Genomic DNA, 72,089 nt, shown 5'->3' with positions numbered 1-72,089 from the left:
TCGTCCGCCATTTTGTCACTCGCAGTCTGAGGCAGTGAAAAACAAAGGTGGAGAACGTGAAAAGGGGGCAGGGTGGACAGTTCCTGACCCCCTAGCCTTTGTCAGGGGGTCACTGAAGGACCCCCAAGGGTGAAAAAAACATTTTTTTTTTTTACAAAAAAGCGCTGCCGTGCGCGCACGGCACGCACAACGCATCGTGGGCGCTCGGTGCGCGAAGCGGACCGAGTGCCCACAGCGCGCGCACGTTGCGCGCACGGTGGAAAACCTGAAAAAAAAAATATATTAATAAATACATAACTTAGCATTTAAAAAAACGTACAAATTCACTTAAAAAACCATAGGTTTCACACATGTTATAGTTAGCTGGACATTTCTCTCGTAAAAAACCAATGAAATTCCCCCGTTATAGTTAGTGCAGGCAACTATAACTCACGCGACCGCAATCCTCTGCTGATGACGTCAGATATTACATCACTGTATTTAAACACCTATTTACCCATGTCTTCTTCCATTAATCTTTAGCTATACCTATATTACAAATATTTATTTTTCAGAAAGACACATATGTAATCAGTGATGTAATATCTGATGTCATCAGCAGAGGATTGCGGTCGCGTGAGTTATAGTTGCCTGCACTAACTATAACGGGGGAATTTCATTGGTTTTTTACGAGGGAAATGTCCAGCTAACTATAACATGTGTGAAACCTATGGTTTTTTCAGTGACGAGATTTTGGGAGTGGCTGTATACGCCATAGTGCAAGGATATCTGTGTAATGTTATGTTTGTTTTTTCTGCAGGAAGACACAGAATTTGTTAGTATTTTTATGAGTAAGTGAACTTGAGTGTGTTTAACTGTATAGGTGAGTAAATTGGACTGTGATTAATTATTTGCATGACTGACTAGATGTGTCAGTACCTTAATGGATGATTGGCGGTGTGTGAGTGTCTATATAGGTGTATAAATGCACAGAGTGACTGTAAGTATGAGTGACTGTAGAGGTGAGTGAGTGGACATGTATGTAGACCTAAAAGTCAATGAGTGGGTGAGTAGTTATTGGTATTGGAGTATCTATGGTTGTCAAAATGGCCGTCTGAAATTTTGAGTCGGTGATTCAAAGGTTATATTAGGGTGTGAGAAGATGCACTAATTTATCACATGGATGACGTCATCAGTGATGTCATCAGTGATGTCATTTGAGATGTCATCAGTGATGTCATCAGTGATGTCACTGACCATGTCATGAGTGATGTAATATGTGACGTCATCAGCAGTGCATTGCGGGGGCGCGAGTTATAGTTAGCTGAACTAACTATAACAGGGGAATTTCTAGGGTTTTGTATGAGGGAAATGTCCAGCTAACTATAACGCCCCTGATACCTATGTTTTTTTCAGTGAATATATATATATATATATAACATTCTTATACTTTTTAGAAACACTCAGTCACTGGGGAGGTGAGAGTCCGCAGGCCTTGGGGGGGCTGCATGGCCCCCCAACCTGAATGATTAAAGGCCCCGAAGGTGTGGTCCCCGGGGTTGCGTGGGGGGCGTGAGTTTCCCCATGTTTTATTTTCACAAAAACCACGGGGAGGCAGTAGTCCCCAGGACTGTGGGGGAACCCACGTGGCCTCTGCATTTCATGAACATAGCAACGGGGAGGTGGTGGTCCCTGAGCTGCGATGGTCCGCACGGGCCCACCCATATCCAATAACAATTGCCCCCGGGATTTGACCATCTCGGGGCTTAAAAGAAACAAAGCACGGGAGACCACGCTTCATTTTAGTTTTATATTTTCTGTTGGATTTGCGTACAGTGCAAATCACGCCAGATTTTTTTTTAAAACACTTTTTTTAGCCCTGGGGTCCATATAGAACACCCTAAGAAGGCCTAATGTGCCAGGGTTTTTCAACCCTGCCCCATTTTCTTGTTTTTTATCGCTTTTTAACACTTTCTGGTTGGAACCATCTGCAGCTAATCAGTTTGCTGGCACGAGATCGGGAGGGTTTGTGGATCCTCTGCAGCCATATTTGTATATAAGAGAAACATTTAAATTACTCAGCTACTACTGAATGGATTTACACCATTTAACAAAAAGAGTGCTTTATGAACCAAAAGCTAAATTTTTGCCAAATTTGGTGTAATTCCGTTAAGTAGTTCAGGCTGTATCAGTGTTTAAAGTTTCCTTTGGAAATTACCATGGAGAAAACATGTTTTGAGACTACCCCTTTTGCTCGGCCACTGCTTGACGAATCACCCCGAAACTTTCAAAACAATAGCTGAAGTGAGTAGACCATTGGTCTTGTAAATTATGCAAAGATTCGTCAAACGGCACCAAAGATATTTGCAAAAGAAAAAACCCTTTTTGAATAGAAACAAGGTCCTAACTATAACTACCTTCTGGCGAGACCGCTAGTAGGTAATGGAAAGAGAGAAAGAGATATTTATATATCTATAAAGCTAGATAGACAGACAGATAGTCTGACGGAAGGACAGAGATAGATAGATAGATAGATAGATAGATAGATAGATAGATAGATAGATAGATAGATAGATAGATAGATAGATAGATAGATAGATAGATAGATAGATAGATAGATAGATAGATAGATAGATAGATAGATAGATAGATAGATAGATAGATAGATAGATAGATAGATAGAGTTTTGCCTCATCCGAAATTTCTAATCAGGTAATCCACATGTCGAATTCCTCATGGTTAGACAAAAATGGCAGCTACTTAATTTTATACATTTCATACATTTATTAATTTATTTATTTTTAAACAAATCCGCTGCCACGCACCCGGGATATATGTAATGGCCTCCTGTTCATACACAGAGGACAGTGAAATCAAGATATTTCCCACAAAATCTTGCTAAATAGATTTCTGAAAGCACAGTGTATGATCTGGTTGCGTCTATTTGATTGAATTTACGAGCACATGGGCACAGGACGGATGAATGGGCCAACGCAGAGAAATAATTAATCGTTTTTCACCATTTCCCATAGGAGCTCTTTTTGCGAAATGACAGCAAGTAGCAGTGAAATTGATGGCACTCGCCGGTCTTTCTGCGCATCAGTGCAAATGAAAGCAAATTGAATGTGTGACTACATAGCTGATAAATTAATAAACAGCAAATGTGAAGTGTGTGTCAGTGCAATTGGGCCAAATAGGTTTTCCGCATAACATTATAAGCCAGAGCAAACAGAGATGTTACCTTATAACAGGACATTTGACAGAAAATGGTGCCTCACAGCGAAACCACGCAGGGATTATCAGACACAGACGATTATTCGATGATAAGACCATTTAATACACATTTCTGCAGAGTGAGCGCACTTTTATGAACGACACCCAAAGGGAAAGAGTACAGAAGGTCCGTAACAGGTTACACCTCTTTACACTTTTGACAATGTAGAATGTGACTTTCATTTTCTATCAACTTTACTTCGAATGCTCAAGGGGTTTCAAGGCACTGCTTACATATTTTGGGGCAGATTTATGAGCCCCTTGCGCCACTTTTTCGTCACTTTTAACATGGGAAAAGTGACGCAAAAGTGGCGCAAGGGGCTCATAAATCTGCCCCTTTATCTATATTACGTCTGTCCTGCCATGTCACGTCCTACATCGTCCATCACAGTGTGTAAAAAGTGAAGCATCTCCTACTGTTTGCACAGCGTCTTGCCACTTGAATAAAATGATTTCTTTAAAAAACAAACTTACAAGCAATAATTGCCGGAATCCACTGCTTCTAAACCTCGTGATCAATTGCATGGCCCATCTACAGCTAGAGGTTACCCGGAAGAGGTTAACCTGTTTCCGACAATTTAGGAGACTTTTTTGGTTCTGGATAGTGGACACATGTCCAAGTGCTCCTTAATAAGATGATTCACCTTGGATCCATGGCCGTGGAGTGATACCTGTTTGCCACATGAGGAGGCCCCGCCGGATGAGCGCAAGCTGTTCTGGGGCTATGAATGGGGGAGGGGCAGTCCTGTTCAACAAAATATTGTATGCCGGATTGATGGGACGGTGCTTTCTATTCTAAAGAAATTATTGTAGTTACATACCAAGGGGCATATTTACAATAACTGGCGCATCCCTGCATATCAGCAGGGATGCGCCAGTTATTGTGCGCCACGGCTCCGCCACCATGGATGCGCCGCATTTACAATGCGGCACACCATGGGGCAAAAACGGCACAGATGCGTGACGCATCTGTGCCGTAAAAGTGGCGCATTGCTGGAGTTGCGTCGCAAGCGCGACGCAGCTCCATCAATGCTCTAGGGGGCCCTATCTCGTTAATGCTGCGTCAATCCTTACGCCTGCTTCAGGCAGGCACAGGGTTTTGACGCAGCATGGGCCTAAAAGTGACTGAGTGAAATCTTAAAGATTTCACTCAGCCACTTTTAGGAGCCGTTCCTGCGCCGGAACGTCCCCCCTTGCGCAGGAACGCCTACATGTGGCGCAGGGCTTTACAACGTGATGCATCTCCCAGATGCGTCACGTTGTAAGTACCCCGCACCATGGCGCAGGATTTGCGCCGCCGCTGCATCACAAAAGTGACACAACGGAGGCGTAAATGAGGCGCAAGGGGCTTGTAAATCTGCCCCCATGTGTATTTGTAAAGCTCACGTTTAACCAAACTTATCTTGGGGCTAGGAAGCAGATGTTTTTTGTTACCCAACTCAATGGAACTCATGTTATCGACCTCAGAAGGATGAAAGGCTGAGAGGACCCACCAGGATTAGAACCTGTTATCATGAGGTTTAAGAGAAACTCCTACAGTGGACGCTTTACTCCACTCAGCCACCAGACATGGACTCCAGTCACTTTTTGCTTTTTTGAGAAAAGTGTCATCATATTGATCGACCTTCTTGCATTCCAAGGTCTAACACTCAGATCACTGCTTGCACTGTACATGCAGCTACCCTAGTTCTTACCTCTGTACAAAAATGTCAGATACTGTGTCTGCTCTCAGGTCATTGTTCTGTGTGTGTGCACTAGGAACTTCTTATCCAGAGGTAGAAAATGCATGTGCCTGGACCTTTGTTTTCCAAGATGTCCTAATTGTATTTGCGAGCACTAGGTGACAGTGGGAAACTAACAGTAAAGATGAGAAAGTAAATTTCCACTTGACCTCATGAGGAATGGGACAGTAACACTTCAGTCACATGTCCTGTACATCCTGTACCTCACCACTCCATGTGGGAATATTTTACAGCGTTAATGGGGAAAAAAGACAGTCAAGAAATTGTTTGGGCTGATTAAGGCCCTGATTTAGAGTTCAGCAGGGTTGATACGCCATCACAAATGTGACTGATATCTCGTCTGCCGTAGTACAAGTGTGCTATATCCAGCTATCCAGTCCACCAACCTCCAAATCAGCCCCTCTGATATCAATGTGGAAAAAATACCTACTCCAGATGACCTTTAATCAATTAGTGCTTAGTTTGATCCCTGGTTTCCAGTGCCTGGCACCGCCACTTAATTGTTGGAACTTGTGCTTAAGACAGCTGCCACATGGTGGCGCTGTTTGTGCTATGTTAAGATGATAGATCAATATACATTAAAAACAGCTAACAGCTGCCACCTAAGCCATTCTTAACACTTTGGCAGCATCTAACAGTTTGAAATGTCTATTGTAGCAGTTTGATGGTTAGTAGTTGTGTAAAAACAGTGGCAATGTGTAGTGCAAACTGCGGTGGTTTCGTCCTGACAAGGGCCCTAGCACTTATTTTTTTACAAATTAAGTACTGAGCAATTATGCAGAGTAACCAAGCTGAGACCATTTCAATTTTTTTACAAGTATTGACAAATTATCGATCAATACTGCTGTTGCAAACTGCTGCCCGTCTAGTGCCTGAGACTTACGTCCAGCAAAATGTATAAAACTCTATCAGCCTTCAAAACTCAGATACTTGAATTGTTTAGTTGCTCCTTGGATCTTGGCAACTTTCGTTTGCTCTGGAACACACACCCTTGGTAAACCCCTTTCTCTTTTGTCCCACAAAACTTTAACAACTTTTGATCAATTTCTCTCTGGAAAACTTTTAGAAATAAATGTTTTTTAAACATCTTTAGCGCCTTGATGAAAAGATCACCATCTTGGGTGTCTAGTGGCCCTTTTCACCTATGGATGATTTACCTCATTTATTGGATGAAGTCTCTGCTGGGGCTCTGGTACTGCTAGAATTCCTAGTAGCTTTTTGGTGCAATCCCAGGTCTACTCACCTTGTAGATGCATGGCATTGCCCACGCTCCACCCATGAAATGCCTCCTTGACGCAAAGTAACACAAGGAAGCTCAATGCGCTGCCATGCATTAGGTTGGGGAATATTTACAAGCCCCATTCACCACCAGAGCGCCACTTTTCAAGACGCTCTGTGGCGTAGTGCTATTTTCCATATTTCAAGGTGGAGCTAAGCCACTTAATGTGGCTTTATTCCACCTTGTAAGTATGCCCCTTTCCGCTGCAGTCCTCTGCAGCAAAGGGGCGTGCAATGGGTGTTGCTGTGGCCTTTCTGCCTCAACACTCATTGCTTTTTTGCGGCTGCCCCAGATTTACAAGGCAGCACCAAAAAGAGCACAATTCTAATGCCATGAATTACCAGGTATTGGAACGGCAATGGAAGTAGATATTAAGTTCTCCTCATTGTTTCTCTTTCCATGTGTGCTGCATTCTGCAGCATAGACACAACGAGCAAATCTCAATGAATGATTGTTTATGTGCAGGAAGGTTTCCCTTCCTGCACATTAACAATCACCCCTTGTTACATGTTGGCAGGGTGCCTCCACTGGCGCTAGGCAGCTTTTTATGCATTGGCGCTAGGGGAAACACAGGGGTTCACTGTATTCTTGTGAATATGGCGCATCCCTGTGTTTTAGAAATGTCAGAGTGTGGTGCCGCTGAATTTGGCGCAGCTCAGCGCTCCGACATTTGTTTGTAAATATGCCCCTTTGTATTTACTAAATAAATCGAAGGCTTACAAAGTTGTCTGCATGGCTTAGTAAATGCCAAAAGAGGTTTTATGTCGGAAAACCTCAGTATATCTGGGCCTTAATGAGGGTATTCCTGCTTTAAATAAAACAATTACATTTATGCTTTCTGAGCGCCACAGCATTGTGAGATTCCCTGAACCAGTCGCGTGATATGATATTCTTTCAACATTCTATAACATATGTTAAATAAATAACTATGTGGCACTGGTATGTTGGCAACATGTTCCACCAGTCAATAGAAAGCATGCTTGTAAAATTAGACCCTGTCCCTTTAATCCTTCCCCACAATTGGGCTGTAATGTGATAGCAGACACAGTCCTATGATTCTATTCTCTTCAGACAGTCTTGTTCCAGGCAATTTAACTGATCAGCAATGATTTTAATCACTGTCAGGCGGGTGCACCATAAACAATCAAAGGTATACATCTTTTCTGACATGACCTTTAATCATTCCAAATAAAGGCTGCTGCCCTTGATTAACTTTGTGCTGCTGAATCTGAGATTCTGCTGCATCTAGGGGGATCTAACACACTGGTTCAAATATATTGACCTGCTACAACATCTTTTTTTTTTTTTTTAGAAACATTGCATTCCCAGTAAGAGGTGAAATACAACCGTTCGCCTCCTTATCAATACTGAAGACTTTAAAACCAAGTGGACTCCATAATGGGACCTCGTTTGCCCTGACCCAGAAGTGCACAAAAGCTGACTGCAGCAAGTCCGCCCCGGCGAAATTAAACCTGTGACCTTCAGGGGCGCCTGCCAGGCGTCTGCTGGTTTCCCAGCTCTTTACTGGTGCTGCGTCGGTTGCGTTGGGACGGTGACAGCTGTTGGAACTGCTGGCAGAGATGGTCATGTGTGATCGCCCAACCTGGCTGCACCAGCGCCTCACGAAGGGACAACAATGCAGATTGATGAAACAGGACACACATTAGTGCTGCTTTTGTGTGCTTTACAAATGTCGATCAATCAGTCAATCAGAATTTATAAAGCGCGGATAACAACCCAATATGGGTATCCAGGCACTTGCAGGCCCTGGAGGCTCAGTGGCATCACCCCCGGCTTGACAAAATGGCAGAAATATGTGTTTAAAACACATATTTTTTTCCATGTTGTCACCCCCCTCAGTGATGACACCCGGGGGGGCCCTCACCCACCGCACCCCCTTTCCTACTCCACTGCGGAGGCTTATTCGAACAGCCAATGTGTCCCCACTTTACCTGTACGCAGCTCCTGAGTCACAGGCGGTAACTGGATGCAGGAGAAGAGGTGGCCAGCAGGGTTAGTGCTGCACAGCCACGTCTCCTACTCATTGGCTGCCATGAGCCGTGTTGAGGGAGGGGCTGGAGTCTTCTCACGTAAGCTGGCATCAGGCCTTCTCCCATGCTGCCAACATTTCCCCAAATATGCTTTAAGGGTAGGGACGAAGTCATGTATGCCAACACTCATGCAGGACTTAATTTGAGCCGGTGGCTGCAGTTCAGGTCCGCCTACACTCATTTTTGGGGACTGACACTTTCACAGAGAGCAAGAGGGAGAATAACACTGAAGGGGGAAAGAAAGAGGAAGATAAAACCTGAAAAATAGTGACAGAGGAAGAACGCAGGGTTCAGAAAGAACCTACAAGAGTGAGATAAAGGGGCAATGTGTGTCTGGTGGTGGATTCAAGACAATGCAGTATTGGTGTTTGACACCCCTGCTACCCTTTCCTTAGCCCTATCTGATGAATTCTGAGCAAAACCTTGGGCCCGGTACTTCTGTTTCTTAAAAATTAAGCACTGTAATCCTCTCCTGCACACATTTTAATGTAAGGAGACAGATGTCTCTGTTTTGCAATGGGCTCCTATTTGTGTTGGTCCTCAGTTAGAAGCGAGGTTGTGGGGTGGGGGTGATGGAGCGGGTAAAATGTTTTCTTTTTATATACCCAATCCATTTATATATGTTTATATTAAAATGATTGATGAATAATTATAATAATTAATAGTTGATGTGAAAGAACTAAACCAACCTTATTAACAGAAAGAATACACGTGGGAATGCATTTGCATGGCTAAAATAATAAGTGAACTAAGTTTGTATGCATATTAAAATTGATAAACGTTGCTTGACTAATGTTATGATGATTTGCGCTTAGATAAACCAGCATTAACGGCTTTGGATGTTGCATATGGCTAGATAAATGCACACACATAAGGGTATTAGCAAGGGAATAACACTGTTTTAATCATTTCCATGTATTAATTACGATTTTGTGTTTCTTTGCCTAGTTGACTATTCTGGCCTACCAAAAGATGGCCGCCGACTGAAGCCTAACTAAAGTACATTACTTCACCATTTGAACAATGAAGAAAGGCGCCTGCACTGACTTCGACCGTGTCCCCTGTGTGACCTGTCAGACCATGCCCACGAAGACTACCCTGGGCGAGGTGCCAATGCCCCTGAACATGAAGAAAATTTTACAATTGAAAATATGAACTGTTGAACCTGACCTGTTCTCAACGAACTGATACATTTAGGACCACAGATTACTCGTTCCCATACATTCGCTTTGAGACTTTTACCGCATGGGAAGAATTGAAAAATGTTTCCTGATGTGCCGAGATGTATTTGAATTCAGCCAATCATATTACTGTGAAATGAGAAATGTAACATTTGAAATGTAAATTTTAGTATAAATATTAGTAGACTAGAGAGGTGTTTAGAGAGTAGCTGCTGTTGACGGAGAACCGATGATCAGAGATCCTTATGCTGACGGAGAGGACGGTGACTCTACATGATAGAACAGAACTCTGACGAATTTACTGAAGACCAGTCCTGACTTAGAAAACGACAATTAGCCAGAATAGGTAAATATGACAAAAGATGATATTGCATTATTAAGATTTTAACCTACCTTTAAATTAGATACAAGAAAATCGTTATTTGAATTAATGTGTTGGGTGATTATTTAATTGAAATGTTTATTGATTAATTTAGAGTGTTAAGGTATCCTTGAACTAAATAACAACTAAATGATTCGATCGACCTATTGATGGAGGAATCGTTAGGGTGATTCAGGGAAAGTGGTTCTTCCATCAAGGAAAGCAGTTTGGTTTGGAACTGATGTCCCTTTATAGGCGCGGATAGTTTGATAGAATGAATGTTGGTGTTATGGGCCCCACCAGCGTATGATGTGTGAGTGTGTGTGTGACTGAGAAATCATTCTGTCCGTGGAAGTAAGGGGAAATTGAGGAACCCGAACTGCACCAGGGGCAGCGCAGACAATTCAGCAACCCTCTGTGAATAATGGATGCAAAATGCTCTGCTCGGCTGTATCTTCTGCTACTTCTTCAAGTGCACGATTTCATCTTGCCTTCTCGGCGGGGCAGATTTGACAACATTTTGCGCTATATTTGCATCACAAAAGTGACAAAAAACCAGCACAACATTTTTTGTGTTATTTACTTTCCAGCTGGTTGGAAAGTTGCCTATTCAGCTTCAAGGTAGTATTACATGGGTGGTACATGCATGTTCCAATGCAACCAACCATGCTTTTTTAAGCAAAACCCCATCTACCATAAATTTGAAACAGGATTTTGGGTCAAAAATTAACTCCATTTGAAAGCAGGCATAAAAAAAAAGAACTTTTTTTGTTTCTCCTTTCTTTTCTGACTTTGCATGTGTACTGCACTGCATAGCACATATAGAAAGTATCAAAAGTTGTAAAAGTTGCCTAGACATATTAATTTGTACCTGAAGCGTACTCCTCCTGTAGAAAACGTATGTTAGACTCACACATACCCTTGCTCTATGGCGCAAAGTTGTGTGCATTGCGCTTGGCAGCAAAATTCTGCACTGGCGCTAGCGATAGAGGAGGATAAAGCCATAGAGTTGTAGATATAGCAATCTCCTGACTTCCTTCTCATGCAACGATGCTTGACTTCTGTGCTGCATTGTGTCAGAATTTAGTAAATCTGGCCCTAAGTGTGCAAATCATTTGACATACTTACAGAATGTCTTCCACAACTACTTGTACTGTAATAAACATACCATGCACAGCAATGGGCATTTTTTTGCAACATGGCCACGCGTAAATTGCAGAAATAAGCTTTTTGCGGCCAAGCCGGCCCTGAATATGCATAAATATACTGTCATGTATATAAAAATATTCAGTGGCTTAAGCACCTTTTTCTGTGACCATACTCGCAGAGTTGGAAGAGGCTGGCATGCTGTTTCACATGCTGCTCTGCTTCTAATTATAATAGAAACTGTACGAGATCTACACAGGAAGCCCACTTAACACAAAGAATAGAATAGAGAAGAGCGCAATTACTATAAATTGAATTACTCTGTTGCTAGTAGGCACACGGTGTTAAGGAACAGTACAGTGTGTTTTGTATGAGATGGTCTTCCCGTTGGTCTTAGTGGTACTGCATGTACCCAGTCACATAAAAAAGTAAAATAAAAGAGTGTACATGTCATTAAAACAGGCATTGCAAAGGCTTCTAGGTCTGGGTTCATATCATAAATTAAAGTGGTATTTTTTTCTTTTGAATGTCTATGAGGAGTGCTACAGAAATACCGCTTCATACATTGCTTGGTGTACGGCACTGCCATTGTTCTCTGTGATGTCATGGGTCGTGAAGCAGCGGAAGTAACCAAAATGAAAGAGGTATTGTGAGAAGGTGGCCTGATATATGCTGTACACTAGTTCTAGTGGGCACCTTGTACCAGTCCAAACAACCCCTTATGGTGATAGGTTAAAGACAACCTTTATTGAAAGCTATCCTAATGAGTGATAGCTATGGAGAGCAGCCTTCAGGCTAAGTCTTGAAGGAATGTAAAGCAGCTTGGTATACCAATCTATAATCTCTTGAATGACCAAATGAAAGGACAACCACACCAGGTATATATTTAAAATATATGTATTTAAGATAAAACACACCCCTCTAGTCTCTTTATGAGGCTGGAGTTCGAAGTACTTAAGTTACAAGTCAGTATTTAACAGTAAAAGCACAAATACACGTTTGGGCCCTAGGGGCGTACCAAACCATATACTAATAAAGTGGTAAAGAACCACGACTGAACTAGACACAAGGCCTAGAGCCTGTAGAAGTGCTTGGACCACAAGGAACCACCCAAGGTAGTGACACAGGGGACCCACGGGGGACGCGTGTGGTGTGAGAACACAGCCGCGATTCACCGTTAACATCTATGGGGAAAGTCGCGGTTGGAAATAGAGGGGCAGATTTACAAGCCCTTTGTGACACTTTTAAGCCGCCGTTGCATCACTTTTGTGACGCAGCGGCGGCGTAAACCATGCGGCACGTTGTGACTTATTTGCAACATGACGCATCTAGGCAGATGCGTCATGTTGCAAAGCCCTGCGCCACATGAAACCTGCGTCAGGTTTCATGTGGGCGTTCTGTCGCGGGGGGGCGTTCCCTCGCAGGAAGGACCCGTAAAACTGACGCAGTGAAATCTACAAGATTTCACGGAGTCAGTTTTACGACACTGCTGCGTCAAATCCTTACGCCTGCTTGAAGCAGGCGTAAGGAGTGACGCACCACGTTAAGTATGGGCGGCCCCTGTGCATTGCAGGAGTTGCATCGTGCTTGCGACACGACTCCAGCAATGCGCCACCCGTACACCACAAGATGCATCACGCATCTTCCCCTCTTTGCACCATGGTGCGTCGCATTGTAAATGCGACGCATCCATGGTGGCGCAAGGGGGGGATTACGTGACGCATCTGTTCTGGCGCATCCCTGCTGATTTGCAGAGATGCGCCAGAAGTTGTAAATCTGCCCCTAAGAGTTTAAGGACACTTAGGGGATGACTACAAGCAAACCCTTTTGGACTTAGAGGTGTCTAGGGCCAACACCCACGGGAGCACCGGAGTACTCGAGTTACCTCACCCAGGGAAGCCGGGTGCATAGGTGTCTTTTGGTGTCGGGTCCTGTCGCTGTTTTCAATGGAAGCTGGCAAAGAAGGGCTGCTGCAGTGAAGAGGAGAAGTGTCCGAAGATATCCAAGCCTGGATCGAGGATGGAAGGAACTTGAAAGCAGAGGGGACAGAGTCTGGGTCACTTACCAGTGACCAGGGGCACGATAGTCCAATGCCCACCGATGTTGGGTGCTTCAGGTGAGTTGACGGGTGTCTTGACTCTTCAGCCACGAGGTCCAGGAGGTGTCGACGACAACCAGGAACTGGATTCGAGGTGTCCCACGAAGTCTGTCGAGTGCTGCGATGTCGGCGACCAGGGTGGAACCAACAAGCTTTGGCAATGGCAAGTCACGTGGAAATAGAAGAAGGACATTGGGGCAGACCAGCAAGGTCTGGGGGACTCACCCAGTGAGGGTAAGTTGTGGCACATCTGGAGCAACCAGGAAAGCCCAATCAGAAGAGGAGTTACCTTTGTGGGGACCCACTAGCCAACTGGCTAGCGATCATAAAGGAGCCTCGAGCGGTTGCACTTGAAACTGACCCACGGGTCACTCGTGGAGTGGAGGCCAGAGATCTTCGGTGCGGAGGTGCTCAAGGCTGGGGCTACTCAGAGCCCAAGGCACAACTTTGAGGAAGACCAGGAAGATGATGGATCAGCAAAAGATCACGATGTCCAGGGGTCACGGTTCCATGACACCCATCGATAGCCACTGGCCTCAGCTTTGCTGGGGACTCAGGGTAGCCTCAGGGAAGTCTGGAAATCCACCTCTGGTGATGCAAAGACTTTGGCGTCCGGCGGTAGCTTCAGAGTTGCAGACAGGGCAGTTGCTTCTTTGGTGCCTGCCAATTAGGGGAGTCACTCCTTGAGCCCAAGGGAGATTTCTTCAGTTTTCTAGCGAAAATAGAAAGTCGAAGGTCCAGGATATATGTTGCAGAGTTTCGTCCAGGGTAATGTAAAGTCTCAAGGACTGGGTTTCCCATACTTATATTAAGTTTGGGGGTTGGACATACTCTAGGGACCCATCTATGGGAGGGTTTGGAAAGAGGGGTGGTTACACCCATTTCCTTTGTCCAGTTTCGCACCAGAGCAGGGGCAGGTAGCCCCTGCAACCGTTTTGAACTGGACTATGCACTAGGACACCAAGTGTGCCCCCAGTGCAGGATTTCAAAGCACCAGAGAGTGCTCCCGCCTAACCCCAATACACATCTGCCTGTCTGGGGAGGTGATTACACCTCCCTGGGACAGGAAACCTATTGTCCAGGCCTCCCCTGCCAGAGTTTCGGTCAGCAGCAGGAGTCCAGACCCGTGTCTGTGGCAGTGGCATCCATTTTGTAATGCCAGGGATTTAGAAAGTCTTTACCGGGTAGATCAGTGTGAACATGTCTCTCCCTCTAGAAGGGTGGAATGCTACCCCCGCTGCCAGAACTGGCAGGGGAGTAGTATTCCAAAGTGTTTGACACCAAACACGACATGTTTCCGTGTAGGCAGTCCAAAGTTAGCATTTACCGCGAGGTTATAATACACTTAAGAGTATATGGTCAGGCTGCACCATAAACAGCATCAGAGGAGGTACTCCGAACACTGCAGAGGGGCTCTGCTCATGCAGTGGCACCCTCTCACATAAAAACCAAGCACTCTGCCTTCAGGATTGTTAAGGCCAGCCATGGGAGTGACTTCCCAGGGGTGGCATAATACATGCTTCAGCCCCTGGTAGGCCTCTGAGGTACCTATGCCCTAGGTACATAGTATACTATATACAAAGGGCTCAGTGCAGTGTGTGTAAGGAGGGGGACTGCTCAAGAGGTGTGGGCAGGGTGTGTCACATGGTCCATGGGGACATTGTCATCTTCTCTAAGTTAGCATGAGCACGCTGCAGCTTGCCCGGTGCTTTGCGCACGTTACTACATGAATTTATTTTTGCAATCATTTCTATGGCTGTTTTCACATGAGAACCCATCGCTGTGTTCACACTCTGCAGGTTCCTGGGATGTTGACTGAACATTGTGAGCAAGGTCGAACAACAATCCACCTTATTACTTTGTTCAGGCAAGGCACTAGCCCTTAGACAAAACATACCAATACAGCTGTTGTTTTGAATCCATGAATAGGTAGCACACACTTGGGTAGGGACCTTTCCAGGGAGAAGAGACAGCATCCATGATCTAGATTTACTTTCTAGAGGCTAAGGTTTGGGGTCTGCTGACAAAGCTCGAGATCTTCTGATATATAATATTACTATTTCTATGCAAGGGGAGGGAGGTTAGGCTATATTGTCTTTTCACAACGACTTCTCCTTTCATGATTTATGGACTAACTGCCATGCTGATCGTATTTGTATTATGCATTTTTCTGCTTGTTGTGACACGTATACTGCATCTTAGAGCACATTAGTTAAAATACATTTTTTAAACTTGTTTGTGTCTCAGTCAGATCTTATTGTGGACAAGTACAAGAGTGCGAGCTAAAGGGTGTGCCTTGCTACCGCAATTCCTAAGTGACCAGGGAGTGTTGTGTTCTGGGGTTTCTAATCAATTGCTTTTCTGTGAGTGAGTAGGAGAGCAAGTGAGACACTATAGCTTGTCGGCCCTGGGCTCATGGGTACTAAGATGGAAGGATGACTCAGTCCCTATGCACTAAGGTCCCATAATCCTAAGAATAATTCTGTTTTTGGCAAGAATCCCTGCAACATGGCACCCAACTTTTGGTCTGGTACTTATTCACTAGATCGCTGAGTAGTGCTTGTGCTTGTCGTCGATACCCTCTCATCGGTTCCTAAAGACGTCTGTGGTGAGGGGGCTTAGCCTCCTATTTTTGCAGGGTATTCCTATTTCTATAGGTTTTTCAAGCTTAGAGTTTAAAAGGTATTTTGGATTTCTTTTGAGCTGCTGTTTTACTTGTTCATTTCCTTATAAACATAGCACAACCTGTCGCTATTGCGGCACCTAACTGCGCAGAGGTTACAGCTTACTTAACTCAACACGGAGTCCCCAATGCAGGGACTAACATTATTTTCGTGGTTGAGGCAGATCCCGCATAACGCTTTGAAGGGTTTCATTCTCAAGTTACATTTCCTGGGTGGATGCAAATTATAATTTGTTCTAAGCATACATGGTCACTGCTCCTCTGGCAGCGTATCGTCCTTATGCATTAATTGAAGTTCAGTTGATGTCCTGGGAGCATACCATTTGGTTTAATGGTGGCTTTCCTACCCTGTCTCATTGGTTGAATGGGCACCTTGTCTATCGAAGGGGCCACCTGGCTCGTTTTGGCTGGCTTCACACCACATCCAAATAATATCAATGTTACTGTCGTAGAGCTCCGTGTATTGTACACACAGTTGGTTCATCTTCATAGAAGAGTCATAGGGCCTGATTCACAGAACTAATCTGAGACAAAATCCTAAACTCACTACTTTTGGTATTCACAGAATGCACGTACTACTTTTGGTTAAACTTACTACTTTTGGTTAAACTTACTACTTTTGGTATTCACAGAAGACATTTAGTAGTAGTAAACTAACATTACTACTATTACATGCCTGTGAATACCAATTTGTTCTTCTGGACACAAAATGATTTTTGTGATTCCAAAGGCAGCGTAATTAAACACAAAACACTTTGGGTCTGAGTGGCCACTCTTGAGGAACGTTTGCAACTCACACATTTTATCCATACATTGAGCCATCAGCGTGTGGGAGCACTCGCTATTGGTAACTCAGTGGCTGAAGAGGCAGCCTAATCTGCAGTAGCCAAATGTTCAGTAGCAGCAGTTACTAGGTCTAGGACAAAAATTGATTATGCTATTTTAGCTGCCGTTGCTGCTACGAAGGAGGAAACACAGTTTCACTAAGGTTTCCCTTCTCATTACACCTATCATTTAACATCTGATCAGATTCCATTTGTGACAATTTCATCTGTTGGGGATCGGCTGATACCCAACGAGGACCGCAGACTTTCTTTGATAGTGGCTCCACATGAATGGGTTGCTTCTGCACATGCCGGTGTGACAGCAACTATTTCGTTTTTACAGCAATTATTTGGGTGGCATGGCTTATACCAACAGACACTCAATCAATCAGAACATTTGTAAAGCGCACAACTCACCCGTGAAGGTCTCAAGGCGCTGGGGGGAGGGGGTGCTGCTACTGATCGAATAGCCAAGTCTTGAGTAGCCCCCTGAAGGTTAGTAGGTCCTGGGTCTGCTGTAGGAGGATGGGGAGGGTCTTCCAGGTCTTGGCGGCAAGATGGTCGCTCTTTAGATGCGGGGGACGGTGCCAAGGGCGGAGCGGAGCGGAGCTGGCTGTTTGGGGTGCAGAAGGTGAGTCGTCTGTTGAGGTATGCTGGTCCGGTGTTGTGGAGTGCCTTGTGAGCATGGGTGAGGAGCTTGAAGGTGATTCTCTTGTTGACGGGAAGCCAGTGCAGGTCTCTCAGGTGGGGTGTGATGGTGCTAAGGCGAGGAATGTTGAGGATCAGGCGTGCAGAGGCGTTCTGTATGCGTTGAAGTCGTTTCAGAAGTTTGGCCGAGGCTCCTGCATAGAGGGTGTTTCCGTAGTCCAGCCTGCTGCTGATGAGGGCCTGGGTGACCGTTCTTCTTATTCTGGTGGGAATCCACCTGTAGATCTTGCGGAGCATGTGGAGGGTGTTGAAGCAGGAGTTGACTTGCTTGGTCATGGAGAGTGATGAGTCGAGGATGAATCCCAGGTTGCGTGCGTGGTCGGTGGGTGTCGGTGCTGCTCCCAATGCGGTCGGCCACCAGAAGCCGTCCAAGGCTGAGGGAGTGGAGCCGAGGATAAGGACCCCAGTCTTGTCCAAGTTCAGCTTAAGACGGCTGTTCTTCATTCACTTGGTGACGGCCTTAATTCCTTCATGGAGGTTGGTTTTGGCGGTGAGGGTGTCCTTGCTGAGGGAGAGGATCAGCTGGGTGTCGTCGGCGTAAGAGATGATGTTGAGGTCGTGCAGTCGGGCAACGTGGGCGAGCGGTGACATGTAGATGTTGAACAATGTCAGGCTGAGGGATGATCCTTGGGGTACGCCGCAGATGATCTCGGAGTCTGCGGACTGGAAAGGTAGGAGGTGGTCCATTCCAGAGCCTTGTTCGGATCGCTGCGTTGTGGAGGCGTGTGTGTAGGGTGCGGTGGCAGACAGTGTTGAAGGCAGCTGCTAGGTCCAGGAGGATGAGAGCTGTGGTTTAGCCTTTGTCCATTAAGGTCTTGATGTCATCGGTGGCGACGATGAGGGCAGTTTCAGTACTGTGGTTGCTGCCGAACCCGGACTGGGATGGGTCCAAGATGTTGTTCTCCTCGAGGTAGCGAGTTAGTATTCCGTTGACGGTCTTCTCGATGACCTTCGCCGGGAACAGGAGCAGGGAGATGGGCCGGAAGTTCTTGAGGTCCTTTGGATCTGCCTTGATTTTCTTGAGTAAGGTGTTGATTTCGGCTTCCTTCCAGCTTTCCGGGAAGGTCACGGTCTCGAAGGAGATGTTGATGCCCTTGCGGAGGTGGGGTGCGAAGATGGCACTGGCTTTGTTGAAGATGTGGTGTGGGCATGGGTCTGACGGAAAGCCGGAGTGGATGGTGCTCATGAGTTTGATGATGTCGTCGTCGTTTATGTTGGTCCAGGTGAGCAGAGAATCGATGCGGGTGGTGGCCGTGGGGTCTGAAGTGTTGATGGCTGCCAGGGCGGCCCAGTTGTTGAAGCTGTCGTGGATGTCTGCGATCTTGCGATGGAAGAACGTGGCAAAGGAGTCGCACAGGTCTTGCGATGGTGGGATGTCGTTAATGTTGGAGCTGGGGTTGGAGAGTTCCTTCACGATGTTGAAGAGCTCTTTGCTGTTGTGCGCATTGTTGTTGAGGCAGTTCTTGAAGGAGGACCTTTTGGCAGACTTGATTAACGCTGGGCATAGTTCGCGAAGTAGCACTTCGCGAACTACGCAAAGTGCAGTTCGCACTACGCGAGCTACGCGTAGCACTTCGCGAACTGCGTAGTACCTTGTTCACACTGTGCCAGATGTCGTTTTCAATGATTGCACAGTGCGGACAAGCAACCGGCACTGTGCAATCATTGAAAATGGCATCTTGCACAGTGCGGGCTGTAGTTTTCTGCTGCTCGAGTAGATTTTTACTCGAGCGGCAGCTTTCTCAACGCGAACTGGTAGTTTCTCATCGCGAGTGGTCGCGAGCATACGCGACCACTCGCAATGAGAAACCTGACCTCCTCACGTTGGGAATCTCGCCGAGAGGTTTATTTTCCATGCTCGCGATCGCCAACTTGATGTTGCTGATCGCGAACAAGGAAAAAGTCTCACCGGGATGTCATTTTGCTTGCTCGCGGTCGCCAACTTGACGTTGAGGACCGCGAGCAAGCAAAAAATGACCGCAGCACTACGTAACACTACGCTACGCGTGTTCGCACTGTGCTACGTGCAGTTCGCGTAGTGCGAAGTAGCGTGAACTTCGCAAACTACGCAAGCGTAGCGTAGTGCTTTGCCCAGGCTTAGACCTGATGAGGCGATGGTGTCAGCGGATGGTGTTCTTGTGGGCTGCCTGGCTGTCCAGTGTCTGTTTGCAGTGCCATTTCTTCTCTAGTTTTCAGCAGGTTTGCTTGGAGGCCTGGAGATCCACGGTGAACCAGCTGGCTTTCTTGTTAGTGCGTCTGTTGGAGGGTTTCTTGATCGGGCGAGTGTGTTGCCGCAGTTGTCGATCCATCGCCTGAGGTTGCGGGCGGCGGTGTCGGAGTCGGTGGGGTTGGCGGGTGGGCTTCGGGCAAGGGTGGTGTTTAGCTGGTCTTCGGTGACTTTGCTCCAGATGCGGCAGGGGATCTGTTGAGTGCAGTGGTGCGTGGTGGGTTTCCAGAAGGTGAAGTGGATGCAGCGATGGTCGGTCCAGTGGAATTCAGTGGTGTGATTGAAGGTGATGTGGGAGCTAGCGAAGAAGATGGGGTCAAGCGTGTGGCCGGCGGAGTGGGTGGGTGTTGTGATGAGCTGTCTGAGCCCAAGGTTGGCGAGATTGTCAATCAGGGTGGTGGAGTTGGTGTTGTTGTTGTTCTCCAGGTGGAAGTTCAGGTCTCTGAGGAGGATGTAGTTTGTGGTGACAAGGGCGTGCGTGCTGACGAAGTCGGCGATGGAGTCGCTGACCTGAGGCTGGGATCCGGGGGGTCTGTAGATGAGAGTTCCTCTGAGGGTGGTGTTGGGGTCGGTGTGGATCTGGAAGTGCAGGTGTTCGGCGGTGTTGAGGGTGTCTTCGGTGCTGGTTGAGACCCTGAGTGTGTTCTTGTGGATGATGGCGATTCCACCTCCTACTCCGTTGGGGCGGTCCCTGTGGGTGATTTTGTAGCAGTCCGGGATGGCTATGGCGATGTTGGGTGCCGAGGAGACATTCATCCAGGTCTCTGTCAGGAAGGCGACGTCCAGGGAGGAGGTGTCGAGCAGGTCCCAGAGTTCGATGGCCTGTTTGCATGCGGAGTGGGTGTTCAGTAGTATGCATCTGAGGTGGTTGCGTCCGGTGTTGAGTGCGTGGAGGGTGCTGGCGGTGTAGTGGCGGCAGTCGGTGTGGTGTTCGCGGGGACCAGGGGGTCTGGTACTTGGCGCAGTCCAGGCATGGACGGGCGCAGACGGGTTTGCCTTAGGCGTGCCATTATGAGGGGAGGTGGGAGGGAGGAGCAGCTGGGAGGCGGGAGCGGGGAATGAATGGGCAGGCAGGGGGGCGGGGCCTCAGGGGACGCTGCGGCGGCAAAAATGGGAAAAACGGGCGTGAGCATGGGGCGGGGAGAAAAGAAAACAGAGAGGCACCAAAAACAGGACAAAAGAATCAAAAACAGAACAAAAGGCACAAAAACACAACACCAGAGTCCACTAAATATAAGGCACAAGAGCAGGGGTTCACGGTCACACAGGTGGTGCTGTGCGGCGTGGGGGAGCGACCTACCTGAGACACATAAATATGTTCTTTCTTGTGACATTTGTCAACAAATTAAACTTTCAACTGATTCACATCCATCCCATACTCAACTCTATATTTCAAATCAACCATTTGGTTGCATTTATCTTGATCACTACAGTCCTTTAACGTCTGATAATGCTTTTAAGTATATCTTGATTGCAGTGGATTCATGCACTAGATTCATTTGGGTTTGGAGGCAACATATTGCTGACCTCGAACTGCTATAAAAGATTTGCTTGTCTATGTAGAGACATTTGCCTGTGGCACCTTCCATTCAAACCAAGGTCCAGCTGTTGCCTCTAAGGCTTACTGGGATGCGATGAAGTCTCTGAGGGTGCAGGTGCAATTCCCTGAGGGCAATTCTGTTGTGGAGCAGATGAACCTTGACTTAAAGAATTCTTTGACAGCTAGGGTTCTAGGTACTGGTATGGGCTTGCTAACTCATCTTTATGGAGTCCAATGAGCACTTAATAATCTCCCTTGAATATGTCTGGGTGGGCGGGCCCCATACAAGTTTCTCTTCGGAATTGAAATTAAAATGTTTGCACCAGATCTTGATGGTCTAGACGTTGTGGCGGCTGCTGCAACTTTAGACGTAAATCATCATTGTGCTGTGTTACAGGATCAACAAAAGACTCACGACTCACTGGCGACAGCTCATATGCCCTCTTCCACGGATGCAGTGGTGCTGATTCTGGTTTCCGTCTGACTTCCTAAAGTTGGAGATCTGGTTCGAAAGAAGGTGGAGAACAAAAAGGAATTAGGTGCATCCTACCCTGCACCGGTCAGAGTCCTTGGTTTGAAGGGCACCCATACTGTGATTCTGCCTCCATTACCTGGTCATCAGGAGAATTGTTACATTTCAATCGAGCATGTCAAGCTACACCATATGGCCAATACTGAATAGTAACCCTACAAGCATTCCGTGCCAGGATGTTTCACTGAATCCAATGGCTTCTCTTTCCCTGACAACTCCCCAACAAATGGAGGGGGAGATGGAATCTTCAATTGATGTGTTGCCTGCTTTGTCTTCTACTTCTACGACCAAGGATATTGAGTATGCTTCCCCACCAGTTGAGATTATAATTGACATTCCTGGAAGTAAAATTCCTCCACCTTCAAATGCAGAACAGCCCCCTTTGTTTCAGCTAGGGCCCGGTGGTTACTTTATGGACCAGGATAGCTTTTCTTCTGATGCACCTCCGTTGTCATCGTCTGTGGCAGAGCCCTCTACACGTTTTTGGGTTTTCATCTCCTGGTGCAAAAGGACTTACCTGGTCCCGCCCTGGACATACGTCTGGATAGTGCTGACGATGGTGTTCCTCTTCATGTGGATTGGGTTTGTGACTGTGTTGTTCCTGTTGATTAATGGCCATTTCATACCTGAACGCTCTGCTGTAAACTTGGTTAATGGAGTACTGGCCTCTCACACCTCAGCTCATAAAATTAAAAGAGATTAAGCCCAAGTTAATATTTCAGCCGTCCCAATTGTTGATGGTATTGTTTGGGATAAAGTACCATTCGATATCCATGGCTCGATTGAAACTTTGTAAATTCCATACGTTTTCCGCATTTCTTTACGAGATGTGTTTTTGCCTGGAATACACTCCGATGACTAGGATGTTAACGCTGTTTATTCATTGTTTTTTGATTTAAAATATTACACTGCTTTTGACACTGAAGATTTGTATCTAAATTCTACAAATGATGCTGATTTATTCTGTTAACAACATTATGGCCATCATTTTTTTACACAAAACCAACTCAGAGACCACATTTTAATCATACCCAGTGGGAACATTGTCCAACCCTGTTACAGGGAAGCTCAAAGACCCAAATGAGTAAATTTATGTACTTTTCTGTTTATAATTTTTCAGACCCTACATCCTATTTCTATAAATTGAAGATGCCAACCCGCACCAAACTTATGCTGACCCATACTAAATAGGTCTTTTCCTCATCCTTCATAACCGATTTGTCCATGAAAGGTAATGATTAGTGGAGGGATACGATTGATTTAAAATCTATTTGGGGTACCAAAGATTGGCAAGTGCATGGCACTGAATGAAATGAAATACCAGCATTTGTGGAGAGCACAGCCACCTCCGGAGAGGTGTCCCGGCACTTGGGGCCATCAGGAAGATTAAGTGAGCTATTGCCCAGAGTCACATGGTGCTGGGCTAACCTGCCCCCGGCACCAGCGATCGAACCATGAACCCAGTGGTCCAGAGTCAGGCACCCTGGCCTCTGCGCCACACCTCTTCCACATAATGAATCATTGCATCACATGTGTTTGATACCTTCTTAGCTCATATTTTTAAATCAGACTGTACAGCAAACTACTTGATTTGGATTACCGATAGCTATAAATTTAAATACTCCCTCCATTCTGTTATTGGCTGCTTATGACACATGGCATGCACATACCAAATACACACTTGATGAATTATCTGTCGTGTTTCAGAACGGTACATTAAGTTCTTCCAATATTCACCCTTTGGGGTGGTTGTTATTGCCAACGAGCTCAAATGCATATCAATTGCGTTGCTGTGTTTATACAGAGTAGACCTTATCCTTGTTTTCCACATTCTCATACAGTTACCGCATTTTCTGTTGGGAAATTATGTCAGCAATGGTTGGAACATTCCACACTGTCATCTGTGAAACAATATCTTTCCCTTTTATCAGGTGACATCGATATTGCGGATTTTCTTTTGGGTCCAAAGTCCCCTCGAGCAAAACGTTTTGTTTATGCAGCATATAATGAATCTTGGAAGCTATCGCAAATGGAAGCTGTGGTGCATCTACATCAAATTGACCAAGATAATTTGGATACAGTTCTTGCAGTGGTTGATAACATCATTAATAAACTGTTTCTCATATATATACTTTAGATACTATTGTATCATCTGTAATTGACATTGTTCAAAATAAGGTGTCTGTTTTGTATCATGGTCAAAATCAGCTACGTTTTGATATGCAGTTTGGTTGGACCTTGCAAACACTCAGAAGTGGGAAAGTACCATGGGATTACCTAAATGCTTCCACACTGTTTTTACCATTGCATTTAACGGATAAACAGAAATTGATGTCAATGAAAGACACAACATATACGGTGTCACATATTGAAAAACTAGAACAGTTACCATTTTCTGTGGCAGAAACTGATTCAGCTGTGTGGTTAATACATTGGGCTATTTCATTGCATAGCTCACTCTTCCAGTTTACAGCCTGCTTGAAACACTCTACGATTGGTACATACGAACCTCTTGGAGGTGACTATATTCATAAACTATGGTCGTTGCCATTCACATTTTGGTGTCAACAAGCAGATAAGGAGGTTTTCCTTACAGGAAGTTATGTGATTCTATGGAGGACACTCCCTGGTCTGTAAACGAGTGAAACATCATGGTGCCTACAATGTTTCAGCCCCTAATCTGGCTTGTTTTTTAAAGGGTATCCCGGTCCCACCTATTATTCCTGCACTGACTTTGCTTTCTAACAGCAGTTATCTTATCCTAAATAACCACAACTGCTGCAACTTACGGGCAGGCATCCCATATATAGTTGCAGTTTCACAACGTGTTACATGTTGCAGCAATTTTCTCTTTCCACCCCACATGGGATTGTAGATAGTTTGCTGTTGCTTTCCGTTCCAACTTTGAAAACAGATTTCAATAAGCTAAGCAGACTCAATGCACTATTGTTTCAACAAGAATTGTCTCTCACATTAGCTAGTGAGACCTTTGAATTGCAGGTGGCGAGAACAGCATGTGAGATTCAGTCACTGCTAACCACGAATCTCCCACTCCATTTTGGAGAATTAATGCACCAAATATTTAATGTGTCTGATACAGAGGACCTTGCCCACTTTTTTAATCTTGTGGGATCCTGCCTTGTCATCTCCTTTCAGACTATTTTTGAAATAATTCCAGCTTTTATTCATTATATTTTACCAAGCGCCTTCGGAGGGTTTCCCCTATTGCTCGTGTTGATTTGCGACATACTTGTAGTTCTACTGCTGCTCCGCATGCGCTGCTTGACCTGTGGTGCTGCCGGGTCCAGTTGCAGCTTTTCCGTGATCTTGGGATGTGGAAGTGAGCTAAAGAATGATGATGGATTCAACCCAGATCTGTGACATTGAGCTCCTAACATCATCTCCTTCTGTTTTCTTTGTTCACCCTAAGTTGGCAGGGTATATCCAGAGGTGGGTTCCTTGCTCACTTTCCCACTGGATTCAAGCTAGCCTGGCTGATGAGGGGTGTTACCCCAAAACCGGTCCCAGGATGCCTGTTTCCAGTCCAGGGAAGAAATGGCTTGGCAGTTTGGGCTACACTGTTCCCATGAGGCACAGGGTCAAGACTGATTTGCATATGGCTATATCTGAACTGGGGTGGTGAAGTGAACTAAAGAATAATGATGGATTCAACTAGGCCTGGGCTAAAATTCCATTCTGCTCGTGGAAATTGCGATAATTTGACATTTTCATGTTCCGCGGAGAGCGCGAAAATGTCAAAATTTCCGCAATTCGCATTTTACCGGAAATGTTTTGCTTGCTCGCGCTGTAAAATAATACATTCTCACGTGCGCGCGATTGCCTTACCTGAATCCCCCGTGTTCGCCGACAAGTTTTCCCGATCCGGTCGCGTTCTCCACGAGATGTTGGATTGTTGGTAGCCATTTGCGCTGTCTCGCGACATTTCGCGCCCGCAGTAACATCATTCGTCGCGCGATCACGTCTTTCTTCTCGCGATCATGCACCGCGAGACAAGTGAAAAGAAGTTGGCGAGCCGCGACCACGCAGAAAATACCGCGAACGGGCGGGAAAAAAACTTCCGCATCTTTGCGATATTTCCCCGTGTTTGCGGAGATTTTTTACATTTTCGCTATAATTTGCGAAAGTGAATTTCGCAAATTCCGACCACCCCTAGATTCAACCCAGATCTGTGACTGGGGGTGAGTGTCTGAAAATGTTCAGGGCTCTGTCCATCATCATCTTGTGGTTGCTGCATGATCAGATGCAGCCGCTTTTTGGTTTGATGCCATTAGAATCGCTTAACATCGACTATTGGCTGACCTTCTGTTATGCCTACTTTACCTGCGTGCAACCTGTGTTCTGCTACCTCTGTTACCCTTTTCAATGGGCCCTTGATGTCTGCCTCTCCAATACGTCACACGCTGCCCTGGATCATGATCTGTTGATGGGTCCGTGGATGGCCCTTGACCAGGCCTGTTCCGTGGGTAGGAGACTGGTGTGCGATCCTATAATTTGACCAAAGGCAGACTTGAGTACCTGTGCACAGAGCCTCTTGGATCAAAGTTTCATCAAAGTTAACGCAGGTTGCCCCGACATGCTCCTAAAGGCAGCTGGATATGGGGAGCACGTATGCTCATTCGACATACTTAATTGAATACCATACCTTTTTACTATAGAAGGTTCAGACAACCTACAGGAGTTTATGGTATCACACTTTTCCCGCAACATTTTTGGCTCTGAAGATTCGCTTTGAATGGATATAGTTTTGGATACCCAGTTGGCTGCTTTTACATTTTTTCTTTTACAATGTTTTGAGTCCAAAAAACATTTGAATTGGGATTTAAAGGACTCTTTGGCCTACCACCGGAATGCTTTGCCTCTGCTTAACTCGGATTTTTGTTTTAGCCCGGAGCTAACGACCTAACCAAGGGTATTGTGTCACATGGCCCATGGGGACATTGTCGTCTTCTCCAAGTTAGCATGAGCAATATGCAGCTTGCCCGCTGCTTTGCGCACGTTAATACACAACTTTATTTTTGCAATCATTTCTATGACTGTTTTCACATGAGAAGTCAGCGCTGTGTTCACACTCTGCAGGTTCCTAGGTTTTTGACTGAATATTGTGAGCAAGGTCGAACAACACTGCCCCTTGTTATTTTGCTCAGGCCAGGCCTTAGATCTTAGACAAAACATACCGATGGAGCTGTTGTTTGGGACAACATACATTGGTTTTATTGGAATACACGAATAGGTAGCACACACTTTGAGAGGGACCTTTCCAAGGAGAAGAGCAAGACAGCACCTATGATGTAGATCTACTTTCTATAGGCTAAGGTATTGGGTCTGCTGTCGAAGCCCAGAGATCTTCTAAAATATAATAATACTATTTCTATGCAAGGGGAGGGAGGTTAGGCTATGTTGTCGTTTCACATTGCCATCTCCTTTCATGATTTATGGACTAAATACTATGCTGACCGTATTTGTATTATGCATTTACAAGAGTGCGAGTGAAAGGGAGTGTCTTGCTACTGCGATTCCTAAGAGATCTGAGAGTGTTGTGTTCGGGAGTGTCTAATCATTTGTTTCTCTGGGAGTGAGTAGGAGAGCAAGTGTAACACTATAGCTAGTCGGTCCTGGGCTCATGGTTACTAAGGTGGTAGGATGACTCAGTGCCTAAGCACTAAGGTCCCATATTCCTATGCATAGTTCTGTTTTTGGGCAGAATCCCTGCAACAGGTGGGTCGTTCTGCAACAAGGCGAGCACTGCTTGCTCCTTCTGTGGTTTTGCAGCGGGTCATGTGGGCATCGGTCTGTGTCTCAGCCATCAGCCGGTGCCTCATTAAGCAGTGGTTTAACCAGTAGTTTATCTGCACTTGGTAAACTGAGCTCTCTTACCTATACTCGGTAATCCCCTATGCAGTTCACTAAGGCCCGATTCTGAGTGTGACAGTGCAGTGGCAGGACTGCCTCACTGCTGCATGACCAAACCCGTGTGAGGACCACCCACCCAATAATGACTCTTTTAGTGATTGGTGGGCATTTCCTTTGCTGTTCCCATTGTGGTGCCTATAAAATAGGCACCGCCATGGGAACATCATAGGAAGTTCCAGCACAGCTTGGACTGAAAAGTCCATTCCATGCTGGAGCTTCTGCGCATTCACACAGGGGGTACATGTTGTGCCCCTCCTGTGTACATCCACGAGGTATGTGGCACAAGGGGGCCTGCTTTCCTCACTGACACTGTTTTCATGGAAGAAAGACCTCCATGAAATCAGTGGCTGTGATGAAAGTTGTTATATACTTTGCTGGACTGTGGCTGCCCTGCCAAGCATATAGATGCCTCTAGTTCACTGCGCCACTGCCAGGGAAGTGGAGTCAGTGGTCCCAGTGCGGAACAACCACTAGGGTTATAATGTGGCGGTCGCAAGACAGCCAACACTGCGCCACCACGAGTCTGGCGGTCCTTCGAACACCAGACTCATATTCGGGCACTAAAAAACCCATAGTCTGGCAGAGAAGCCCAGTGATTTCAAATAGATGTAGCACAACCTAAGGGTCAGATAGGATAAACTTTATATTACTGTACACCTATAAGTTACTATAATTGTTACATATTTTATCCACTATAGGTTTAGAATGGGCTTTGGGTCGCCCCTTGCTAATGATTCAATAGCTTTCATGTCTAATTATTTTCTAAATTTTCCCTATTTTATCGTGTTTCTCCATATTCTTGTGTTTGCCTGACCCTGAAGCATTTCTGTCTCACCATACTTTGATTGGATCAGATGTAAATTTTCACTGCTGGCATCATGCATGGCAGTGCATGAGTAATTATTTTCTCTACCTCTGTCGGTCTTGCCTAATTATCCCTGTGTTCTCTTTTTTCCAAGCCTCTGCTCTCCTTATTTAACAGTTACCCCAACAAAACCTGTTTAACTACATATCCCCCTCACGTAGTCTGTCACCTGCTACTGTACAGGTAGGCGGCCATCACTAGTTTTCAGAACATTTTAAAATGGCCTGCTGTACATGCACATGTACACACATGCATGCACACTTGGCTGACAACTTGAAGGGCTTTTATATTTAGCTTTAGGGGAAAAAAGATAACTGTTGCATGTACGTAAACATGGGGCCATCTAGCAAGATTTCTTCCTAGGATAAAAGAAAAGCATTATTGATGGCCACTTGATGTTTTTGTCCCCCTGTTACACAATGTGCACTGAAGATAGTTGAACTGGAAAAAACTCAGCCTAACTGGTCAAGATGATAACAGCATGAGTAATAAGAATGTCAGAAGAGATTTTAAAGATCAGTGTTAAACAAAACCAGCTACTTTTAACACCTTTTGGCATAGAACCATATATAACATTTGTACCTGGAGGGTTTGATAGGCGGCTACTAACCAGATTTAGATTGGGTACTGTCCACAGACTCGTGACCTCCCTAAAAGTGAATGACTGGTCACGGAAACTGAAATTATGTCCGTGTGACAATCATTCTGATCAGTCCACCATTCATTTAGTTTTATTTTGTAAATTTTATACAGAGTTAAGGAAAGTATGGATTCTTCCCCTTTTAAGATATCAAGGGTTGAGGCAATGCCACCCGGCACTGATTAACCTTCAGTTTTTGGAGAATGAACATGTAGCTTGGCGCCTAGCAATGTTCTTGAAGAAAGAACTCCATCAAAGGAAATGTATTATAAATGATGAATTCTAATTGTATGGGCATTTGCCGCTTTTTAAATGGTTTTATCATCGGCACATTAATTTTATATATATTTTTAATTTTTGCTATTTTGATTGTGTGTAATTTTACGAACTGTTTGGAATTTTAGGAATTTTTGAGCTTTTATGATTGTTAAAAAATGCAGTCGAATAAAGCTTTCCTTGACTTGACTTGATAACAGCATGAAATGTAATACTAGTCAGATAAGGGCCCCATCCTAACTCAGCGGACACACTTGAAAGGGTCCTTCCTGCCTACACACAGATGGAGCATATGTGCACATGTGGGCACACATACACTCTCACACACTCTCTCGCACACTCTCACAAACTCTCTGACATACTCTCCTGCACTCTATCTTTCTCCCTCTCTTTGAGTCTTCCTCTATTTTTCTCAGGAAGGCATCTATTACATAGTTACAGTCATGCGAAGGAGTCTAAATTCAGGACACAATGGTCCTGGCCTTGTACACACTGTTGAAAAAGGCCACTGTCTGTTGCACACATACTCATACACATACCGATGAATGAAGTATTGCCATCTCTGTACACAGAAGACCATCCAGATCCCAATGACAATGTAAACATAGGAAACATACATTCGGACAAGTTTCTTGGGTCTATGTATAACTAAGTGCTTCTTTCTGGGTTTTTTAGTCCTGGTTCTATAATGGATAAACAAGACGATTAATTGCAGAATGCAAGTAAAGGCTAAGCTACTTTCCTCCTATGTAAACATTAGAGGAAAAACATTGCTGTGTACTTTAATGTCACAGAAGGGCTAAGCCCTCTATGAAACAATGTACAAAAAGTAACAGTTCTCACAGAACCGTGCCCTACAAACTTCATTGCCAGCACCCATCACCACTAACTACACAATGCTGCCCCATCTCTTTTATGTAACCACAGAGCAGGGGACTGGTTTGCTCAAAGAAATGCAAGACTGAATGTAGTAGGTCTGGACATCCCCCCACATCCTCCTGTGTCTTCTGGTTCCAGTCTCAGCCAGCAGGTATGCACCATTTCTCTACCCACAGTCCAGGTAAGACCAGGAGTGAAATGATATGTAAGATGCAGAACTCTTTCTACACTCTGGACTCCAATGAAGATCTGGTAGGCAATGAAGAATAACCCTATCAAACAAACAGCCAAGTCCTCCTGTCCAGCACAGAAGACCTGTGATTGCTTAACGAGGAATAATTTCCAGTATAAAGCTCAATTCTCTCTCCTAATGAACTTTACTCACCCTCTTGGACTTAGTCAAGAACAGGACTTAGGTTAACAACGAATGAAGCTCAAGACATAAAGGGGCAGATTTATGTTGCACTTGCGCCACTTTTGCGCCGCCATTGCGTCACTTTTGTGACGCAGCAGCGGCACAAATCCTGCGCCATGGTGCGGGGTATTTACAACGTGACGCATCTGGGAGATGCGTCACGTTGTAAAACCCTGCGCCACATGTAGGCGTTCCAGGGCAGGTGGGGGCGTTCCGGCGCAGGAACGCCTCCTAAAAGGGGCTGAGTGAAATCTACAAGATTTCACTCAGTCACTTTTGAGCCCATGCTGCGTCAAAACCCTGCGCCTGCTTGAAGCAGGCGTAAGGATTGACGCAGCATTGTGCAGATAGGGCCCCCCAGAGCATTGCTGGAGCTGCGTCGCGCTTGCGACGCAACTCCAGTAATGCACCACTTTTACGGCACAGATGCGTGACGCATCTGTGCCGTTTTTGCCCCATGGTGCGCCGCATTATAAATGCGGCGCATTCATGATGGCGGGGCTGGGGCGCAAAATAACTGGCGCATCCCTGCTGATATGCAGGGATACGCCAGTTATTATAAATCTGCCCCAAAGTGTCTTTCTGACTGCTAGAGCTCAGTGGAAGGTTGGGTAGGAAATAAGGTATATGCTCCCTGGGTGATTTCTTCTTTGGTGGACTAATAGTACTTCTGGACAAGAGTAAGCTTTCATAAAGAAACAGATAAAGAAAAGGGTAGAAATAAAGCTCTTACTGTGTACAAAGAAAGCTGTCTCAAGCTAGACCAAAGGTGTGCCATGTATGCTTTATTATTCCTGGAAATAGTGAATAGTCAAAAGTATAATGTCAGCATTTTGGAGGTGTGGTTGGGCTAAATGTCTCAGATAACTAGAGATATCAAGGCAGTAACTGTGAGGGATACAAGCTTCACTTGTTTCCTGAAGGCACATAGCAACAGAATACTGCTCCTGTATTTGTTCTGATGATAAAAACCTTTAGAAATTGACTAATCCCTCACTGACTGGCATATATAACTCTCTTATAAGGTCATAGTGTATGGTGTAGAAATCATACCCAGGGTATAAAACATAAATGTCACCTATAGACTGCGCACCCATTGTGCTGTTCACTAGTGTGACACAGGAAAACATGGCTTCAGGTTTACCATTGTAGCCTGACTGTTACAGTTTAAACCTGCAACCCAACCTGTCAAAATAACTATTTTTGACAGGGAAGCCCTCCCTCTTAAATACACCTTGTAACCCTCATATTAGGGTGCATGCTACTTAATAGAGGGACATGTAGAAATATACTGTAATCATGTCCATACAGTGACAAGACCCCGAAAGTCTTTCCTATAAAGAAAACTAGAGCATAGATTAAACTATTAATTCTACTATCTCAGATTTGAGACCAGTCAGTAAAAAAGTTCAACCTTTATTTTTAATATTATTATTTTTATTTTTTATGGAATTTATATAGCGCGAACCTGACCCGGTATCGGGTAGCAGCTCTTTACATAGCACCAGTTACGTTACATGAGAGCACATTTATTTTTGTTAGGCTTGGGGAGAATAAGTGATTTGCCCAGAATCACCGGATGTTTCTGTCACTACCGAGACTCGAACCCTGTTCCGCAGATTCGAGGTCAACCGCCCTAACTGTTAGGCCAACTCCTCTACCCATTATACACCCAACTCAGAAGTGAAGTTGGATTTTTAATAAATATTTAGGAAAATTGACTTTCGGAAAGTTACCTTCTCCCTGCCATAAGCTCCTTGAAACTAATTTACATAAACTCTTAAGCAGCTGCCAGCCAGTGCTTGACCTTAATACTAATAATAAATAATTCCTATTTGTACAGTGCAAACATATCACTCCCTTAAGGTTTTTAAGGCGCTGGGGGCCGTTGGGGAGATTAAGTGAGCTATTGTGTCACATGATGCTGAGCTGAGTTGCCGCTGGCTATCAAACCATGAACCCTGTGCTCTGGAGTCAGACTCTCTGGTCGCTGCACCACATGTTCCCCCAAGAGGTGTGAAAACTGCTATTGGAGCAGTATCAATGGCCTGGGTGTGAGGAGGTGTTTTTCTTCCTCTTGCAGGAAGACTAGTTAGGATGTACCCATGAACAAGGCCTGCCTTTTCACAAGTAAATGTAAGATGAGAATTGAAGAAAGCAACCCTTTGTTTCCCCAGAAATGCTGGAACAAACCCATTTGGAGTTACCCCAGAACTGGTTTTGAATGACCACAGATGATGGGTTTGCTCATTTCCCTGGCTACACCTTTGGATGGGCACAGAGGTTCTGCAAAAGGGAGTAAGGTGCACTGTGATATTATTTACAATAGGGCTAACAGGAGCCCATGCACACATGGGTAGGGTTGCCCCTGGAAACCTTTACCCATTGGTTAGGGAGGAGCCAGAAGTCACACTCACGAACAAGGAAGTGCCAACCATAAAAGTGATACTCCAATGGCTATTGCCTCAGAAGACTCTCCTGACCTATGGAAGAACATAGGAATGTTATGTTATGTGTTAGACCTGGCATTCTTGATATATGTTTTACCATAACGTTTTGCCTTCAATGCCCTGTTTTACTGACTACTTTTATGCTGGCTTTAAGGATCTGCACATGTTACTCGTGCTAACCAGTGCTAAAGTGCTTGTGCTCACTCCTTAAAACATGGTAGAATTGACTTGCACTCAATTGGAATATTTAGTTTGCTTGTATGTCCCTAGTAAAGTGCACTCCCTGTACCCAGGGCCTGTAAATTAATAGCCGTGAGACGGCCTGCAGTACTAATTGTGGCACCCACTTAAGTAGCACTTTAATTTTTCAGGTTTGCCATTGCAGCGTGTATGTACAGTTTTGAACTGCAATTTCAACTTGGCAAATTCATTTTGCCAGTACCAAGCCTTCCTTTTTAATACATGTAAGTCACACTAGGTAAGGTCCTGGACAGCCCAGACAGCAGGATGCAGTGCAATTAAAAAGTGTGACATGTACATTTTAGTTTTACATGTGGAAGAAGCTCAAATGAGTTTTTCATTACTGCAAGGCCTGCCTCTCCCAAAGGCTAACATTGGAGTTACCTTATTACATCTATTAAGAGTATTTTTTCCAAATGGGAGCAGGTAACCAGTTCATGTTTCATGTATTTGGAAGTGTAATGAAACATCCTCTCTCATGGTGCAGCCTGTTCCTGGGTCACATAACAAGGTATAGCTAGCAGTTGGTCTTTGTGTATTGCTCTCAGACAGTGAGACAAAGGGAAGATAAGCGATGGCAGAAGGGGTCACTCTAAGTTAACGAGGGAGAGGAGCTGTCACTTACCACATCAGAAAGGCCCTGCCTGAGCACGCTCAGAAATAACTCGTCACTAGGCTATTGTGACCTCAGACCAGGGTCACATAACAAGGTATAGCTAGCAGTTGGTCTTTGTGTATTGCTCTCAGACAGTGAGACAAAGGGAAGTTAGCGATGGCAGAAGGGGTCACTCTAAGTTAACAAGGGAGAGGAGCTGTCACTAACCACATCAGAAAGGCCCTTCCTGAGCACGCTCAGAAAGAACTTGTCACTAGGCTATTGTGACTCCAGACCAATTGGAGCTAATACAAGGAGGAAGAGAATGCCTGATGCCTCAGGTGGTGGAAACCTCTAGAAGGTTCTCCACATTTAAATTAGGTAATGGGCATAAATATTAGACTTCAGACCCCCAATGCTTCAGTACACTTCTGGACCTGTGCTGCTGATACAACTGCCACTCTGCTGGACTGCTACTCTGAAAGACAGCTGCCCTGCTATGACGACCTGCTGCCAGCTACCCTCTTGCTAGGACAAGAAGGAATAGACCTGCAACTATTGGAACTTAGAACCCCAGTGACTCTAAGGGCTAGTTGGCTGGTCTCCTGGTCTGAAGCCTCAGGGCCACAATTGGCTCCCAACAACCTTGCATCTACACCTGGACTCTGCCATCTATGAGTCTACCCTGCCAAGTGGTGCCACCTTAGTCCTTGACCTTTGGAAGTGGGTTTAGGGTGCTCTTCCAGGGTAAACAGACAAAATATCGACATACAAAATATCCACATACAAAAATATTGTGTCCAAAATATCAGTGCAAAAAATATCTACATCCTATACTGATAATGGTAAGTACACAGATATCGAGAAAAATATCGGTCATAAATATAGTTGTACAAAATACCGTTTTTTATATATATATAAAATACATTTATAAATATTAAATGGATTAAAAAATAAAATACATTAAAAAAACAATAGAGTTAATACACATTTTAACAAATATAAGAAATAAACTTAATTTAAAAAAGTTAAACACACATATATAATAATTAAAATGGATTATCCACAAGTGAATTTGAGACGTAGTCGATCGCTAAAAGATGCACTCGTTAGAAGTCATTATGAACCCATTCCGTATAATCCCAGAATAAGTACACTATCAGGTTTTTTCCCATGCTCAAAATGCAAAGCATGCAGACAGAATTCTAAAGTTTTAACATACACAATACCTGGTATGATGCAACCTAAGGTCATCAATACATTTTTGCCCTGTAATACTCCATTTTGCGTGTACTGCTTGCTATTTCCGTGTGGGAAGCAGTACATCGGTAGCACTATACACCCTACAAAAAGGAGAATTCTAGAGCATGCAAGAGCGATAGAGAAGAAAGATTTCACTTATCCCGTAGCACCGCATTTTGCTAAATTTTACAACAGAGAGAGAAGTTTATTGAAATGTTTCTGTCTAAATCATGTACCAATAAGTGACCGGGGAGGCAACCACAAACTTAAACTGCGTAGGCTGGAAACTAGATTCATAATTGATATGCAAACTACCATCCCGAATGGTTTAAACACTGAAGAAGAACTTGCAATCCACTTAGGGTGAGGACCTATGATTCTATGTCTCAATAATCTTCTGTATATTCAAGTTGGTCATGATGAGAGTACTGTAATGGAGAATGTATATAACTGTAGAGTGATCACACATCCGCTATATAGCCCACTTATAACTCATATTTTGTATATAATTTTGAGGCACTGCTTGTCATGTATGGATTTGGATGTGCAGAAAAGGATGTAATGAAGTGTCATATAGTGATACATAATAGCACTAAATATGGAGTTAGTGCTAATGGAATGTGCTAAATTGATTTTTTGGATGAATTTTCTTCTTTTTTCTTAATTCTTTTTGAGGGTAGTGCCTCGATTTTGCTCATCCAGGGCTCTATGTTGATATATTGAGGTATTTCTTTATGGGAGCGAATGTATACATGAAATGATGAATTAAATGAATTTCATGCTTACTAACCCATCCAGGGCTCAATTATGGGTTAATAAGTGGTATCTCACTAAGGGAGCAATAAGAACCATGAATCAATGAATTTTGGTGGAGGGATTACTGAATGTATTAATGTTTATCATATATATGTAAATAATTTTGAGTATTTTCCTCTACTGATTAACATGTGTTAAGATGGCATCTCCCTTTACCTAATGATTTGGAGTCCATCGTTTGTGTTGATGTAGATTGCACCAGAAGTCCAATGTGTATAGCAGGATATAATCATGTTTGAGCCCACTGCACTTTTGAACAGTGGGAAAAAGGCGCGAAGCAGAAACGCGCCCTGTGTCTTGTCTCGGTGAAAATAAAATAACCGAGTTGTAACCTCGACTGAGTGCGGTCCCTTCATTTTCCTTCCGGGATGAAGTTTTGAGCTTAGCGGAGGGGTAAAAATTATTATTCTCACTCCAGTCAGTGCATCAATAAGGAAAGTGTTGAATAGCAGAGAGACACAATTTACTATTGCCATTCTAGTCACTGCATCAAGAGGGAAAGCGCTGGATTGCGGAGGGGATACATTTACTATTCTCGCTCCAGGCAGTTCAAAATTAAAAACAAACAAAATATCAATAACAAAATAAAAATATTTTTTTTTAAAGTAAACACAAAAAATATAAATATGTTAAAAATAAAAATAAAAATATATTTAATTTTAAAAATAAGAAAAAATGAAACACATAATAATGTTAAATACATTTCCCTAATACCTACAAATATTATATTAAATACAAAATACAAAATAAATCAAGCAAATAAGTGTTTTTATTTAGAAATTATTTATTAACAAAAACATGAATTATTACATACATTTAGTTTATATACTTCCTACCCTATAACACCACACTACTCATAACGCACATTGAAAACAAAAAATGTATTTGCATAATTCGCATAATTAATTATCAATTAAACAAATATTATTAGTTAAAAAACAAATTAAAACACTTAACATTTAATTAACTTCCCACCATTTACACCTATAATCCCCAAATCCACACCTAAAATTAAACTGTAAAAAAATGAATTACACAAATAAAAAACATTTTCAATTAAATAACTAATAGTATTTAACAACCAATTATAAAGTAAGTCAAATTAATTTACTCCCCACCCTTCACCCCTATAAACACAAAACCACACATAAAAAAATAATTAAACAATGACACTAATTATCAATTAATTAATTAATAATTATCAACTAATCATTAATTAATTCTAAATAAATTACTTCCTACCCTTCACCCCTAAATACCCCACAACAGGCACTTAAAATTAATTACACAATTACCAGAATTAAATGTCAATTAATTAATTAATTTCTATTAATTAACAACTAATTATTAACTAATTAAAAATAAATTACTTCCCATCCTTTACCCCTATAAAACCCACAACCCACACCTAAAAACACAATTAAAAATGTTAGATCGAAATGAAAAAAATATTAATAAATTAATGTATTATTTAAAATAAAATCAATAACGAATTAAAATGTAACATATATATTAAAAAACAAAAACAATACTTATGCAAAAAATACATCACATACATTACAAATATATACTAAAATACATACCACTAATTAGAAAATCATTATTTTAAACACCTATGGGGGTCATTACGATGGTGGGCGGACATGTGTCTGCCCACCATCGAGGTGGGGAGTGGGAACAGATGCCTGTATGGCGGCGGCCCCGCACGTGAATTTTTGATGCGACCATCACCGTGGCAGTCGCATCTTGCATGTTTACCATTACGACGGGTGCTGCTGGCTGCAGCACCCGTCGCAATAGTAAAAATGAATGTAGTGCCTTTCCCTGTACAATGTGGCAGGCAACATGCGGTGCCTGGCACTCAGTGCTGGGAAATGCAGGGGCTACCATGGGTACCCCCCAGTGCACAACCACCTCCACCCAAAACAAGCGGGGTGTCCGCAACAGGCCTCCAAAACCAATCCCCACCAGCATTTCAATGGCAGTTTCCCCACCACGGAAAGGCTGGCTGCCAGCATCCTAATCTGGCGGACGGTGCCTGCTAGGAAGAACTGGAGCACACATTGTGGCCCTCCGAGTTTGCACGTTTTAGTGTTGCTAGCAGACCAATGCTACTTGTAGTAGCGGACTGGGCTGTGGGATGGCAAACTCCGAGCACATCAGGTGGGCCAACAGGAGCCTCTGATATAGGACAAGACTCAGGAGGTCTAAGTCATGAATGTGGGTATGTTCAAGCCATTTAACCACTCATTGCAACTGTGCTGCCAAGTGATACAGCACAAAGTCCGGGGCCCTCAGTTCTTTGTCATCTGGGAGGCACCGCAAGACCTCCAAAGACACTCTATGGCAGCCATCATCCCAAATCAAATCACAGAGGAGGGTGTCAAGCTGTTTGAACCATGCAACGGGAATCGAGACTCAGGTTTGCAAAAGAATATAATAAACTAGGGAGCATCACCCTCTTGGAAATCGACACATGTGCCATAAGTGACAGTCGTAAGGAGCTCCAAAAGACCACATGCCTTCAGGGAACAAATCGCCCTTCCCAGGTTTCTTTCCCACATATCTTCCATGTCGTGGTACACCCTCACACCCAGATATTTAAAGGTTGAAGGAAACCACACAAATTCTGGTGGGAGATCCTTGGACCGAGGGGTATCACTCATGCATGGAAACATACATGTCTTAGTGCAGTCAGCCTTCATGTCAGACATGATCCCAAAGTACCCCAGGAGCTTTGTAGCACCCTGAGCTCCATCTGATCCTTTGGATAGGTTTAAAAGGAGATCATCAGCATAGTGCAAGATAAGATGTTCATGTCCTTCTATTGATAAATAGGCATGGGCGGTAAATTCCGTTCCACTGGCGGAATTTGGGTAATTTCCCATTCCGCGGAGAACGCGGAATTTTCTGAAATTCCGCTTACTGCAGCTTCGCGGAATTTTTGCTTGTTCGCGATCTCAAAATGCATGTTCACAAGATATTTCCCCCGAGCATGCAAACAGTGGTCGGGAACATGAAAAAAGCATCGCGAACAAGCAATTTCGCGTGTTCGCTGCATTTATGCGTGTTCGCGGAGATTTTTAACCATTTCGCGGAGATTTGCGTAGCGCGACTACGCAAATTCCGCCCACCCCTATTGATAAACTGCTACCTCACTCCTCTCTTCAGATCAATTCAGCCAAGGGCTCACTAGCATGGGCGAAAAGCATAGGAGAAAGTGTGCACTCCTGTCTGGTCCCCCTAAATACAACATATGGCACGGAGACCTTGGAACCGGTCTTCACTCATGTCGCCGGGTCCGCAATCCGCATAAAGGAGGGTGACCAATTTTCCATCCCTCTCCCAGTCCAATCCTACTCATGATCTTCATAAGAAAATTCCACTGGATAGAATCAAAGGCCTTCTCAATGTCTACGGACATGACTAGTGCCCCTTGGCCACACTCCACCATTGGGTTGTAAACTACTTGATGCAGTCTCCTGAGGTTGAGGTATGTGCTACGTTCAGGAAAAAAACATTCTGTGGACCAGGCCCTGCATGTGTGGGAGTAGCCTACTCACTAGTATTTTGCTATGAACTTTAAAATCTATATTTACATAGGCAAGGGGCGAAATGCTGACGGGGTGCCCCCATTATCTTGGTCTTGGGGAGGGGTATTACAGTTGCGCTCCGTGTGAAGGATGGTAAACGGCACAGCCCAGTTGCAGAGAATCTGTGTAAAATATCACCAACTTAGGGGCCAAGATCCCCATGAAAGCGGAGTAACACTCCAATGGAAGGCCATCGGGCCCAGGTTTTTACCAGTGGCCATATCCTTCAGTGCTGCCCGGATTTCTTGAATTGTCACTGGGCCTCCGATGCTCTCCTGTGCCTTAGGTAGCAAAGCCGGGGAGAGTCAAGTGATCCTGCAACCTATCTTGCACTCTCTCCAGTAGCCTCTGTGGGTGGCCGTAAAGCACCATGTAGTACCTGGGGAACTTCTCATTAATATCCCCAGATGCAAAAAGGTCTCTGTGGCAATATGAGACCAGTAATTGGTAAACCCCATCACTCAGGAGAATAAGCCAAGCCAGAAGTCTCCCCGATCTACCCTCTTCTACATGTTCTCTAGCCATGTATTTTTTCATAGTCATAACACCTCAAGTGCTCCAGGTCAGTATTATACTGTTCCTTCCCATTCCTAAGCCATGTATGGCTGTCGGGCTCTGTTACCAGGGAATTGTCCAACGCGTGCCATGTGGCGTCTAGGGTGGCAAATTCTGCATTCTGTTCCCTGCTTATGCCATCAGAGTAGCTCATGCAGTGCCCGCAAATCACTACTTTGAATGCTTTTCAATCAATTAAGAAGGACAACGTAGAGCCCCAATTGTACATAAAATAATCCGTGATGGTGGATTGCAAGGATTCCTTGTAACAGGTATCCCGGTTGAAGCCAACATAAAGGAATCACCGGTCTATCATAAATTGTCCAAAACCCCAGAAGGAGTGGACTGTGGTCCGAGAATTTACGCCACAGATATTTGGAACAGGTGGCATATTGGCTCAACTTCTCTGAGCATGGGAGTGTGTCTAGTCAATTGTGGAGCGCATATATGTAGTATATTTATGTGAGTAGTAGGGGTAAGCACCTGTCTGCCCATGGTGTGTAAACCACAAGTCTGTCAGTCCTTAGTGGTGTGCCCAGTCCCAGAAACCTTTTGCCAGCCTGTGAGCCTGTGCTCCTGACAGGGGCGGAGTGAGAATGAGGTCCATGTCCAAGGTGTGTGTTGTGTTGAATTCAGCATTTATAGAGCATGCGAAGGCCCACACAGGGCACCATGAATCTGAAAAGACCACTAAGCAGCACTGTCGCCCAGTCCCCAGTCCTCGGCCAGGCCAGTGCGGGGCATTGCTCCTTAAGCTAGTGTCTGTCACTCCTTCTCAGTCAGGCCTCCATTAGTACAATGACAAATGAGGGATACATTTGGTTTTAGGGTGTGCCCCCACCAGGCTGCCCTAGCAGCCCCAGCGCCACACTCTGCGCATCAAGTTTCCAAAACAAGGTGGTGGCAATGAAGTGTGGGCGCAGAAAGCACACTAGACACCAGGGATTATTTTTTTATTGAATATGTAGGGGTGGGGCTGCCCTAAATGGACATTATAATGCCCCCAACCCTACAAAATTGGCACAGTCTTTCTGAAATAAGCCCCCAATCTGCCGCCCAGTGGGGCAGAAAGCCCACTAGGCACAATAGATATGTTTATGGGCATGTCATGGAGCGGACCCTTAGGCAAGGGCTGCTCCCCTTTTCTGAGAAAACATTTTGCAGGCTTCTGCCCCCTTTGGGGGCAGATCAATGATATGTTAAGCACATCTGCTCCAAAGGGGGGCAGAAAACCACTAGTCATTAGCGAAAGTTTGTGTGTGTGTGTGTGTGTGTACTGGAGATCGGCTGATCATCTGTGTTTACTGGCATTTGGCTGGCTGTGTGTTAACCTCCATTTTGGTGGTCATGTGTGTGTACCTATGGTTAACAGGCAGTGTGTGTAGACTAGCGCCTGGCTGGCGGTGTGCATGGACTATCACTTGGCTAGCGGTCTGGGTGGATGGCACGTCTGGCAGTGTGCGTGGACTGTTACTTGGCTTCTGATGTGCATGGACTTTTGCTTCGCTGGTGGTGTGCATGGATGGCGCTTGGCTGGCAGTGTGGCTAGCATGGATCCTCCAGCATTTTATTACCCGGAATGCCTTCCAAACCTCAATTCACACTGTCCTCGCATTTCTGTGTGGAAAATTTGTCAGGTCACTACACTGGCACACATTTTCCACCAACCAGAGTTTCCCTCAGTGTCCTGAAAAAAATGATACCTTACTTGTGTGGGTGCCAAAAACTTAGAACCTAAAAACTTAGAAAATAAAAAACTGAGAGGAAACAAAAGTGGGTCCAAAAGGGCAGTTTTTTTGCATACGTTTTTAGGCTGACACTGCTTTGAACATGCACACAAGTGAGGTATTATTTTATTAGGAGACTGATGGGAACGATGGGTGGTGGGAAATTTGTGCTGGCTCAGTGATTGCACAACCTTCCCACAGAGAAATGTGAGGAAAATGTGACTTTTTAGCTAAATTTGAGGTTTGCAGGGGATTCTGGGTGAGAAAGCATTGGAGAGTCACATAAGCCCACAATTCCCTGGACTCCCTCGGTTGTTTAGTTTTTAGAAATTTCTGAGTTTGATAGGTTTTCCCTAGATGGCCGCCGAGCCCAGGACCAAAAATGCAGGTTCCCCCTATCTATGACAAAACAATCTATTTTTGTAAGGGAGGCACCTGTGTTTTTTGTCCCATGCTCACATTTTCATCACAAAATCCACAGCTAGTGTCAGTTTCCACTGGAAAAATGTGATGTGTCCTTGTTGCATTTTGGGCCATTTCCTGTCGCGGGTACTAGGCCTACACACACAAGTGAGGTACCATTTTTATTTGCTGACTTGGGGGAATGCTTGGTGGGTGGACATGTGTGGCTCCCTTTAGATACCAGAACTCTTCACCACAGAAATGTGTTGATTTCTTTTTTTTTTACAGAGTTTGAGGTTTGTAAGGGATTTGGGGTAACAGAACCTGGTGAGAACCATGAATTTACCCCATCCTGGATTCCCCTGGGTGTCTAGTTTTTAAAAATGTACAGGTTTGCTAGGTTTCCCTAGGTGCCGGCTGAGCTAGGTCCCAAATCCACATCTAGGCACATTGCAAAAAAAGAGCCCGCTTTTACTGGAAAAATGTGGTGTCCACCTTGCGTTTTAGGGCATTTCATGTCTCAGACACTAGGCCTACCCACACAAGTGAGATATCATTTTTATCAGGAGACTGACTTAGGGGAACACAGAATAGTAGAACAAATGTTATTACCGTTTGTCTTTCTATGCAATTCTGCCGTCCAAATGTAAGACTGTGTAAAAAAGAAGTAATTTTAAACAATACCCTCTAATTCACATGCCATAATTGGCACCCACAAAGAGTTGCACAAGTAGAACAAGAGTTGCACAAAGAACCACTGCTTCTAAACTCCATATCTTGATCCCATTCCAGATATACATAGGTTTTCTTGATACCTTTTTTCACTCCTATTTTTTACCAAATGAATTACTGTATACCCGGTAGACAACGAAAAACCATTGCAAGGTGCAACTCAGTTATTGGCTCTGGGTAGCTTGGATTCTAGGTGAATCTACAAGCCTCATATATCTCCACAACCAGAGCGGCAAGAGCAGTCTGTGAGAGAGGCTGTCACTCCCGTTTTCTGTCCAGTACGGTGATTTCTTTTTAATTTCTTTTAACTTCTTACTTGTGCATTCTGTTTGCGGGTGGTGGTGCTCTGTTGTTTCCTCCTTCCCGCCCCCGTCCGACACGGCAGCTAGTGCCGTTGAGCGGTGGGCGTGGAAGGTCCGAGCCTAGCACTTCCGCTTCTCCTGAGAGTCAGGTCAGCGGTCTAGTCTGGGGAGGAGTGGGCCTTCAAATTGCGCATGCCTGAGCGGACGTGCAGCAGGCACGCCAAAGACGCGCCAAAGGCAAGCCCGTCTGCGCCTGTCCGCGCCCAGCTGGGACCCGGGGCCAGAAACCCTGCTCGAATAGGAGTAGCATGCAGGTATACTGCCAAGCAGCTTATTGCTTTATGTACCCCCATCATGGTGCACTGTAAACACAGCATTCTGGCTGGGAAAAGGTGGCATAAGTATAGCCACTGCCCTTTAATGTCTCATATTTGCCTGAAAACTAGGGAGGACAATCAGCTTCTTAACTGCTCTCTGATCAATTGGAGATCCCTGCGGAAACATAAACTTGAAATCTATGATTATCTGTGGGATGTCCAACCAGATGTGTTATTCCTCACGGAGACGTGGTTAAATGAGGAATTGGCTCCTGATATACTTGAAGCCCTTCCTCACAACTATGGTATCATCAGAGTCGACCGAACTACTAACAGGGGAGGAGGACTTGCCAATGTACATAGGCTATCCATTCAGTGCACTTTAGAACCCACGGAGATTGAGAATTGTGAAGCAGGCTTTTTTTCCATCATGGCACCTTCAAATTGCTGTATAAAGGGGTTCCTGATTTATCGTCCTCCAGGGCCCCAGACGCATTTTGCGCCCAGCTTGATTGAGAAAATAATACAACCTGCTTTGCGTTATGCCAAATTATTGCTGTTAAGGGATTTGAATTTACACTTTGACGATCCATCAAATAAGGGTGCACAGGAGGTTTGCCAGGCTCTGGCTGACCTCCATTTGACACTCAAATCAGCACTTCCTACTCACCAACTCGGCCATTTATTAGATCCAATCTTTGCCAACTGGAATGCTTTACAAATTATTAGGCCTGGGCGGTAAATTCCGTTCCGCTCGCGGAATTTGCGGAATTTGGGTAATTTCGCGTTCCGCGGAGAACGCGAAATTGCCCAAAAATCTGCTTTCCGCGACTTCGCGAAATTTTTTGCTTGTTCGCGTTCTCAATATGCGTGTTCGCGAGATATTTCACCCCGAGCACGCAAACAGCGATCGCGAACAGGAAAAAAGTATCGCGAACAAGCAATTCCGCATGTTCGCGGAATTTCTGCGTGTTCGCGGAGATTTTTTACCGTTTCGCGTAGATTTGCGTAACGCGATTACGCAATTTCCGCCCACCCCTACAAATTATACCTCGGGTCCCTGTCCCGTGGTCCGATCATTTTGTGCTCCCTTTTAGGATCATGTTGCCTCAGTCTGTTGTGTCTACTAAAATGGGTACCACTAAACCGCTGAGGAAATGGGCTAAGTTTTCTATACCTAGTTTTAATTTGGCCCTACAAAAGGGCGGGTCACCGGGGGGTACCGATATCAAGTCTGCATGTGATGCACTTGATAAGCATATCCTGGAGGCACTGGATAGTACAGCTCCCTGGTCTTTGAAAGCGCCAATTAGGCAGCTTAAAACTACTCTTTGGTTCAGCAATGAACTTAGAATTGCTAAATCAGCCTGTAAGCGTCTCGAGAGAGCATGGAGGAGGAAATTTGATGAGCCTACGAAAACTGAATACAAATCTAGTAAAAAAAAATATCATGCGATGATCAGGAAAGCGTGGGCTATATACTACAGTGATAGGATTGAGACAGCTGGAAACTCTTCGAAGGAGCTCTTTACCATCTTTAAAGAGATCTCGTCGCTAGCAAGAGTGACAGCCCCTGACACAAGCTCAGTCGATTCCTGTAATAGGATAGCGGACTTCTTCGCGGAGAAGGTGGAGAAAATCTATTCCACTTTCCCTGTTTCAGCACAACACGGATGTGCGGATGGGAAGGGAATATCCAGGATAGCAGAGGCGGACTGCCTCTGTAATTTTGTAGCCCCCAGTGGGGACACACTTAAAGGAGTAGCCCTCAGTATTAAGTCTGGCTCTCCTAGGGATCCAGCCTCCCCAAGATCCTAAGAGGGAGTTTAGATGTTCTTGAGCCCTACATTAGACATCTTCTTGAGCTCTCGTTTTCATCTGGAGTTGTCCCTAAAAGATGGAAAGAGGCTATTGACATTCCCCTAAAAAAGAAATCGAACATGAGTATGAGTCAGCTTGATAACCTCCGTCCCATCTCTCTCCTGCCTTACTTCGCTAAATTAGCAAAGAAGGTGTAAACATCCAACTGACTGCTCACATCAATCACCATAACCTTCTTCACCCTACACAATCAGGCTTCCATGCCACTTACTCTACTGAATCGGCTCTGCTTTTATCTACTGAAACCATCCGTAGACATGTAGATGCAGGACAGATGGTTGCTCTAGTCTTTTTAGATCTCAGTGCCGCTTTCGACACTGTTGCTCATCACACGCTACTGCAGCGCCTTAGGGACGGAGGCTTGGCTGGTAGGGCGATGGATTGGTTAAGGTCTTTTCTTCTTGACCGCAGTTTTCAGGTGTTGCAGAAACCTTTCCTCTCCAAAAGTGTCAAGCTGGATAAAGGGGTCCCTCAGGGCTCCATACTTAGCCCGACTCTTTTTAATCCCTACATTACCCCCCTGGCAGAGATTGTAGGGAAGTTTGGAGTCAGTGTGGTGTCATACACTGACGACACACAACTCGAGGTGACTCTTACTCAAGACTCCGAGGAGGCACCCATTAATTTTTCAATGTGACTTCAAGAACTGGCGTTATGGATGGCCTCTAACTGCCTTAAAGTTAATGGTAACAAAACAGAGGTTTTAGTGATAGGTAAAGCTCCCTAGATTTGGTCCTCCGCATGGTGGCCTCAGACACTGGGTCCTACTCCATTGCCCAGGGATCAGGTAAAAAATCTGGTGATGTGGCTAGATACCAAACTTTCCTTTGAAACTCATACCAGGCGAGTGACGGTAAATTGTTTTGGGGTCCAACAAAGTCTCCGGAAGACCTTAGATGTACTCCCTGTGTCAGCAAGGAAAACGATGGTTCACGCCCTTGTGACTTCTCGTTTGGACTGCGGGAACGTTCTTTACTTGGGAGCAAACACTAAATGTGTTCAGAGACTCCAGCGCATTTAGAGTGCGGCAGCGTGTCTCATTCTAATGCTTCAGAGGAGAGCCTCATCTATCAAGGCCCTGGCTTCCCTGCATTGGCTACCGGTGAGGGAACGTGTTCTTTTTAAAGCTATGTCTATTAGTCACCGCATTCTGCAGAAGAAGGGCCCCTCCTATCTGACTAATCTTCTTACCCCACATGTCCGCATGCATTGTTTAGGATCTAGTGGGACGGGTCAGGTCAGCATCCCGACCATCAGAAGAGCCAGGATGGGCGGGCGCTCGTTCTGCTTTTTTGCGGCTACATACTGGAACAAACTTCCGATAGGGCTCCGGCTGGAATCATTGGAGACTATTTTCCGGAGAAAGCTCAAGACGTGGCTTTTCCCATGTGGTAATTCCCCTGTCTGATCCTTTTCTGCTTCACCCCCTGGCCTGGAATAGGCTCTTGTTGCAGCGCGGGGACACACTAGCTAGTGTAGCCAAGTGCTTTATAAATTTTATTATTATTATTATTATTATCATTATTATTATTATTATATCTTCACAACCGGAAGAATCCTGCAGACATAACAGTATGTAGCTTTAAAAAATCTACTATACTTAGAAGTTACCGGTGAAAATGTAGGCACAAATCGCTCTTTTTTTTCAACTAAATTTTTAATATTCTTTCATTTCAACTGTCACTTTCTATAGGAAAACATTGAAGGATCTACACAAATGACCCCTTGGTGAATTTAGAATTGTGGCTACTTTTCATAAATGTATAGCTATCCAGGATCCATTTTTGTTTTCACACTCTGCCACTAACTGGAAGGAGGTTGAAAGCACAAAAATAGTATAAATAGGCTACGTCTCAGTAAAATGCCAAAACTGTGTAGTTTTTTTAGACAAAAACGTGCATGTTACTGAAAGCTAGGAAGATGGTGATTTTAGCACAACAAACCCTTTATTGATACCATTTGCAGGTAAAAACCAGACCCTTTCTTCTGCAGCATTTATTTCCCATCTTTCCGGAAAACCCTCACATTTTGCTGTATTTTGCCAAATTTCTTGATGCCCTTCAGTGGAATCTGCAAACCCTGGGTACATTTAGAATGCTCAGCATGTTGGAAGAAAAGAACACCAATTTGGCGTGGATACCTTATGTGGAAAAAAGGTTTTGGGGGTCTATCGCAAGCGACCGCAAATAGCCAAAAAAAGTGTGTGGCACAGGTTGTGGGGGAAGGCTAGGCAGATTAAGGGTTGAATGATCACTATTTTTATCTCTGTTGTTTTTTCCCCAGTATTTAGTAGGTCCCCTGTGAGCACTGTAATGTACCAGATTGAAGTCACTCTTAATTGGATATATAATTCTAGTATAGCTGCAATAGAATATTGTGCAATGGTGTGTTTAGTTTCTGCAGGTAAATATTTGAACTTGATGCTCTATGTCGGCTGAAAAGAACATGGTTATAAGAGGCAATCCCAGGGGAAATCCAAGGTTGTTTTATTTCGATGATTCAATTATTTTCTTGTTTGTTTTTTAACTCTATTTCTTTCTGTATGCAAACATTTCTTTCAGTGAGTTTTATGCCAGTCTCTTGCGTTTTGTATACTTTGCTTTTGACAGGATACAGGGTGTTATTGAATATGTTCAGCGTTTATGAGGATAAACTATAACTTGTTATGTTTTAGTGCTGGTTCTTATTTTCCTGTTTAATATCCTGTTTAAGAGGTTTTTTCTATGTGGTCATTCATGACTGAACAGCTAATGTGGGGAGCCAGCCAACCTAATTTCCTTTGGATTTCTTTTTTTTTACATTGACCCCATCTGTTTAATTCCTGTTCAATGTTGGACCAAGGGTTAGTTACTTGTTTTTGCGATTAAACCGTATTATGGACATGTGTTGATATAATTACAAATAAGAATTTCTTATACTTTTCAAGTGTCGAGCGGTAAGAAATATAAAACAAATGCAAATAATATAATATTTACTTCAGTTTTAAGTATAAGAGAGGAGCATTAAGTGAGTGGGATTAGGGTACGAGGGAAGTAGAAAATAACTGCGTGGTCTGGGCCTCATTGGATGAGCAAATTCATCCAAAACAGTACTTGACCAGCTGCACGCAATGGCTTCCTCTGCCTGCCAAAATCTGCTGGCAGAGATAAAAAATAACTGAGAACTAACTCACAAGGGAGACCTGTTTTTTTAAATTTGAATCACATTTTTGTAAGAATGATTCTCAAATTAGATATTGTTTGAAGAAAGAGTAATGCTAAAACAAAATCCCATCAGGTGCTGTTTAAATGGTGAAAAGGTGTAAATTGATTGAATCATGGCAAAGATTTTTCTCTGCAGCGTCAGAACCCAAAGATACCAACTAAGGTGAACTGCATGGGTAATCACTATTTTTAGACTGCGTGAACCTGTGCAACGTGCCATTGAATGAATTTTGAAAAATGAAGAATTCAGCAGTACCGCAGGATCACCAGTTTATCAATATAATCAATCCGAAGAATTTCCCACAAAAATTAGTTGAATGAAATTCAACCTTTCCAATGAAACTGAAACCTTACAAGGCTGAATTTATATATTGTATTTCAATGACACCCACCCATCTGTGGAAAAGTAGCTTGAAGCACTGAGGTTTCTTTCACCAACAATTGCCACAGTACCAAGAGCCTTGGGATTCACAATAGATATTAACCTTAATTTCACAGAACATGTCAGTAATCTGACATCAATCAGTCAGTCCATCAGGAATCTTATAAAGCACGACTACTCACCCATGAGGATTTCAAGGTGCTTAGTGGGTTGGGGGGGTCTGCGGTTCAATCAAAGAGCCAGGTCTTGAGGTCCTTCCTGAATTGCGGCAGTGACGGTGATTGCCTGAGGTTCAGAAGCAGGGAGTTAGGTCTTAGCAGCGAGGTAGAAGGATCTTACTCCAATTGTAGTCTTGTGGATTGCGAAGGGCTTTGTAGGCATGCATGAGGAGCTTGAAGGTTATTCTTTAGTTGAGAAGTAGACAGTGTAGGTCTCTCAGGTGGCTGTTGATGTTGTTGTGGCATGGGATGTTCAGGATGAGTATGGCGGAGGCCTTCTGGACGTTCTGCAGTTTCTTTTTTCATTTCTGGGTGGTGCCAGCATACAGTGTGTTTCCGTAGTCAAGTCTGCTGCTGACGAGCACATGGGTGATAGTTTTCCTGGACTCAGTGGGGATCCACTTGAAGATCTTGCGAAGCAGGTGGAGCCTTTGAAAGCAGGAGAAAGAAACAGTGTTGATTGGTTGGTTCATTTAGTGCGCGATATCCAGGACGATGCTGAGATTTTGTGCGTGGTCTAAAGGTGTGGGGAGGTTCTGAGCACTGCAGGCCACTAAGAGTCATCCCAGGTGGAGGGGGAGGAGCCAGGATGAGGACTTTGGTCTTGTCTGAGTTAATCTTGAGGTAACTGTCCTTCATTCAGACGGCGACTGCCTTCATCCCATTGTGTAAGCAGCTCTTGGTGGCTGTGGGTTTGTCTGTGAGGGAGAGAATCAGCTGGTGGTCATTGGTGTTGGAGACAATGATGAGTCCGTGGCCTCTGACAATGGCTGCAAGTGGGACCATGTAGATGTTGAAGAGGGTGAGGCTCAGGGAGGATCCCTGAGGCACTCTGCAGCTGATCTCTGTGGGTTCTGAGTGGAATGGTGGACGTCTGACTCTCCGCGTTTGGTTGATGAGAAAGGAGCTTATTTATTCTAGGGCTTTGTTGTCAGCGTTGTGGGGTCTTGTACAGAGGGTGTGGTGGGAGACGGTGTCAAAGGCAGCTGAAAGGTCCAGGAGGATGAGGGCAGAAGTCTCACCTCAGTCAAAGAGGGTGTGGATGTTGTCTGTTTCAGTGAGGAGAACAGTTTCCATGCTCTGGTTGCTCCTGAAGCCCGATTGGCAGAGGTCCAGGATGTTATTTGTTTCGATGAATTTGGAGAGTTGGGCGTTGATGGCTTCAAAATGACTTTGGCTGGGAATGGGGACACAGAGATGGGTTTGAGGATCTTGAGTTCCATCGGATTGGCAGAGGGTTTCTTCAGCAGGGAGTTGATCTCTGAGTACTTCCAGTCTTCCAGGAAGGTTGAGCAGTCGATGGAGCAGTTGATGGTGCAGCACAGGTCAGGTGCGATGGAGGCACCGTCTCTGTTGAAGATGTGTTGAGGGCAGGGATCGAAGGGGGCTCCAGTGTGGATGCTCTTTATGATCCTGAGGGTGTCGTCAGAGGTCAAGGTGGTCGAGCCGGTCAAGGTCTGCTTGGGTTTGGAGCCATTGGGTACAGTGGTTGCGGGTGGGGAGGGTTGGTCCTGGGTTTGAAGCTGTCATAGAGCTACTTGATCTTGTGGTGGAAGAAGGAGGTGAGGTCATCGCAAAGGTCTTGAGTCAGGGGAATGTCTCCTGTCTCTGTGCTGGGTTCAGTGAATTAATTTTTGGACCACAACGACGAGTTCTTTGCAGCTGTGTGCGTTGGCAGTAATGCGTTGCTAGGTGGCTTCTTTCTTTGTTGTCCTGATGAGGAGGTGGTGTGCAGTGATGTCGGATTTGAAGGCTGTGTGGTCTGCTGTGCTATGGCTGCTCCTTCATATTTTCTTGAGCCATCTGCAGTTGTGCCTGGCCTCTTGGAGGGTGGGGGAGAACCTGCTGGCTTTCTTGGTGGGCTGTTTGCCTGAGGGTTTCCTGAGGGGGCCAGTGTGTTGGTACTGTCGGAGATCCAGCAGTGGAAGTTGCGTGCTGAGGTGTTGGCATTCGTGGATGTTGGTGGTGGGGTCTTGCAGAGGGAGGTGGTAAGTTGGTCTTTGGTGACCTTGTTACAGCTTCTGTGAAGATTGATGCGGATGTGGTGGTATACGGTAGGTTTGGTGAAGGGAAAGTGGATGCAGTGGTGGTCGGTCCAGTGTGGCTCAGAGGTGCTGCTGATTGAGATGTTGTTGTTTGAAGAGAAGATGGGGTTGAGCGTGTGTCCTGCTGAGTGGTTTGATGTTGTGACCAGTTGTTTGAGTCCAATGGTGGTGAGGTTCTCCAGTAGGGATGAGGTGTTGTGGTCGCTGAGGCTGTCCATGTGGAAATTGAAGTCGCTGAGGAGGCTGTAGTCAGTTGAGGTGAGTGTGGTTAGTGATGGCTTTGTTGAAGGGGCAGGGTCCTGGAGGTCTGTAGATGAAGGTGCCACAGGGAGTGGTCTTTGGGTTGGTCTGGATCTGGAAGAGGTGGTGCTCCATGTCAGTGAAGTGTTCATCAAATCTGGTTGTGAGGTGGAGGGTGTCTTTGTGTACAATGGCAATGCCTCCTCCTGGGTGGTTGACGTGGTCCTTGTGGATGATTTTGTAACCATCTGGGATGGTGGTTGCGATGTCCGTGGCTGAGATGGAGTTTATCCAGGTTTCTGCGAAGAATGCAACATTGGGGAGATGGAGTTGAGCAGATCCCAGATCTCCATGGTGTGTCTTTTGAGGGAATGGGTGTTGTATAGGATGCACATGAGGTGGTTGGGTCCAGTTCTGTAGATTCATGTGGTCAGTGGGTCTGGTGCAGATACCAGCGAAGGTGCAGTTGCAGGTGCGGCAGGTGAACGGGCCTTAGGTGTTCTTCAGCAATGCAAGGTGGCAGGCGGTGGAACGTCTAGTGCTGAAGGTGTGGAGGGTGCTTGAGTAATAGTGGTGAATGGGACGGGGACCTGGGTCCATGGCACTGGGCGCAGTCCAGGTGCAGACTGGCTTTCTTTAGTGCACCTATGGCGTGCCCAGCTGCTGGGCAGCTGGGAGGCGGAAATCTGGAAAACGATGCTGGGGGTGTGACCTTGGGGAAGGCACAGCGGCAATGGAAAGTTTCAATAAGGAGAAAAGAGACAAAATGATAAGACATCAGAAATAGAAGAAAAGCAAGTGAAACAATTAGCAGAGGAGCAGAAAAGGCATAAAGCAGAAGACAGAGAGCAGAGCAGATATGCTCCCCACTGGAGCACCAGGGATGTGATGCAACGGGTGACTGTGGGTGTAGGAGGGCCTCGAACTATGGACCTGGAAGGGTCAGGGGGTAACAGCTACCAGGCAGAGCTGTGCAGCAAGGGAAGCAGCTTACTGACATGAACAGTTACATACCACTTGCACCTCATAGACAATGTGAAGAACTCTATACAACGAGAAAACTTCAGATCACCTGTCCATGCTCTTATAACGCCCAACATAGATAATGAAAACACTATTTTAAGGTGGGATAGCCAAATCCACAGTCTTGGCCACTAAAGCCACCATACATGCTGCAACATGCTTGGAAACAGACATAAGAAAATCAGACCACATAACTCCAACCCTAAAGCAACTCATCTGACTGCTACTAAAAGCAGATATACATTTTAAGATCACCTGCATAATGCACAAAGAAGTACAGCCAGGGCTCCCATCCAACCTGTGAGTAAGGAAGTACACTCAGGCCTTCCATTCTGCCAAGGCATATGCAACAGAAACTAATAAGAGAAAACTGATATTGAATCTGGAGGTCCCAATAACAAAGAATCTGAAGCTGGCTGGAATAAACTGAATTGGTAATTGGTGTGGCTGGAAACATATCATATGTAAAAAAGGCACTTAGCTGTTGATTTAGCCAAATATTTCAGCAATTGAAACCCGAAATGAACCAACAGTAGCTATGGCACAGATAACACAAATTGAACTAAAAAAGAAAATGTGTAAAACATCTAGAAGTACCAAAACAGTAAAAAAACACAACAAAATAAAAATCCCACTCCTGTTTGGAGTAAACTTAAAAAACTAAATGACACCAAAACAACACAAACAGAATTATGGGAACCCAAGATATTAATTTTAGAATGTTTGATGTAAAATATAACCAAGAAGCACTAACTACTAATGACAGTCTTGCCTGTGGTAGATCAAGACGTAGGTGTGGTTTCAGTCCAACCCTAAAGAAGCGTGTGTCAAATACCCCTACTAGGTTCATCACAGTCAGAAATGGTAGCTTTGTCTATTCTGAAATGGAAGTCAAAAGGTTGCAGGCTGTATCTGAGGAGGTCCTCTCAAAATCACATGACCATTGGAGGAAGTCTCAATAAAGGCCATTGATTTTGGCAGGAAAAGTCCTTCCATTGGCTCAATACTTTTATCGTCATCGTCAGATCTACATTTTTACTTATTATCTTTGACACAGCTCAAAATCTTTGACAGGGACAATGTTGCAGGCTATATCCAATGACAATTTACATGAGGGCGGATATCTTCTAGACAAGGGCCTGCTAAAGCAGTTTTGCTTCTGTGGGGAAGGTCCAAATCGGAGATACCTGTTTCATCAGCCAAGCAAAGTGATGCCTTGAGCAGATTGGTTTGCATGGTTGTTTTGGTACTTTGGAGGCCTGGAAGTCAAACTTTTTGAGTTATAAGGAGAAGTCGAGTTAGACAAAGCCATAGATCCCATCAGTAGAACTGGAGGTATGCAATTTTAAAGATTTCAGAGAAAATAGCACTAAACAGAAGAAAGTGCCAACTGTGGATATCTGGTCTCACCAGACCGGACAAAGTCACAAGTTAAGGCTGACCATGATGGAGCATGGGATGGCTACAGGGACCCAGTTAGGCCAGCTGAACACAGTACCTTAAGTCCTGATTGCTAAGCATTGCGATGTACCGTGTCGAGGAGGAGTAAAGCAGTTGAGTCAATGCATTGGCTCTGAGGAGCTTCTGTGCTGCGATGTGAGTTAATGTACTGTCAACAGGAGGCCTTGCGATGTGAAGTCCACGTCGAGAATGGGCCATGCAGTCAGGGCGATGCATCAGTTCCAAAGAGCTGCAAGACTGTGATGGGAGAATCTGTGCCGTTGTCAAGACTGCCGTCGACAAGAGATTTGTAATGTGTGTGCCTGCGTGGTGGAAGCTTTGCAGAGAGATGGTTTGATGCTCGCTGTGAGGTTGATGTGGAGTCCTTGTACTGGGAGATCACAACAAAGATCATGTGTAGGTTATGTTCAAATTTACAATACGAAGCAAAGGAGATGCATCAGTTCTGCTTGACCACAGATGGGCTGCTAGAGCACCTTCAGGACCAAGGATCCAGGTCTGGGGTGCCTCCGCTTGGCAGGGTAGAACTCTCTTGAAGATCCACTAGTTAAGTAAATAAGAATAGAGTAAGCAAGTTGACCTCATCCAGAGGCAGCTATATTCCATAAAGTGCTCCAGCACTCCTCTAACCTCCAACAGCCTCCCTGCATCATCTGAACCCCAATCACATTCCTTGCCTATTTGCATTAGCAAATGGTGAACACAACAGGGAATCTACTCAAGAGACCCACCTAAGGATACCATACATCTCCCTTTCTAAATACGACAGAGGAAATAAGAAAAAAACTACAAATAATAGGAAACTAAGAGTACACAATAAAGTCACTAACATACAATAGAATCCCTCAAACTCTCAGGTCTTCTAATACTTCGACTCCAACGTCTTGGCAACTTTATCATTGCATTATCCAGTTCTTCTTGCTGTCTTTATTCAAATTCAAATTCAAAAATTCTTTATTGTTTTAGTTAGTTAAAACCATTACAATGTGCTATAGATAGTTATATTAAAATTAAAAGAATTGTTAAAAACACACAGGACTCTGTTCAAATTCTAAATGTGATTATCTTCCATCTTCACTGCTTTTTTTAACATTATGATGACTTTCATGGGCCTGCTGAATTTGGAGCACCTTTTGTAACTAACAGTGTCCTTCACCATCATCACATCACCCACTTTAATAAGAAGACTCTTAGTAGCCTTCCTCTCATCCACATCTCTTACTTTCCTCCACCTCCCTCTTTTTCTTACATCTCCTTTCACCATCCACATCACTATGCTCCAAACTTTTACCTCTATTCATCCCAAGCAGAGATAACATAGTATTGGCTTTCCCCCCTTTGAACAGGTCAATTGGAACTCTTCCTGTGATTTCATGAGGAGAAGCACTACAGACCTCCAACCACTTCTTAATTTCCAATCTCCAATTCTTTCCCACACTTCTTGCTACTTGTATAGCTTATTTTAATATTTTGTTCAACCTTTCCACCATCCCATTAATCTCACGATTATATAATGGCACACCTTTCATATTTGATTAGTCTCTTTTTCAAAAACATTAATCTCCTTTGATACAAATCGCACTCCATTGTCCATTAATAGTGACCCCGGTAAGCCTTTTCTAGCACAAATCTCTGATAGAAAGTCTAAAACACTTATAAAACTGACATAATTTGTTATCTTTAATTCTGTTCATATGGAAAACAAATCAACCAGCACAATGATAAATGTATCCTTCGCTATCCCTATGGTCCTACTATGTCCACTTCAATTTCATTCCAAACCTTCTTCGGCAGTTCCCTAACAGCCATGGGCTGCTCTCTGGTCTTACAAACTTTGCCACTCAGACAACATTCCACACACTCCCTCACTTCTCTCTCTACTTCATTGTCCATGGCTGGCCACCACTAGTTCATCTGCAAACAATCCTTGGTTCTGCAAATACCCTGGGCACCCTTATGGGCCTTAACAACAACTTCTTGTGCATTGACTCAAGGGTAATCAATCTAGTCCCTTTATACACTATACCCTTATTTAATGATTAATTCATCCTTAACAACACACCAAAATAGTTTAATTTCCTTACCAACCAACATCTTCTCTACCCAACCATTCTCCACCATCATTATATCCTTCTGCAACACATTGTCTCCACTGACTTCCAATCTCCACTCTTCCATATCTGCCATATCTTACCCAACAACACATATCTATTCCTCATCCTCCTCAACTTCATCTTCCTCATCCTCCTAGACCCTCCAAGACAAATAATCTGCCACCACCTTACATTCCCCTGTCTCTTTGAATAAAAAGTGCCCCCTAAACCCTTCATACTGGCATCCATTCTAATCACTTTGACATACTCTATTCAAATTCTCAAACTCTGCACACACTCCGATTCCTCTTTCAACTTCAAAAATGCTTCATCACACCTCTCATAGCAGTCAAAATCAGCATCTTCACCATAGAAAAAGATTTTTTAGAACATTTCACAATAAACCTGCTGTAGAATTCAAATAAATCTAAAAACAAAGCTAGCACCTCCTTGTTTTTAGGAACAGACAACGTTCTCATACCCTTTAACAAGTTCCTTTTTCAGCTTCAAACCACTTCTAGTCAAAGTATGACCTATAAAATATAATTCTTCTGTGCAAAATTTACATTTATAGACCTTGAATGTTAATACCTTGTCACTCAACCTGCTCCAGACAGTTCTCTCTCTACCATCACGCTCACCCAAAGTGTCCTCAAAATTCAAGATATCATCTTTCACAACTGACACACCTCCCAAAATACTGGTCATATACAACGCATGCACTTACAACGCATTTTTTACAACGCACAATCCATTACAACGCATGACATTACAACGCATGACACTACAACGCATTTTTAAAAACTACCTTTACAACGCATTCCATTACAACGCATACTACCATTACAACGCATACCATTACAACGCATATTATTAAATTGCATTTAAGGTAAGTATTAGATAGTATAGGGGTAAAAATTACTTTTCTAACTCCAGGGGGTGCAACAGTAGGGTAAGTGTTGGATAGTATAGGGGTAAAAATTACTATTCTAACTCCAGGGGGTGCAACATTAGGGAAAGTGTTGGATAGTATAGGGGTTAAAATTACTATTCTAACTCCAGGGGGTGCAACAGTAGGGTAAGTGTTGGATAGTATAGGGGTTAAAATTACTATTCTAACTCCAGGGGGTGCAACAGTAGGGTAAGTGTTGGATAGTATAGGGGTAAAAATTACTATTCTAACTCCAGGGGGTGCAACAGTAGGGTAAGTGTTGGATAGTATAGGGGTAAAAATTACTATTCTAACTCCAGAGGTGCAACAGTAGGGTAAGTGTTGGATAGTATAGGGGTAAAAATTACTATTCTAACTCCAGGGGGTGCAACAGTAGGGTAAGTGTTGGATAGTATAGGGGTAAAAATTACTATTCTAACTCCAGGGGGTGCAACAGTAGGGTAAGTGTTGGATAGTATAGGGGTAAAAATTACTATTCTAACTCCAGGGGGTGCAACAGTAGGGTAAGTGTTGGATAGTATAGGGGTAAAAATTACTATTCTAACTCCAGGGGATGCAACAGTAGGGTAAGTGTTGGATAGTATAGGGGTAAAAATTACTATTCTAACTCCAGGGGGTGCAACAGTAGGGTAAGTGTTGGATAGTATAGGGGTAAAAATTACTATTCTAACTCCAGGGGGTGCAACAGTAGGGTAAGTGTTGGATAGTGTAGTGTAATATTATGCGTTGTAATGGTATGCGTTGTAATGGTAGTATGCGTTGTAATGGAATGCGTTGTAAAGGTAGTTTTTAAAAATGCGTTGTAGTGTCATGCGTTGTATTGTCATGCGTTGTAATGGATTGTGCGTTGTAAAAAATGCGTTGTAAGTGTAGTGCATTGTAAAAGTTGCGTTGTAAAGGTTGTTCCCCCTTTTCCATATCACTCACAACAGAGAAAGCCCCTCCTTAGATGTTAATCTTGTGCACATATCCTTCCAGACATCCTAACATTTCATTGAACACCACAGGGCGTTCCTTCAAAATCCCTTGTCAAATTATCATTTTGCTCCACAACTTATAGATCTACATTTTTATTTAATCTTATTGGAGGATCAGAATTGAGGTCGCACATTCCTTTGATAAAGACAGATGAATCAGACCAATGTGAGTTAGATTTGTATTTTGTTGTGTTTTTAACCTTTTAACAGTTTTGCTGCTTCTAAATAGTTTACACATTTTCTTTTTAAGTTAAACCTGTCTGCTCTGTGCCATAGCTACCTTTGGTTGAGGTCAGGTTTCAGTTACTGAAACCTTTGGCTGAATAAGTAGGGAAGTGATTTTAATACTTGTGGCGTGCTTTCATTCACACCAAATATTAATTCACTTTATTACAGTCAGCTTCACAGTCTTTGTTTTTGGGACCCAGCAGATTCAATATCACTTTTCCTCTTATTACCTTCTGTGGCATAAACCATGACAGAATAGAAGCCCTGAGAGTAGTTCATTGCTCACAGGTAGGACGGGAGCCCTAACTGTACTTCTTTGTGAATTATGCATTATGCAGGTGATCTTAAAATGATTATGTGCTTCTAATGGCAGTTAGGTGAGCTACTTTAGGATTGGGGTTTTGTGATCTGATTTCCTTATGTATGTTTCCAAGCATGCTGCAGGAGCAAGAGTGGTTTTAATGGTGTTTTCATTATATATATATCGGCACTATCAGAGCATGGACAGGTGACCGAATTGTTCTCGAGGTATGGAGTTCTTTAGATTGTTAATGCGGTGGAAATGGTATGCAGCAGTGCATGCCAGCCTATTGACATGCTCTGTGAAATTGAGTATTTGTCTTTCATGAATCCCAAAGCTCTTGGTACTGGGGCAATTGTAGGGAAAAGACACTCCAGCGTTTCCACAGATGGGTGAGTGTCATTGAAATGAAAGATACATTTATCATGTTGAACTGGTGACCCTGTGGTACCTCTGATTATATGCAGTGTTTTTTTGTATTTGGCATGTTTTTTCCTTTTACCAATTCATTCAATGGCACTTGTACAGATTAACACAATCTAAAGGTAATGATTGTCCGTGTGGTAAACCACAGTTGATGTCTTTGAGTTCTGAATTGTAGGAATGACAGAAATAATGTAAGGCTGCAGAAAAAAATCTTTGATATGATTCTCTCAAGAGGAATTTACACCAAGAAATGTGCACCTGTTCACCATTTAAGATGCACCGGAAAGGATTCTTTCTTCAAAGGATATCCAATTTGTAAATCGTCCTTAAAAAGATTGGGATTCAAATTATCAGGAACAGGGCTCCCTTGTGAGTTTGTACTCAGTAGTTTATCTCTGCCAGCAAACTCCTCTTCAGATTTTGGCAGGCAGAGGAAGCCATTGCATGCAGCTGGTCAAGTACGGTTTTGGATGAATTTGGCCAACATATTGAAGTTTAAAAAGAGCACCTCAGCACACAGTTTTTTGCTTCTGGCCCAGTACCCTAACTCACACTTACTTAATGCTGCACTATAAATATTATATATTCTTTGCATTTTCATTATTTGTTTTCTAATTGTTGCTACTCAGAACTTGAAAAGTGTTAGAAATTCATATTTGTAAGTATTTAATCATATGACCATAATACGTTTTAATCGTATAAACAAGTAACAACCCTTTGTTCCAAAACTGAACAGGAATTAGACGAGGGCATTGTAAAAAACGCTGAACATATTAATATTACCCTGCATTCTGTTGAAAGCAAAGTATACAGAACGGAAGAGGTTGGAGTAAACATTACTGACAGACATGTTAACATACAGAAAGAAATAGTGGTAAAATATTGAGAAGAATTGAATCGTCATAATAAAATAAAGGCAACCTTGGATTTCACCTGAGATTGCCTCTTCTAACCATGTTCTGTTCAGTGGATACAGATCATCAAGTTATATAAATGCTGAAAATAAACACACCATTGTACATTATTCTATCATTTTATAGCTATACTAGAATTATATATCCAATTAAGAGTAACTTCAATCTGGTTAGTTACAATGCCCACTAAGGACTTACTAAACACTAAAAAAAGAACCAGCAATGAGCAAAACAATGATCATTTAAATTTGGTATAATTGTGATTCAAATATTTCTGTGTTTTGTCATCGTGAAGATATATTTAGTCACTCTGTGGGGAATATGAAAACCACCGATTGGTCTGTGCCAGTGTGTATGCTGCCCAGTTGGAAACCTACGTGCTGGAGAGTGCTCACTAGGAATGAATGCATGGTCTTCTCAAGGGAACTTTAATCTGAAGGGAACTCACTTTTTTAACCAGCTAGGACCGTTTCCAGTATTGACTGGCCTCATTGGAGTCCACTTGTCAGGGAAGCCTTCATGGACGTCAATTCACCAAAATGCCAGGTTTAGTTGAAGGGACATCATATGCCATTTGACCATTGCCTCACTCACACACATACACATGCACACATTCACACATACACACAGTCTTTCACATTAACACACTCACTTCCACAACCATACACACAACACACATTTCAAGGAATGTTTTACTTACCTCAGCTGCCAGGTAGTTACATATTCCAATTAATTGTACTCCATTTGTTATTATACTAATAGTGCAAAATATAATATGATGCACTATTAGTGCAATAAAAAAATTGACAGAAAAAAAAGAAAGTGGAGCCCGAACCTTCATCCATGAATACATGTTGCCCCTGCGTTCAATGGCACTGATGTTGCCTCGTCTGAGGCCAGGGGTCACCTAGGCAGTGCCAGGTGTTGCAAGGGGCCACTAGGGGTCCCACCTGCCAACCCTGGTGACCCCTAAATCATGCCCATGGAAGCCTTTTGTGGCAGTCGAAGAGAATAAAGGGCCAGATTTGCTAAGGGTTTGTGCTGCTATTCAAGTGATGCTAAGTGTCACAAAGCATTGTAGAATGTTACAAACAACAGCGACTGATCAACATTTATGTGCAAAACCTGTTTTGAAATTTAAGTTGGCGCCTGTGCTGCAGCCAAACCCTTTTGTACCATCCTCTGCAAATTTGCGGAAGGTGAGATGTCCAGTTGGGTCAGCAGAAAAGGATATGTTTTGGTGCAAAGCTGAATTTACTAAAGTAGCCTGATCTGGCTTTGCCCCGAAAAAGCCAAAGTAAAAAAGACACAAGTAAGTGCTCAAGCAGTATATCTCCTGCCATACCTACAAATAACATGTGATTTATCATAAAGCACATATCATACCTGTCTAAACCATGTGCTGGTGCCTATACATAGGAATTTTGTAAGAAATTGGGTTGTTGGTTGACTGGGGCTGGAGCCCTGGTCAAGAAGCAACCACAGTCCTTGTCCAGGTGTGGCACAAGCCAACCGTATATTATCCTGTGGTTAAGGGGAGAGGATTTGGTCAACTGGCCAGAGCTGCCGACCATGGAACTGAGGAACCAGGTTTGAATCTGGTGTTGGCTCAACATCCTGTCATTCTGGGCAAATCACTTATTCGCCCCTTGCCAAAAAATGAATTTGTCCTTCTGTAATGTTACTGGTGTTCATGTAACATGCTCCAATACCTTCGGGTCGAGTTTGCACTATATAAAACAGAAAAGAAGAAAACCTCTGGTAGCTTGACTCAGAGTTGTCAGTCTTATCTTTGAGGCAATGTGTGAAGTATTAGTGCAACACTTCAAAAAGCGATAAAATGAAAACAGCAAATAAAAAGGGGTCCCACACAAGGTAAAAAACAGTGTACATTTCATTGAAATAAAACAAGATACACATGACAAAAATGCAATCAGTAGACCTGGAGTTATGCAATTTTAAAGATTTTAGTCAAAATAGTGTCAAAAAGCACAACCAACACCAACTTTCGATATCCGGCCGTGCCAGACCGGGGCAAAGACAACTTCAGGCCGACCATGGTGGAGTGTGGTGCTAAAAGGTACACTTTACGTCCTGAAGAAATGCAGCATAGATCAAATGTTGTTCAATGAAGGGTTTATTCATCTAGATAAACGGAGATACAGCTCAGCCACCCAAACAGCTCTGTCTCAAGCGTCGTTTTTTAAACTCCACATTCCAACACCAAGCGTCGTTTTTTTAAACTCCACAATCCATCACCAGTGCAAGCTGGAAAACATTCCAGTCATTCCGAATTACATCATGAGAAGACCAGAAGAAAGCAGACTACCACATGCGGGCCAGCTAAACTGACCCAGTTTGACCCACTGAACAAAGTACCTTATTCACTGGCTTGAGGACCGTTCCTAGGATCCTTGTCGAAGATGTGTCACGCAGCCGACGCGATGCATTGGTTCCCAGTCATAACGAGGCTGCGATGAGAGGTCCTGCATTGTCATCAAAGATCCCGATGATGCGTCGCACAGTCAGGGCAATGCATTGGTCCTGAGGAACTTTGATGCTGAGATGCAAAGTCTGGTGTCGCAGACGAGGCTGCCATTCATTGGCTATCCATCCATCAAAGAATTAACTTCAAAATCTGCTGGTTTGTTCATAAGGCACTTAATGGCAGAGGTCCTAGCTATCTTACGGAAAAATTTATTTGTTTTCAACCTGGCAGATCTCCACGTTCAGTAGAGAAAGCTCTCATTACAGGAAACTCTGTTTTTTCTTACCTTTCCCCCCGATACTGGAACTCACTACCTGGACACCTACCTAAGTGCTCAGATCTCCTCCTTTTCAGGAAACTCCTAAAAACAGAACTCTTCAGTAACTGATCTTACTGGCCATGCATTCCTGCTCCTCTAGCGCAGAGATACCCCTTCGGGGGTGAATCTGGCACTTTACAAATTCCGTCATTCATTTATTCATTGATGAGGATGCGAGGGCCTTAACAGAGGATGGGTCACTCAGCAGTAGTTATGAAGAGGCTGTGATGGAAATGCAGGACTTTGTGGTGGATCAGTTTCATGCAATAGCGGTAATGCGTCGGTTCTGCTCTAGGTTATGCTGTGCAGCAGAGGAGGTGCATTGATTCCTCTAGATTCACGGGGACCAGCAGAGCACCCTAAGCCCACTTTCAAAGGGCCAGGTCTGGGGTGGCACCACTTGGCAGGGTAGCCACAGATGGCAGAGTCCAGGTGCAGGTGCAAGGTTGTTGGAAGCCTTTTGTGCCCCTGATGCTCCAGACCAGGAGGCCAGCCAACGAGCCCTTAAAGTCACTCACACGTTCTAAGGTTCAAGAGATATAAGCCCATTTCTTCTCACCCTGGCAAAAATGTAGCAAGCAGCAGGCTAGCAAAGCAGGGCAGCAGTATTTCAGAGTAGCAGTCCTGCAGAGCGGCAGCCCTTTCTGCCACACAGGCCCAGAAGTGTACAGGAGAGTTGGGGTCTAACATCCAATATTTATACCCAATTCCTAGTCTGAAGTTGGAGAAGCTTCTTGAGATTTCTACCCCCCCCCCCATTGAGGTGTCAGGCATCCCATTCCTCTTCTCCTGGCCCCAGCGTGTCTGGAGTCACAATAGCCTAGTGACTAGCTCCTTGTAAGTGTGCTAAGGTAGGGCCTTTGTGATGTTCAAAAGTAGTAGGCGACAGCTCCCCTCCCTCATTAACTCAGAGTGGCCCATCCTGTAAACACCTATCTTCCCTTTGTCTTACTGTCTAGGAGAAATACACAGAGAGCAACTGTTAGCTACACCTTGTCATGTGACCCAGGAACAGGCTGCAGTTACTATGGGTCCGATTCACAAAAGTAATCTGAGACAAAATCCTAACTTACTGACTTTCGGTATTCACAAAAGGCTTTTAGGAGTAATAAAGTTAGGATTCCTAACTTTACTACTGCTGAACTGAGACAAACTCCTAACTTTACGACTTATTGGGATATTGATGACTCTTGTTGTGTGAAAAAATGATCCGCAATCAAGATGGACTGTGCGTCTGACTACACCATGAGAGAGGATTTTTTATTACAATGCCAAAGACAACAAACATGAACTGGTTACCTGCTCCCATTTGGAAATTATCACTTACTAGAACCTACGCGAAGTGGTAAAAAACACTCTGCAATGCTACGCAGAGTTCCGCGATCATGCAGAGTTGCTTGTTCAGCATGTTTGCGCATGCTCGTGAGAAGTTTCTGATGTTTTTTCAACGCAGATTGCGTGTTCGGGGAAATATTTCGCAAACTTCACCACGCGGTCGCCAATGGGCATCTTATTTTTCTACTCTTTCTATGGTTCTGGGCCCTGTTTTTCATCCCTCTCCAATCTTTTCAATCCTTTGTTTCTTACACTGTTTTTCTGATCTTTTTTGTATTATTTATCCCTCTCTCTCCCTAAGTGTATATTTTGCATTTTATTTCTCATCTGACTGCGTTTTTGCGCTGTTTTTCTATAGCTTTTTTTTACTGTTGTACTTCTTCTCCTAACTTTATTTTTTACTTCTGCATTTTCTTTTCTGCCCCGCCTCCCAGAACCATGGTTAAGGCTACTTCTAAGAAGGCCAAGGCTAGTGCGACCAGGAGCCCATTCCTTGTGGAAGACGGCACCCAGAAGGGGTGCAGCCCTGGGTCCTGTTCTCTGAGGTGGAGGTGGCTGCCCTTGTTTATTTTGTACAGTGCCACCTCCCCTTAACCATGGCAGCAGGCCTAGCTCTGGCTACGGTACCCAGGAGCATTAACGCCGGTGGGTGAGGGTGCGCCGAGCAGTGTTTTTCTGCTCTGAGGTCCGACGCACCTACAACCAGCTGTCTCACCGGTGGTCCGACATCTTGACCAGGAGCAGGTCCTGCTGGACCTGCTAGGTGTTGAGGTCGCGTGGCTGATTGAGTAGCTAATTATAGTACTAATGTGTGTTCTGTTCTGTGTTATTGTGAATATTATTTTTTCCCAAATAGCAAGAATGCTGTTGCTTACATGCAGGTAATTTACATTTAAAAATCTTATATTATGTGATTGTTATTCTTCTAGGTAAACACAAGGAGATGATGGACGGAGCGCTGAAACGTTTCAGACACTCAGCCCCAGTCACAGATCTGGGTTGAATCCATCATCATTCTTTAGCTCACTTCGCCACCTCAGTTCAGACTCAGCTATTGGCAAATAAGTCTTGACCCTGTGTCTCATGGGAACAGTCCAGCCCGAACTACCAGGCCAGGTCTTCCCTGAGCCAGAAACAAGCATCCTGGGACCGGTTTCTGGGTAACGCCCTTCATCAACCAGACTAGCTTGAATCCAGTGGCAAAGTGAGCAAGGGACCCACGTCTGGGCATACCCTGCCAACTTAGGTCGAACAAAGCATGCACAAGGAGATGATGGATGGAGAGCTGAAACTTTTCAGACACTCACCCCCAGTCACAGATCTGGGTTGAATCTGTCATCATTCTTTAGCTCACCTAGCCACCTCAGTTCAGACCTAGCTTATATGCAAATCAGTCATGACCCTGTGCCTCTTGGGAACAGTCCTGCCCGAACTGCCAAGCCAGGTCTTCCCTGAACCGGAAACAAGCATTCTGGGACCGGTTTCTGGGTAACACCCTTCATCAGCCAGGCTAGCTTGAATCCATTGGCAAAGTGAGCAAGGGACCCACGTCTGGGCATACCCTGCCAACTTAGGGCGAACAAAGTAAACACAAGGAGATGATGGACAGAGCACACCTACAACCAGCTGACTCACCGATCGTCCTACATCTTGGACCAGGAGCAGGACCTGCTGGACCTGCTAGGTGTTGAGGTTGTGGGGCTTGTTGAGTAGCTAATTATAGTACTATTGTGTGTTCTGTTCTGTGTTATTGTGAATATTATTTTTTCCCAAATTGCAAGAATGCTGTTGCTTACATGCAGGTAAGTTACGTTTAAAAATCTTAAATTATGTGATTGTTATTCTTCTAGACACTAGTCAGGTGCTCAATACTACTAATCTTACTTGTAGCAACTTTGCGTGCACTTGGGTTGATTATGTAAGAGAGTTTAGAGAACTTAAGTTAGCTAATGCTAGAGAGACTCCTTTCGTTTGTCCTGTCACTAAAATAGTAGGTATTATAGTTAGTTACTTAGTATTAGTTGATAATTTTTAAATGGTCCTCGTGAAGCGTCCTCCGTATGTGCTGCTGACTTCCATTCTTAGTAGAACCTTTTGTAGTTTCAGGGCCAGCACTCTCCCCAGCAGCCTCGCCTGTCTGCCGGTCTCCTGCCTGTGTCCCCGCTCAGGGTTCGAACAAGCAGTCCGTCGCGGCGCCGCTGCTCCACCCTGCTGTTCGCCCGCTGTGCTCAGAGGCCGCCCTGCGTGACTGTTCTCCGTAATTGTTTTCCTTTTATTCTTCTGTACTCTGTAATTGTTTCCCTTTATTCCTTCTGTTTCTTAGATTCTGCTATCTTTTGTGCGCTGTTCTTGGCCCCCTGTCTTTTTCCGTTTTTCCCGCCGATGCTGCCCCTGCAGCTCCGCCCACCGAACCAGCCTGCTCCCGCCCCCTACCTCTGCTCCTGCCCCTTCCCCTTCTGATGGCGACCGCTGTGCGGTTGCACAGCGCACGTGCGCAGTGGGTGCGCTGCTGGCGTGCCTAAGGCAAGCTCGTCTGCACCTGTCCGTGCCTGGACCGTGCCCAGCGCAAGACCCCCTGGCCCCCGTGACCACCACAACACCCAGGCAGCTACGACGCCAACACGCTCCACTCACTCAACGCCGGCCAAATCTCCACCTGCTTCCAGGCCACCCTGAAGCTCACCCACGGACCTTTCACCTGCCGAAAGTGCAGCTCCACAGTCAGCGCACTCCTGCACGACTTGCCCATCCCACCACTGCAGACCACAACAATCTCAGCTGCATACTTCTCAACACCCGCTCAGTCCACAAGCACACCGTCGAACTCTGGGACCTGCTCGACTCCTCATCCCCGGATGTCACCTTCCTGACTGAGACCTGGATGAACACCTCCTCGGCGCCTGACATAGCCATAGCCATTCCGGACGGCTACAAGATCACCCGCAGGGACCGTAACAACAAACCTGGAGGAGGAATTACCATCGTCCACAGGAACACCATCAGAATCTTAACCAACACCGAAGACTCCCTCGGCATGGACGAGCACCTACACTTCCAAATCCACGTCAACCACGACACCACCCTCAGAGGAACCCTCGTCTACAGACTTCCAGGACCCCGACCTCAGTTCAGCAAATCCTTCACTGACCTCATCATCATGCATGCCCTCGCCTTCACGGACTACAGCCTTCTCGGAGACCTGAACTTCCACCTCGAGAACGCCAACAACAGCAACTCCACAATGCTGATCGACAACCTCGCCAACCTCGGACTCAAACAGCTCGTCCAGACACCCATCAACTCCGCCGGACACACGCTCAACCCCATCTTCTCCGCCATTGACAAAGTCACCTTCAGCCACACCACCAAACTCCACTGGACCAACCACCACTGCATCCACTTCTCCTTCGAGAAACACACTGCGCACAACCAACCGCAACGGCTCCCACACCGCAGCTGGAACAAAGTCTCTGAAGACCAGCTCATCACGACCCTCCCCCGAGACCCTCCAAACGAGCCCTCCGACACCGATGCTGCGGCCCACAACTTCAGACAATGGATCGATGACTGCGCCAACACCCTATGCCCGATCAGGAAACCCTCAAACAGGCACATCGACACGAGAGCCATTTGGTTCAATGCCGACCTCCAGAACTCCAAGCACACCTGCAGAAGAATCGAGAAGCAGTAGTGCAATAACCATCCAACCACGCAACCCTTCTGAATGCCAGACATAAGCACCACCAACTCATCCCATCCACCAAAAGAACCTCCTTCAAGGAACGCATTGACAACAACACACACAATAGCAAAGAGCTCTTCAACATCGTGAAAGAACTCGCCACCCCCAGCTCCAGCTCCAACGACATCCCACCGTCACAAGAAATCTGCGACTCCCTGGCCACCTTCTTCCACAGCAAGATCGCAGACAACCACAACAGCTTCGACACCCAGACGCCAACGACAGACGCCGACACCCCCGCTTCAACACCCACAAAACACACCGACCCTCTGCTCTCCTGGCAAAACATCAACGACGAAGACACCATCAAAATCATAAACACCATCCACTCTGGCTCACCGTCCGACCCCTGCCCCCACCATCTCTTCAATAAAGCAAGCTCCATCATCGCACCCCAACTCCGAAAGATCATCAGCAGCTCCTTCGAGACCGCCAGCTTCCCAGAGAGCTGGAAACATGCTGAGATCAACGCCCTACTCAAGAAACCCAAAGGACCCCAAGAACTTCCGACCCATCTCCCTGCTCCCGTTCCCAGCGAAAGTCATCGAGAAGACCGCCAACAGACAACTGACCCATTTCCTGGAGGAGAACAACATCCTGGACTCTTCCCAATCCAGATTCTGCAGCAATCACAGCACCGAAACCGCCCTCATCGCCGCCACCGACAACTTCAGGACCCTACTGGACAACGGCGACACAGCGCCCCTCATCCTCCTCGACATCTCGGCCGCCTTCGACACCGTATGCCACTACACCCTATGCAACAGCCTCCACGACGCTGGGATCCGAGGCAAAACCCTGGACTGGATCACCTCCTTCCTCACTGGCAGAACCCAGAGAGTCCGCCTCTCCCCTTTCCGATTCGATGCCACCACGATCACCTGCGGTGTGCCCCAAGGATCATCCTTCAGCCTGACTCTCTTCAACATCTACATGGCACCGCTCGCCAACATCATCCGAGGACACCATCTCAACGTCATCTCTAACGCCGACGACACCCAGCTGATCCTCTCTCTCACCAAGGACCCGGCCTCCGCCAAATCCAACCTCCACAAGGGAACGAAGACCGTCGCAGACTGGATGAAGACTAGCCGGCTGAAACTGAACTCGGACAAGATGGAGGTACTCATCCTCAGCTCCACCCCCTCAGCATGGGATGACTCCTGGTGGACGGCCATGCTGGGAGCCGCCCCTACACCCACCAACCACACACACAATCTGGAGTTCATTCTGGACTCAACGTTCTCTATGACCCAGCACGTTAATGCTGTCTCCTTCTCCTGCTTCAACACCCTCCGCATGCTCCGTAAGATCTACAGATGGATCCCCATCGAAACCAGAAGGACGGTCACCCAAGCACTCGTCAGCAGCAGGATGGACTACAGCAACGCCCTCTACGTGGGAACCTCATTCACACTCCAGAAAAGACTCCAACGCATACAAAACGCCTCTGCATGCCTTATCCTGGGACTCCCTCGCCACAGCCACATCACCCCCCACCTGAGAGACCTGCACTGGCTCCAGGTCAATAAGAGGATCACCTTCAAGCTCCTCAGCCACGCTCACAAAGCGCTCCACGACGCCGGACCAGCATACCTCAATGAACGACTGTCCTTCTACACCCCGAACCGACAGCTTCGCTCCGCTGATCTCGCCCTCGCCACCATCCCACACATCTGCTGAACGACCACCCGCGGCAGATCATTCTCCCATCTCGCCACCAAGACATGGAACACCCTCCCAGTCCACCTGTGCCAGACCCAGGACATGCTGACCTTCAGGAGACACCTTAAGACCTGGCTGTTCAATCAGTCGCTGCTGCTCCCCCTCCCCCTTAGGGCCTTGAGACCCTCACGGGTGAGTAGCGCGCTTTACAAATACTTGATTGATTGCTAGTTAGTGAGTGATATAGCAACTCATCAGCACATCAGCAGCAACGAACCAACAATTTGGTGTATGTAATATGCATGCGTCCATCTATGCATTTTTGAGGACTAAAATAAATGGAAATGCAGACTTAGTGAAAAATTTGCTCATCAAAGGGGGTTGATTCATTGATGATTTCGAATGAGATCGAAACTTAGAAGAAGCAAATATAATTTTGGGCAATTAATTTCCAATGTCTTTGGAATAGGCGGGCTAGGTGGTACTTTAGGATTCTGGAATCGGAATGGAACACTAGATTAATAAATAAAATAACAGGCCGGTCAGCAATCGCAATATATCAGATAGGTCAATTGTATTGCAATTGTCGTTTCTTGTCAACAAACCTTTTTAGACCGTTTTTTAAAGTATTGTATTTGTTTCACACCAATCAATTTTTGTCTCTTTTTTCTTATTATCCTGCATGATCAGCATCCAGGGGCAAGAAAAAGACAGGGTCTGAGGCAAGAGCTGGAGATGCCTCCCAGGGCCAGGTCTGCTCCTCTTCAAAGGGCTCTGCTGTTGGCCCCAGTAAGTCCTCCTGTTGTTAATATTAATAATTATATTTCCCTAACTTTTACTGCACCTTATTTTTTCAAACTATTATTTCCGTTTCCTAATTTAATTTTTTACCAAATCTTTTTCAATCTATCTGTTTCTAAATTCTCGTTATCTCTGCATTCCCTACAAACTTAGTTAATATATTTCTAGTATCTGTTTTTTTACGTCAATGTAACTGCCTCTGACTCTGTACTACTCTTGGTCTGTCTATAGCATGACCAGTTGAACACTCTTTTTCTTTTTAAAAAGTTTTAAAACTCAGATTCACCAATAGCTCTAGCCACTGAGTCCAGTCCTTTGGGTTGTCCTCTTCTTGATAGGCTTTTTGAAAACTGCCACCAACAAAATCCCCAACCAGATATTTAACTATTTTTGTTAGGGTAGGACATACTACTGTCTACTCTACTCTAGTGCCCGATTTGTACCAGTAGTGATGTGTGTGGTGTATGTATTGTATTTTCGAATTTTTCTAATTAAATTAAAAATAGGGGAAGGCGTAAATGGCATCTAAAAAATGTGTAATGTTTTTTATTAGGTGTACCGACCACCAGTGCTGGTGGCAGTGGCGGGGCAGGCTGTACCAGCAGGGAGGGAGGAAATGTGGTAGCTGCTGCAGGGGTGGGTGAGACAGCAGCAGTGGTGGGCGGTGGTAAGTTATATTCCTTCCTTATTGATGATACACACTCGCTGCAAGAGTGTACACTGTACTGTTGAGAGAGACTAAGGTGTTGTGAACAACGGTTGAAGAAAACACCCTTTACTTAGCATTAGCAATAGCATTAGTGGTGGGAGTTGAGGACCTAATGGTGGCCTCTTCTATCTGACTTCAACTCAGCTAGGAAAGTTTTATGAAGAAGACTGAGAGTCAGACGACATTGATGGATGGGTTGAACGAAGAGAGAAAGAAGGATGGAAGGAGGCAGGATGGGCGACATGTATATATGACTGGCAGGGAAGGATGAGTGGGATTCATAGGTGTCTGATAGGAATCGATGCATGCATGGTTGAAGGATGGGGTAAAAGGTGAAAGAAAGGATGCCTCCCTGGGTGGGTGAAACTGTATGGGTGATAGGAATCCTCTGGGAAGTTTGATGGTTCAAACTCCAAGGCAAGCAAGGAAGGACGTATGGGTGGTGGTTTAAAAACAAATCACAAATGCATGTTGTTGGTGAAAGGTTTGTTGAGAGATTAAGAAGAATGATAGCCATGTTTATTTTGAATGGATGGATGCCTGGATGGTATTCAAACATAGCATAGATGGAGATAGTCACTGAATGAAGACAATGTAAAAGAAAAATAAACTGTGCTAGAGTAGCAAAGCCAAGGAGAATATAATAGATTAGAATTAAAAAAAATATAATGCTAGAAGAGCAATGCAATGATAAATGGAAAGATTGTTGGGAAGAGAAACAAGGACTGTTTTTTTTCAAGGTTTTTGATTCAAGGTTGTATTTCAGAATACTCACAGTAGTTTACAAGCACAGCATATATATAGTGTGCATGTATGTATGTACCCATACCCACCCATTATCAATCCCCTCCCTATGTCATTTTCGACTGTGTCAGCCTGCCATGGGTTGACTTTCGGCTGAATAGTTAGTGTTACACAATCAATCAATAGTATCTCACATTGTCCTCCCATATATAGTCAATGATCATTTAGGCCAGATATCATCTGCCATGTTGTAGTGCAGTTGCCATTCATGTAACACAGTATGGCCATAATAGAAAAATAAGATAATTGTGTAGTTGTAGATTACAGCTACCCAACCTGCA

The sequence above is a fragment of the Triturus cristatus genome, chromosome 2_2 (genome assembly GCF_964204655.1).
Source record: "Triturus cristatus chromosome 2_2, aTriCri1.1, whole genome shotgun sequence".
In the NCBI taxonomy this organism is placed as follows: Eukaryota; Metazoa; Chordata; class Amphibia; order Caudata; family Salamandridae; genus Triturus; species Triturus cristatus.
The sequence above is the reverse complement of the archived record's forward strand: the minus strand, read 5'-3'. Positions refer to the sequence as shown.